Source organism: Mercenaria mercenaria, chromosome 7 (assembly GCF_021730395.1).
Source record: "Mercenaria mercenaria strain notata chromosome 7, MADL_Memer_1, whole genome shotgun sequence".
NCBI lineage: Eukaryota > Metazoa > Mollusca > Bivalvia > Venerida > Veneridae > Mercenaria > Mercenaria mercenaria.
In genome coordinates, this window is record NC_069367.1 from 13,301,739 (window position 1) to 13,364,669 (window position 62,931).

The following is a 62,931-nucleotide window of genomic DNA, read 5'->3' on the forward strand; positions in this document are numbered from 1 at the left end:
GCCAGAATCGTGCTCTCTTGAATCTCTCTGTTAACATATGTTGACCACCCCAGAAACGTGTCAAGATCGCATTTTATTTTGCGGTTCAAGAAGTATATACAACGATTAGCTTTCCGAGAAAATGATTCCAGGCCTTAAAATTTAACATGACACTCATTTCTGCGCTTGTAATTTGAATTAAAACCACGAGATATTTCCATTTTGCATTTTGCAGTTCGAATTTTAAAGAAGTTAATATTCTATAGGGTGTCTTTTTGGCGATGCTAGGAAAAGTTTATGAACTGAGTATACTGACCTCAGATCACAAATAAGGTCACTAGGTAAGGTTAGCTTAGTTTACACAGAAAAGAAAAGTATGAACAGAAACGTTGTGAGAAATATATTTCTTCACTGAGACATATCTGCAGAAACACGGCCATCAAGATTTTTTAATAACAATTTACCCCGATACGCTGGAAACCGTATACAGTGGAACCTGTCTAATCCGAACATGCTCGGACCCAAAAAAAGTTCGGATTAGAGGGGCTTTCGGATTAGAAAGGTTTATATTTTAGAACGTAAAATAGGCTATTTGTTATACATGATGTATAGATTCATCGTTTTGTGAAAAGACAAATAAAAATAGTCAAATCGTAAGCATTATGTAGACAACTTTAGTGTTATGTAAATTTCTTGTTAATTTAACCTGACAATATCACTTGTAAACAATTTTTTTCACCACTCCTACATTTCTAGAAGGTAGCTATTAGAAGAATATTTTTACTTGTCTGGTTATTGTAATTGTCCGATTTCCGAGCTACGACCCAGGTCAACCAATTCTAAACACTTTTCTAATGGTTGGTCTACGATCTACGACCCAGGTCAACCAATTTTGAACGGATTTCTAATGGTTTATCTACGATCTACGACCCAGATCAACCAATTCTAAACACTTTTCTAATGGTTGAACTACGAGCTACGACCCAGGTCAACCAATCTTGAACACTTTTCTAATGGTTGATCTACGAGCTACGACCTAGGTCGACCAGTTCTGAACTCATTTCTAATGGTTGATCAACGATCTACGTCCCAGTTCAACCAATTCTAAACACTTTTCTAATGGTTGATCTACGATCTACGACCCAGGCCGACCAATTCTAAACACTTTTCTAATGGTTGATCTACGCGCTACGACCTAGGTCGACCAATTCTAAATACTTTTCTAATGGTTGATCTACGATCTACGACCCAGGTCAACCAATTCTGAACGCATTTCTTATAGTTGATCTACGATCTACGACCAGTCAACCAATTCTGAACTCATTTTTAATGGTTGATCTACGAGCTACGACCCAGGTCAACCAATTCTAAACACTTTTCTAATGGTTGACCTACGAGCTACGACTCAGGTCAACCAATTTTGAACGGATTTCTAATGGTTGATCTACGATCTACGACCCAGGTCAACCAATTCTGAACGCATTTCTGATGGTTTTGATCTTCGAGCTACGACCCAAGTCAACCAATTCTGAACTCATTTTTAATGGTTGATCTACGAGCTACGACCCAGGTCAACCAATTCTAAACACTTTTCTAATGGTTGATCTTTGAGCTACGACCCAGGTCAACCAATTCTAAACACTTTTCTAATGGTTGATCTACGATCTACGACCCAGGTCAGCCAATTCTTAAAACACTTTTCTAATGGTTGATCTACGAGCTACGACCCAGGTCGACCAATTCTGAACAGTTTTCTAATGGTTGATCTACGATCTCCGATCCAATTCGACCAATTCTGAACTCATTTTTAATGGTTGATCTACGATCTACGACCCAAGTCAACCAATTCTAAACACTTTTCTAATGGTTGATCTACGAGCTACGACCCAGGTCAACCAATTCTGAACTCATTTCTAATGGTTGATCTACGATCTACGACCCAGGTCGACCAATTCTAAACACTTTTCTAATGGTTGATCTACGATCTACGACCCAGGTCGACCAATTCTGAACTCATTTCTAATGGTTGATCTACGATCTACGACCCAGGTCAACCAATTCTAAACACTTTTCTAATGGTTGATCTACGAGCTACGACCCAGGTCGACCAATTCTAAACACTTTTCTAATGGTTGATCTATGTGCTACAACCCAGGTCGACCAATTCTGAACTCATTTTTAATGGTTGATCTACGATCTACGACCCAGGTCGACCAATGGTTGATCTACGAGCTAAGACCAAGGTCGACCAATTCTTAACACTTTTCTAATGGTTGATCTACGTGCTACGACCCAGGTCGACCAATTCTGAACTCATTCCTGGTGGTTGATCTTCGATCTACGACCCAGGTCAACCAATTCTAAACATTTTGTTATGGTTGATATACGAGCTACGACCCAGGTCGACCAATTCTAAACACTTTTCTAATGGTGATCTACGAGCTACGACCCAGGCCAACCAACTCTAAACACTTTTCTAATGGTTGATCTACGATCTACGACCCAGGTCGACCAATTCTGAACTCATTTCTAATGGTTGATCTACGATCTACGACCCAGGTCGACCAATTCTAAATACTTTTCTAATGGTTGATCTACGAGCTACGACCCAGGCCAACCAACTCTAAACAGTTTTCTAATGGTTGATCTACGATCTACGACCCAGGTCGACCAATTCTGAACTCATTTCTAATGGTTGATCTACGATCTACGACCCAGGTCGACCAATTCTAAACACTTTTCTAATGGTTGATCTACGAGCTACGACCCAGGTCAACCAATTCTAAACACTTTTCTAATGGTTGATCTACGAGCTGCGACTCAGGTCAGTTAATTCTGAACTCATTTCCGATGGTTGAGCTACGATCTACGACCCAGGGCAACCAATTCTTTTTTTTTTTTTTTTTTTTTTTTTGAACCACTTTTAAGGCCCGTTTATTTCGTAAGTACATCAATACATCAATACATCATATACAGATATTTATACAATATTATGATTTTGAATGCACTATATAGCTAGAAAAAAGGGAAACAAACAAGAAGAGTATGAACAGGAATAATGTAAAGAAAAAAAAATAGTAACGGCCTTGGTAGTAAACATCGTTTGTACATATTACATATTCAACATTGGTATGAAATTTCTCCAATCATTGTTGAAAATGTCAAGAGAAGAGTTTTGAAAAGCTCTATACTTTTCGATTTTTAATCTGTTAGACAGTTTTTGTTTAAAGATAGATATGTTTGGTATTGTTTTCTTCGTTTTACAATTATATATGTAATATTTGGAAAACATGAGAATGAATAATGTTATTTTATTTCTTGAATGAAAAAAGGATATAAATTTATCTTGAGTAACATCTATACCAACTTCAATAAGCCATTGAAACAATTCGTTCCAAAAAATTTGTGTTTTTTGGCAACTCCAAAATAGATGTTCTTGACTCTCTATTTCCATATTACAAAAGTCACAAAGACTGGACTCATTTAACCTGCAGTTAAAAAGAAACTTATTTGTTGCAATATTTCTGTGCAAAAAGTTGTAATGAAAATTTTGTAGAATGTTATCTTGACAGATAACAAACGCATTCTTATATATTTCGTGCCAGTTAAAGGATCTGTTTGGGAAGTAATTCTCCCATTTTAATTGGGACTTTGGTTTTACATTTTGAATCATTAGCCTTTTTTGTTTCTGTATTTGTGTTAATTTTTTGTTTAAAATGTATGACTCTGTTTTTTCTAGAATTTCATACGTATTTGTTTTGTCAGATATTATAGGGGGTATAATGTTTTTTAACTTTCGTTTCCATTCTTTTGGAATTGATGAAATAAGTATGTGATAGTTTAAGAACTCATTATTAGGAATATTGTATTCTATTTGTAACTGATTGAAAGTTTTGAAATTATTTGTGTCTGCATCATAAACATCTTTAATACGGTTTATGTTTTTAATTTTCCATAGCGGGAACAAAAGTAGAGAGTCATTATTCTTCACATATGAATTTTGCCAAACGATTTGTTCTAATATGTTTTGAGGATTTTCAATAAAATTTATTTTACTCCATGCAACTAATATATCATTTATGAATTTGTTTTTTAACTTTAGTTTTAATATGTCTTTTGTATTTATATTGCATTTAAATAAAGATATTCCTCATAAGTGTTGCATGTGTTTCTTTATTACTTCTTTCCACAGTCCATTATTTGAGTCGCTTATTATTCTTTTAATCCAGCTTGATTTTAAGGAGTTTAAAAATATTGGTATGTCGATCATATTCAGGCCCCCATTTTCAAATTCTTGTATTATTATGTCCCTTTTAACTTTATCCCTTTTTGAGTTCCATATGAATTCATAACAACTTTGAGTAATTCGTTTTATAATTTCATCCGAAGGATTAGGTAGAACAGAAAACAAATAAGTTAACTTTGGAAGAATTAGTGATTTCAATACTGAAATATTACCTATAGTTGTAAGGTGTCTAGCTTTCCATCTATTAATGTCCGATTGAAATTGTGATAATCTATTATCATAATTTAGTCTAAGTATTTCATCAGTACTTGAATGAAAAGTTACACCTAGGGTTTTTACACTTTCTGAAGTCCATGTAATGTTTTCATATTTTTTTCTACAGTATACTAGGTCATGTTGATTTCGGAGCGAGCCTATCCTAAGAACTGTACATTTATTATAGTTTAGTTTAAGGCCTGAGATAAACGAAAATTGTTCAAAGATGTTTATCGTTTCTTTAAAACTGTTTTCAGAACTGTCTAAAAGCAGAGTGGCATCGTCTGCAAACATGCTGTTTTTAACTTCTATATCAAATATCTTGAATCCTTTAATATTCTTATTTTCTCTAATGGCTAAAGAGAGTAGTTCAATAGCTAAAATAAATATGTAAGGGGACAAAGGACAGCCTTGTCTCACTCCTCGTTTAATATTAAAGGAATCAGACAAGAAACCGTTATATAGTATACAACTTGTCGGGTTTTTATAAAGTACATTTACCCAAGTTTTCAAATTTGGACCAAAATTAAAAAGATCCAGTGTTTTAGCAATAAATGCGTGATTTAGGCTATCAAAAGCTTTTTCAAAGTCAGCAAAAAATAAAATGCCCGGTTTATCATTTTTTTCTGCATTCTCTATTACGTCATATATCAGTCTTATGTTTTCACCGATGTATCTTCCTTTGATAAAACCCGTTTGACTGTTATCAATTAAATTATTTAACACTAATTTTATTCTGTTAGCAATTACTTTAGTTAATATTTTGTAATCAACATTTAACAAACTTATAGGTCTCCAGTTTGACAACAGAGATAAATCTTTATTTGGTTTTGGAATTAATGTTATCAAACTTTGTGCTTGCAATTGGCTTAAATAGTTATTTTGGAAAGAGTAGTTGAAAGAATTAATGACATCATTTTTATTTCGTTCCAAAATATTTTGTAAAACTCAACATTTATACCATCTGATCCTGGGCTTTTCCCATTTTTCATGTCTTTAATTGCCTCTGCGCATTCTTTTTCTGTAATTATTCCTTCGCAAATTGTTTGTTCAACTTGGCTCAACTTTGGTATTTTTGTTTCGTCATAAAAATTATATTCCGAATTACTTTGTTTTTCTTTTCATAGAGATTTTCATAGTATTTCTTTGTTCCAATAAAATTTTGTTTTGGTTTGATGTAACCGAGCCATTTACATTTAAGTTCTTTATCAGTTTGCTCTCAGCATTTCTTTTCTCTAATTGTTTTAGTAATTTGATATTCCTTTCACCATTTTCTACTTTACTACTTTTAGTTCTCATTATTATACCGTTTATATTTTCATCGAAATATCGATCTAATTCTGTTTTTTTCATATTTAGATTTCTTGTAAGATTTTCGTCAAAATTGTTTGCTAACTTAATTTCAATTTCTTCAATATCCCTTTCAAGTTTGTTAATTTGTTCTTTTTCACTTTTCTTTTTATGTCTTGCGAATTTAATTGTTTCATTACGAATAGTGCTTTTAATAACTTCCCATCGAATTTGAGGATTTGTGTCTAGATTTAATAAACGTATTTCAGTTATAGTTTTTGTGATCTTTTTCTTATAGTCTGTATCCAAAAGTAAACTATTATTCATTTTAAAAACACCTGGCCCTCTCTCTACTGGATCGAAATTGAAAGTAATGTATGCAATCGAGTGATCAGATTTAAAACTTGACCTTATACCCGATTTTTTAACGAGATTCATCAAATCATTTGAAACAAGAAAATAATCTAACCTACACGCTATATTTGAACGTACTTTCGAACGCCAAGTAAATCTTTTTGTTTCAGGGTTCTGGATCCTGAATGTATCTGAGAAATGATATGTTTCAGTTATATCTTTTATCTTTTTACGACATTTCAAATGTGTTTGTGTGTTCCCACCTTGTTTGTCATTCAAGGACCGGCCACGAGGACCGGTAGGGCAACCAATTCTGAACGCATTTCTAATGATGCTTTTTACGCGTTCATGTGAAGTTTTCTGCTAGGTCTTTTTACGGCATTCCCGTATGTTGTTGTTATGACGTAACGTCATTGTTTTATTACAAAAAGTAACCTCTTGAAGATAAGTACAACATTGAAAGCGCTTGCAGTGAAAAACTGAAAAAAAAACATACATGTAGAAAGAATCTGAGAAGTGTACTGCTGTTACTTTCTCGCGCTTTATACGAAGTAAGTATGAGGACGATAATTAATGTATCTATTGCAATTTATACGAATAGTCATGTTGCGCTTCCAGTCACGTTGTTGAAATGCGTTTATTTATGGAATTCCGTTAGGGCCATCGCCCTTGAATGTATTAATTTGAAACGCGATACTCGATCATAGTACGATGATGAAAACGCGAAATCACGAAACTATGATAACGAAAACTCGATAATATGATTGTACGATGATTATAATGCGATACATTATCGCGTTTTCACCATTGTATTGTCGTGTTTTCACCATCGCCCTATCGTATTATCGCGTTTTCGTTATCGTAGTATCGTGAATTCGCAATTTCATTATCGTAGTATCGCTTCATCATCATCGTGTTGTCGAATTATCACTATCGTACTGTCGCGTTATCACCATCGTACTGTCGCGATATCACCATCATTCTAGCATAAAACTGCTGTTATTGTCACATTTCGTGGGTGTTTTAACAGGAGAGAAAACGTGTGTTAACAGAGAGATTCTCGCGCTCACGTGCTGTTATAACATCTTTTTATATATGTGAGTTCCGTGGCAAAGCGTAAACGTCATTCGGCTCCAAAACGGATAATTCAAAATGAAATGACGTCAACGTAAAAACAGCTCAGACATTCCCGCGCATTTCATGGACATTTAATGACGTTGAGGTAGGATGTATTCATTTATTAGTATTTTTTCCGCGTTTTATGCTAGAATAGCGTTAGCGCATGTTCATTTCGTGTTATAACATCTGCAGAATCCCTCGGGATTCTACAGACGTTATAACACGAAAAAACATGCGTTATCTCTACATACTGTCGCGTTTTCACCATCATACTATCGCGTTATTATCATCGTTCTATCGCCTTCCAGTGCCCATGCGCATGCAAATGTTCTGGTTTCTATTTATTTTGATATTTAAGCACTGTTGAAACTCAGAATGGTTTCTGATGCCTGCTAATGGGTTGTGAAACGTTTTTCAGCTAAAACCAAATATGTACTTTGACAAAAATTCTGCAGGTCAATCGCTTTGAGTTTTCTTTATAGTGTAAGATTAATAACAACCAAAAAGAATATCATATTGTACCATGATTAGGGCGTTTTTTAGTCTGACGTGAATATTTTCACAAATACTTTCTACACTGAAAAGCAAATGCATGTCTTGTAAAGCTCAAGTTATCGGTATTGAATTCCGTAAGACGCATATCAGCACTGAAATCGGAGCATCGCAAGTATTCGAAAAATATTGTTTGCGTACTTTCATTTTAATGCATCAATAATAATACGTCTGGCAATTTTATGCAAAAATAGAATAAAAAGCACAGTTGTTTGCAACCAAATGTGACAGAGTTAACGACACTTTACTGAGAGATTTTATTCATGATTTTACAGGTATGAGAAATGCTTTAAAATTATATCTGCACAGCATTCTGAACCTGTTCAACATCCCACACGCTTTGTCTGGTTGAAAGCATTTTCTATGAATGTCTCTTAAATTTACGAAAACTGAAAAAGCATACAAAATGAATGGTTAATTATGTTTTGCTTTTGACTAACAAGTAGCTGAAGCTATAGGAGGGTCATTAATAAAAATCATGATTTCCACACAGGGGCACCCGCGTTCGAATCTACAAATCGCCCTATCGCTAGAGCAGCAGCTGTATTAAAAGCATAACTTCTAATCTTCTCATTTTAAGCATGCACATGCGCACCGGAAGGCGATGGTGCGACAATAATAACGCGACAGTACGATGGCGATAACCCGTCAGTGCGATGGTGATAACGCGATAATGCGATAAAGATATTGCGAAATCACGATGGTACGATAATGAAAACGCTATAATACGATAGTACGATGGGGAAAACGCGACAGTGTATCGCATTATCATCATCGTACTATCGTATTATCGCGTTTTCATTATCGTAGTATGGCGTTGTTATCATCGTCTTGTCGCGTTTTCGTTATCGTAGTTTCGTGATGTCGCGTTTTCTTCATCGTACTATCTAGTATCGCGTTTCAGTTCAACACATTCAAAGGCGATGGCCCTAATGGAATTCCGTATTTATCAAGATTACCAAGGTTCAGAATTCAGAATGTTTAAGCACTAGGCTTTAAAATTTTTATTCATTTATACCAATTTGAACATTAATACTGCATTAGATATCGGATATGTCGTTTCATTCGATGACAGGTTGAGCAACGCTGTGCGATAAACAGCCTTGCGGCTGGTCAAGATCTATATTTGCTTATATATCTCTGACGTGCCAATGACTTAAATAAGTGAACATAATAATGTATAGGTTGCTAGGCCGCTAGTCTGCTAGGCTGCTATCTTTACGCTGCTAGGCCGCTAGCTTGCCAGCTTCACGCTGCTAGGCCGCTGGGCTGCTAACTTATTTCCTGTAACCTCATTTCGTGGTGTAATGTTCTTATTTTGTAGCTACGACATTTATCTACACTGTAAAAAAATACCGTAAAATTTAATGGGTTTTACGGTTAAATAGTAACGGGTACAGACCGTAGTATATGATTACGGTATAAGACCGTTGGAACGGCGTGTATTCTGGGATAGCGCCATTATTGATTCGACTTTCAAACAGTTTGAAAAATGCACGTATGAATGGAAGAAACTATTTTAAGACACACATACTAGTGCATCTGTCTGGATTTTGACTGTCTAAAACAGTTCCGTTCAATGTTTACATCGAAAAATGCAGTATTTGTATGAGTAATGCAGATAAATGTGGACTCTGGTTCGTTCCAACTATATTCGTAACCATGTTGAAGGTCGGCTAGACGTGGCTACTGTGAAAGAAAACAAATGTAGTACTTGCTCATGAGGACATTTTTAATGTTGCAGAGTATGTGCGTTAATAAGCTGGAGGCAGCTTTGAAGAATTGTACTCTCAATAAACAAAAAAAAAAAAAAGCAGCAACAACAACAACAAACAGACAACAAAGTTTGTGAAGTTCAAAAGTATGTTCACATCAACTTTTAATGTAATGATAAATTAAAGCAATATTCAGTTTGACCGTCACAATATAAAAGAAACTGTCGGATTAGTTCGACTAATTTACACAAAGAGTAAATGTTGGGATTCATAGATTGGTTGTTAAGCCACCTGAAATTCTTCAAGTTGAAGTTCAACCATGACTGATCTTAAAAAGCATTGTTGTCAGTATCAGTACATATGCTCTAAGAGTAGAGGATATGAAAGGGGAATGATGGTGGTTCTGTCGATGAGGGCGTCGTTGCTTATAAATGTCTTCAGTATTGGAGATATCAGTATGTTATAAGTTGGTCAGACACAAGTGTAAATTTTAATATTGCATGTTGTGAAATTTGTCGCTGGACAGGTTAACAGATTTCAAGTATTTTTAAGTTGAAAAACCGCAGAAGTGTATAGAGATATGTTCATATCAGGTGATCTGACTCCATTGAAAATGAAGTTTCAATGAGCCCGCAATGTGTTACAAGGGGGTGCATATACAAAGGTGTATACCAGGGATGGTATCATTCAGTGCACATATAAAATGAAAAAGTTGTTGTCCTCTCTTTTGAGGATGTTAAATGTTGAAGTTTACTTGGAAGCTGTTGATTTGAGAAGACACCAACTTGTGACCAAGTGTGAGCTCACCAACATGGCCAAGAAAACATTTAATTTGTTCGAATCGTTGCAACACTTCTTTTCGTTTTGAAGTTGAAACTAGTTCTATTTATTCTGGTTGTGAAAAATGTGAGATTAATTTGCACAAATCTAGTCAAAGAAAGACTTATTTATTGGCTTAAGAACTCTTGTTATACTTATTCTATACAAACCATTTAAATCAATAGTATATTATATACATGTAGTTCCTTTGCAACATAAGGTCATTTTGGAGAAAAAAGTGATATTAATTTATGTAGAACTAGTCAAAGGAAGACTGATTGTATGAAGTACACTTATTATACTTATTCTCTTCAAAATATTCATAGTTTGTCTCTGTGCATTATTTTTTGATAACCCACAGAAGCTAGTAACATTTCACATGATCATGTATATTGGTCATTATCTGATGACAGACTTGTCTACTTTGTATTTGAAATTTCTTTTGTTAAAGGTATACAAGACCTGAATTGTTAAAACATTAAATTTAGCAAGTTTATGCATATTAACAGTACTATACATTAGGTTAGAATTAATACACACTGCAAACATGTATAGCTAAAGATAGTATAAATTTGTACTACCATTAAAATTTGAAGTATATGATTGTAGTTCTACATGTACATATACTATAAAATTAATAAATATATATTAGGTTAAGTTATATACTTGATTGTAATCTTCTACATCTGAGCTTAATATCTAAAGTGAAAGATAGCTATCTTTTTTAATGTCTGAAGCCCATTGTGGGGTAACCCCATTAAATATGATTGGATATTTTAATGTTTGTTGGAAAATGACAAAACTACATAATCTAGATTTTGCTAATTTTGTTAAAAGTTAGGATGACCTTGTTCCATTTCTACTTAACACATGTACAATTTACTACAAAGCTACATCGTTTAATCTGTATATAATTTAATAAGTTATTAGTAAGACATGATACAGGTGTAAATGTCAGGTTGAATTTTTAAGCTCTAACTCTATTTTCAAAGTTCATTTCATTTGGAACAACATGTAACAGGTTATCATCTAAAATTTATTCCCTTTTTTGAATTGTGTCACTAATACTTTTGAATGGAATACCTTCCTTTATTGAGTGTTGTAAAAGAAAAATACCTTTAGAAGCTTTCATTTGATATATGAAATTCTAACACGATCCGATTAATTTTCCTATTAAAAAAAAGGCTGAAAAAAGTGATTTATTAATTCATTATACAAAAAATTCACTGTTCTGATGTCACAATCATTACATCATGGCGTCAAATGGCATAGCGGTGCACAAGAAAAGAAACCATCTGAACTCCAAACAATGATTTATTCTACGCCAAATCACTAAATGAGATATATTTTTTCTTAATTATATATTTTTTTAAATTCTGTTTTCTAAATTAATGGCTTTAACAAAAGGTGTATAGATATAACTCACTAGAATTTTAATTACCGGTACTTTCAACCCGTATCATGCTGGACACAATTAATTCAGCGACCAGTGTTGATCATGACCAGCCTGCACATGTGTGCAGTCTGATCATGATATACAGTGTTTGTAATCAGTCTGTTAATGGTAGTGTCCAGATTGAAAGATAGACAAGTTCATTATGGAAATTTAGCAGGGTAAGGTTTAAAAGAGTTTAGAAAAATAATATACATGTATGGTTAACAGTTTTATTGCTTGAGCATATCAAATTGCGTAGAAAAGTCTGAAAAACAGGCAAGATTTAATGATGTAAGAATCATATTTGTATGTCAAGTCTTTTATTATAATTTCTTGTTAAATTTATATTCTTTTGTGAAGAACTTGCTATGCTTGCCTCACTACATGTACCATAAATACGGTATGAACAGTCAGGGTTGTAACTGCTTCAAGTTGTAATATGGCAGTTCATAACCCATTTGAGTTATTGCTTAATATACTTTCATAATTTGTTTTAGTTATCATAAAATATTACAAAGCCCTCCTGTGTTTAGCTAATTCCTCATTTTGAATGAGACTAATGCAATTATTTCCTGAATCCTTGAATTTTTAACTTTCCAGCCATGCAGTAAATTTTTTTTACACAAGAATGATAAAGGTTTATAAAAGTTTTAAAGCTATAAAACTCTTAACATCCCTTTTATGCTTATCAAGTCATGATCAGACTAAAAGAGAATTTGATTAACCACAGTTTGCTACTAATTTTACTTTAAAGGTCACTTTGTGAATACAGCAAGAAGACTTTTTGAATAACTTACCTGAGTTAACCATATATTTATATGACTAATACAGGTTATAAAAGGCTTGAAAAGTAACTGAAATACTGTAGGTTACAAAACTTAAAACAGTTACACCCCTGACTGATGAATACTTGTTAAAACACATGATATTTCAATTGTATGTTTAATAGAGAAATTATAAGAAAGAGTTGTAAATTTACATGTACATTGTACTTTGTTACTGACCTGAAACATTGAGTGTGGAGAATTTTAACATTATTGATCAGTTTCAGTTGAAATTTTACACACCAAATTGTATAATCTGTTATGAGCCTAAAGTGTAATTATAGGTACATAGATTTGTATCAAGAAATCTGCAAGAGTTCTGCAGCGGAAATATTGCACGACTTTAGGAGCGCCATATTATCCTGTGAAAAGGGGCCTCCGTGGCCGAGTGGTTAAGGTCACTGACTTCAAATCACTTGCCCCTCAACGATGTGGGTTCGAGCCTCACTCGGGACGTTGGATTCTTCATGTGAGGAAGCCATCCAGCTGGCTTACGGAAGGTCGGTGGTTTTACCCAGGTGCCCGCTCGTGATAAAATAATGCACAGAGGGGCACCTGGGGTCTTCCTCCACCATTAAAAGCTGGAAAGTCGCCATATGACCTATCATGTGTCGGTGCGACGTTAAATCGAACAAAACAAAATATCCTGTGAAAAAATGGGGGCAGGTTTCTTGATGTAAATCTAATAATCTTTTTATTACATCCATGTCTACACTTAAATAACTGCATAAATGAGTCGTATTTGTTATTAAGCCTGAGTGAGATTGAAAATTATTCTGGCAACAGAACTGTTTAAATGCGACGGCATGCACGAAATTTACATCACAAGTTACGTCAGATATCCAATATAAAATTTGAGCGTCAATATGGAAAAAAAAACATTGATGTTTCAGGTTCCAGTGATAATAGTTTTTAGCTCGACTATTCAAAGAATAAGTAGAGCTATCCTACTCACCACGGTGTCTGCGTCAGCGTCACACCTTGGTTAAGTTTTTCGTATCAGTCCACATTTTGACAAAGTCTTTTGAGATAAAGCTTTGAAACTTTCAGCACTTGTTAGTCACCACCATGTCCAGTTATAGGCAAGAGCACATAACTTCATCAAGAATTTTGGCTGAATTATGGCCCCTTTTGCCTTAGAAATCATGGTTAAATTTTCATACCAGTTCATATTTTGACAAAGTCTTTTGAGATAAAGCTTTGAAACTATCAACACTTGTTTACTATCACCATGTCCAGTTATAGGCAAGAGTACATAACTCCATCAAGGATTTTGGCTGAATTATGGCCCCTTTTGACTTAGAAATCTTGGCTAAGTATTTCGTACCAGTCCACATTTTGTCAAGTCTTTTAAAATAATGCGTTGAAACTTTCAACACTTGTTTACCATCACCATGTCCAGTAAAAGGCCAGGAGTACATAACTCCATCAAGGATTTTTCCTGAATATGGCCCCTTTTGACTTAGAAATCTTGGTTATGTTTTTCGTACCAGTTTATATTTTGTGTTAAGTGTTTTACATATGGCTTTGAAACTTTTATCACTTGTTCAGTATAATAGTCTCTATCTGTAGGCAAGAATACATAACTCTGTCATCTACTTTGGTTAAATTATGGCCATTTCTGCACTTTTAAATTGGTTCAGTTTTTCATACACATTGCCATTTAGTGCAAGACTTATCAAAATCCACAAATACAGGAACATTGTTTGTTTATTAATCCTCCGCTGTGGCGGAGGGATTATAGGAATGGTCTGCGTCCGTCCTTCCATCTGTCTTTCCGTCCTTCCGTCTGTAACAAAATCGTGTCCGGTCCATATCTCCAAAACCCCTTGAAGGATTTTCATGAAACTTGGGTCAAATGATCACCTCATCAAGACGATGTGCAGAACCCATGAGTCAGCCTTGTCGGTTAAAGGTCAAGGTCACAACTCAAGGTCAAAGATTTGAGCCTGCCATTTTGTGTCCGCTCTATATCTCCTAAACCCCATGAAGGAATTTTATAAAACTTGGGTCAAATGATCACCTCATCAAGACGATGTGCAGAACCCATGAGTCAGCCATGCTGGCTCAAGGTCAAGGTCTTCCATTTGGTGTCCACTCTGTATCTCCTTAACCCCTTGAAGGATTTTCATCAAACTTGGGTCAAATGATCACCTCATCAAGAACTCATGAGTCAGCCATGTCAACTCAAGGTCAAGGTCACAGCTGAAGGTCAAAGGTTTCAGCTCTGTATCTCCTAAACCCCTTGAAGGATTTTCATGAAACTTTGGTCAAATGATCACCTCATCAAGACGTTTGTGCAGAATTCATGAGTCAGCCATGTCAGTTCAAGGTCACGGTCACAGCTAAAATCAAAGGTTTACCCTTAAACTATCCATAGCAGTGGCGGGGGATTTAGCTGTCGTTCAGACTGCCTTGTTCTATTTGTTTTCTTTTGTCTGAAAATTCTTGGTAATATTTTGACCTCTCTTTCAATCATTTCTTTGAATAATGGAGCGCGCTGTCATACGACAGCTCTTGTTTTATATAATTATGTAGTTTAAAAGCAAACTTTTTAACTTCTAGTGTAAATTACTAAATAGAAAAAATGAAATAAAAAACTTTTGTATATAAGTCTATGCGTTCCCTGTTATTGGTTCTAAATATCAGTCGATTTGTTGTAATACTTGCATCAGGGGATGGCGGTGGACATTTCGTGTTCTACTATGAGTCATGATGAGTTTGTTGAAATATTGTTCAGAATTTGAAATTTCATGTTCAGACTTTGAGTTCAAATGCTGGAATTACTGTTACAGTGTTTAATGCCCCCGAAGGTGGGCATATTAAAATCGCACTGTCCGTCCATGCGTGCGCCTGGTAAATTCTTGTCCGGACTGTAACTCTTCCATCCATAAAGGGATTTCGAAATAACTTGGCATAAATGTTCACCATAATGAGACGAAGTGTCGTGCGCAAAACCCAGACCCCTAGCTCCAAGATCAAGGTCACACTTAGAGGTCAAATGTTAAGGCCAAACTTAAAATATTCTTTGTTTCCCCATCTCGACCCAAGCAGGTGAAGTATGGGTAGGTAGGTAGGTAAAATATTTTTTTTTTGAAATTTGTAGGAATAACTGCAAGGAGAATACCAACACTCTAAAATTTAAATAGGTACCAAGTTTACATGTATTCAATCTGAATGCCTTTCTGCAAAATGACCAAGTGATTCTTGTGAAGCACATACTATATTTTTCTTTCACTCCTTGCCTGTTAACAATAAGGTATTTGGTTGCAATGTTTCTTCATTGTCAGTAGTAAAGGGTTCACTATTTTCGGTGGTGGACAGTTTTACGCTAAACTGGCTATTATCAATTGCTGCATTTACTGTGGTTTCAATTTCTCTATCACCAACAGCTTCGTCAACAATGTCACACATTGTCAACTTCGTCGACAACTTGCAAATTTTCTTGTTAACCAGCGAACGATTTGTGTTTCCATTTTTTATAGTTACAGAGATGCAAACTGAATGCTCCGCCATTTTCTAATTTGTCATCTCCAAGCGTCTTTTTACCACCGACTGTTCTAATACTTACTTGCGCCAATGCGATACAGATCAAAAGACCGGTTTCGTACTCAAACTAATTCGAAATATGCATTTTTTGTCCCAGGTTTTTTCGTACCAATTAAAAAAAAAATTCTTTTCGGTTTTGGCGATAAAATTTTTCGGGTCGCGCCGATTTTTTCGAGTCGGTCGTGGATGGGGAAACAAACAATATTTTATTTTAGGCCTAACATGGTCTGTTTCATGTCTGGTCCATAACTCTGCCATCCATGAAGAGATTTTGAAAGAACTTGGCATAAATGTTTACCATAATGAGACGACATGTCATGCGCAAGACCAAGACCCCTAGCTTCAAGGTCAAGGTCACACTTACAAGTCAAAGGTTAACAGGGTATGTTTCGTGTCCGGTCCATAACTCTGCCATTTATTAAGGAATTTTGAAGTTACTTGGCATAAATGTTCACCATACTGAGACAACATGTCGTGAGCAAGACACAGACCCCTACCTCCAAGGTCAAGGTCACACTTAGAGGTTATAGGTTAACATGATCTGTTTCTTGTTCGGTCCATAACTCTGCCATTGATGTAGGGATTTTGAAATTACTTGGCATAAATGTTCCCTATAGAGATGAGGTGCCATGTGCAAGACGCAGACCCCTAGCTCCAAGGTCAAGGTTACACTTGGAAGTCAAAGGTGTTTCTTGTCTGGTCCATAACTCTGCCATTTATCAAGGGATTTGAAAATAATCTGACACAAATGTAAACCATATTGAGAAGATGTGTCACATTTTTGACCGAGGTCTCTTAGGTCAAGGTCACAAAATGATATGTGATTTTTTTGTGAATACAACTGTGGCATTGTTGGGCCTACTTTGGGAGCATTTGTCACCAATAGTGACAGCTCTAGTTAAGACTGACATTGTTTCTGGACAGAACTTTAATATTTTGCCATATGATTTAGGTATCATATTCTTGTGACCAAAATTTGGTATGTTTCTTAAGATGTATGTATCTAATTAAGTATATGTTGAAGTAAATATTTTTTTTATTATTCTAACTAAATAAAACATCAAATTTTATGTTCCAACATAGCAGTATACATGTATGTTCTTTTTCTTTGATTATTGTATTTGTTATTATGTCATATGCTCTAAATGAGCAGTGGCTTTGAAATAAAAATCTTGAAGTCTTAAAAAAATCTTGAAATTGATTATTTTATTATGTCTAAGTAATATGTTCATTAAACTCTTTGTCCGCCAACAATTTTTCACTGACTTCAGCATGTTTTGTCTAGTTAGCTTGACTATTCAAAGTATAGAGAGCTATCCTACTCGACCCGGCGTTGGCATTCTTTTGCATCCGCACTTTGGTTAAAGTTTTGATGCACTTTTACTTTATCTCTGTAATTACTTGATGGATTTGTTTCAAACTTAAAATAGTTATTCCTCATCATTCCCCTTTTTAAATAGAATTTCAGGTTAAGTTTTGATGCACTTTTATTCTATCTCATTTATTACTAAATGGATTTGATTTAAACTTAAAATAGTTGTTCTACCTTATCACCCACATCATAAAACACAAGGTCCATTACTCTGATATCAATGTTTCATGAATTGTGCCCTATTTTACTTAGAATTTCAGGATAGAGTTTTCATACACTTTCACTCATATCTCAGTAAATAGATTTGATTAAAACTGTAAATAGTTATTCAGCATCACTCACGGCATTTACAAAAGTGACATAACTCTTGCACAAATAGTTTGTGAATTATCCCCCTTTTTACTTAGAATTTCAGGTTATAGTTTTGAAGCACTTTCACTCTGTCTCAGTTATTACCTAATGGATTTGATTCAGACTTGAAATATTTATTCCACCTTATCATCTACAAAGTCCATAACTCTGGTACCAATATTTCATGAATATTGTCCCCTTTTAGTTAGACATTTAGGTTAATTTTGATGCATTTTCACTATATCTCAATTACTGCGGGAACCGTTATTTTACATTTTTACGGGCAAAGTCCCGGCAGCTGGTTTCCAGGACAGGACCGTATCCTTACGGGGAGACTGTAACTTTTGGGTACCGTAGTAACTACTACAGTATTGCCCGTTATTTATGATTTATGATTTTTACGGGCAAAGTCCCGGCAGCTGGTTTCCAGGACAAGACCGTATATTTACGGGGAGACTGTAACTTTTGGGTACCGTAGTAACTACAGTATTGCCCGTTATTAATACTGTTACAGTCAACCTGTACAGTTACGGAACTGTCCTGGAAACCAGCTGCCGGGACTTTTCCCGTAATATTTTACGGTATTTTTTTACAGTGTACATTATATTGTAATTATAATATGTCTGCAGCACTGGACTTAAAAGATATAAAACCCGACCAAAATTTTATTTTTTCTCGTGATTTGTGTATGTATTGATCAGGTAAAAGTCACTTCATTGAGGGTCAAAATTTATTCATCACTCATTTGTTTTAAAGGCTATGCCTAGCACTTACTAATAATAATTTATTATTACACCAACTTTTATTTTTCAAAGGTTTTTAAAGATACACACCCCAACAACCATAAACACCCTAGAATATTAGTTTAGGGTAAGATGTTTTATTTTTGGAGGGAGTTCCGTCGATGAAATAGATTAAACTCGATTTCCTGAAAAAATAAAATAAAAAACAAATAATAAAAAAACTGAAACAAAAAATACCTTTTCTAGAATATTCACCAAGGTACACTTTGCTACACAAAGTATTTTTGTCTCCGTTTTTCTTTCTCTAAATCCCGGGCACCTACCTTTACCTTATATGGATATGTTGGTAGATATCTAAGCTTTACATTTAAGCTACTTACAAGTCCATATAATGCCAACAGAACTCAGGACAGGTATCAGAAAATGACAAAATTTGTTATATGCGGTAGGTTGCTGGCAAATACTAAGCTGGTCCGACTGAGGGAGCCGTGAGAATTGCTCCAATGGTGTCGTTGGACTCAGTGAAGATATTCCTTGCCTTGACTGCTCATAAAAGTTAAATTTTTGGTAATATTACCGGACTTAAACTTGTGACCTTGACCCCTGGCCGACCGGATTTGAACCAGACTTGGTCTGTTTTCTTTGGGTACTGGCTTGTCCTTTGCATTAAGGTATCATTTATTTATGAAAATCGGACATCAGGTTATGAAGATATGACTCCTCTGACAAGGCCAACCTCTATATTTAATATATGAAGAAATACGCATAGTTTCACGAAAAATGGTACAGTTTGAGACTGTCCCACGACGAAACCGTAGTTTGTAAAAATATTCAAATTACATGTATGTTTAAATAATATTTACATTTTATTTATAGAAGTTATTTCATAAAAATATCTTTTGTTTGGACATTCTAGAATTAATTGAAGTTATTGAAAAACACGGATTTTTCCGTACGGAAATACAGCTTATATCCTAAATTACGTACAGACGGACGAACAGATATTTTCTTTTTTAACACAGCCTCCGTGGCCGAGTGGTTAAGGTCGCTGACTTCCAATCACTTGCCCCTCATCGATGTGGGTCCGAGCCTCACTCGGGGCGTTGAATTCTTCATGTAAGGAAGCCATCCAGCTGGCTTACGGAAGGTCGGTGGTTCTACCCAGGTGCCCGCTCGTGATGAAATAATACACGGAGGGGCACCTGGGGTCTTCCTCCACAATTAAAGCTGGAAAGTCGCCATATGACCTATCATGTGTCGGTTCTACGTTAAATCCAACAACTTTCAAATAGTGTCATTTTCTACAAAAAGTTTTAGTTGCAGTTATTTACGTAAAATAAATATTTCATAAGCATTTTTCCTTATTTTACGGCTAATATTTTAAGCAAAAAATGCAAAGTTTATTTTTCCGACGGCGCGTAGAAAATTGTTTTCATACTCGTTTTTTGACAATATTTCGTCGGCATTCAATGGAACACTAACCGGATTCCGTAGTTTCTCTTTGTCAACGGTGTAGCAAAAAAAATCACCAACAGTGCTATAGTAAGAAATTATCCCTATCACCGGGCGACAATGCGAGGTTTTACTTTACAAATTCTCGCAACTATGTATATTGGATTTCAATTTCACGATGCGAGGTTTAAAAAAAGACAAGCGACAATTAAGACGATAATTGTCGCGCTCTTAACCTCGCGAGGACTGTTAAATCTCGTATGTAAGTATGTTTCCGGACAAGGCGACAACGCGATAATTATCGCGTTGTCGCGTGTTGGCGAGGCGACAATTTAAGTGGCACGAACAGGATTCCGTAGATTTCTGTAAATATTCCAGATTCTCAATGAGCCACAATCAAACTTTCTCTTCTGTTGCATTTCATGTTCTCCATTTCTTGATTTTTGTAGGTTTAATTTTAAAGTTTACTCAGTGAACTACTTCTAACTTCTTTAGACTCGGGTATATGAAGGTAATAATAGTCTAGTATGTATATTATATTCTTACAGATTTTAAAGGTGTATAGATATTCTTGAAAATGTTTAAAAGTGAATCGTGGTTGAAAACGTTTATATATTATATCCTTGAAGACTTTTATCATGGTTAAGAACGTATTTTATGTCCTTGGGGATTTTAAAAGTGTCGAGTTGAGATAGTTATGCTTAAGAAACATAATTTATTATCATTTACTAGAAGAGTTTCACCTTACTGTTATTTTTAAGGTAGCAGTTTTAATTTTAAGGTAGTAATTTTAAGGAAGTAATGTTAAGGTAGCAATTCTAATAAGACACAAACTAAAATAATGGAACCTTTGTATTTTAGTTTTTTTTTTCTTATTGGGATGTATTTTTGATTTTAGTTTCAATATGGCGGGACAACTGCAGTCGAAATTTCTATATTGTTTAGTTTCTCTGCGTTTACTAGGTGCAAGAAAATGAAATATCTTTTTAATAATTTCAGCTGCTCTCAATAAAGATAATAGCCTTTAATGTTCTATTATAAAGTTATCTTAAGTTGCTCTTTGTAAAGGAATTGTAAAATGTTTGAAAATTCTATCTGATTATATTATCTAGTTACACTTTGTATAGGACGTGTAAGAAAATGTAACATTCATCTAATGATTTCGGTTCCTCTGAATACAGACAAATGCCTTTCTAAAAGATACAGGATCTAAATCTATTTAATACATCCTTTTTAAGTGTATTAAGGAGAGAAGTTTTCTGGAAGTAAAGCATAATTCCTTTTTAAAATACCCAAATACACAAACATTCGCTCTTTTCAAAGTGCTTGGTACTTTACCACTTTGTAGGGATATATTAGAAAGCTCCCAGGGAGGTACAGACAGTCTACAAGAAGTTGTTTCAGATGTGTTTGAGGAAGCGGCAAAAATTTTCTGGAAAAATGAACACTTCTTAAGAAAGGGACACGCGCGTTTCCGGCGCACCCACTTTTTTTCATTCAAAGCTAACATTTCCATGTTCAAACCTTGGGCCAACCAAATTGATTTGTCGTTCGCGGAACAACCGCATAAATGATTTCATTCCCGAAAAAAGAAAAAAATTTCCACCCCCGCACAAAACAAAAAAAACCCAAAAAAAAATTTTTTTTTTGATCCCGGGGGTCCGAAGATAACGGAAAAAACAGGTTTAAATCGCTTTTTTTACTGCGTCAAAGTGAATTGAGGGAATCATGCGTTCGTAATACATTTTGCCGATAAACCCAAACCAAAAGAAGAATTAGAGTCTTTTCATCATTTTTTTTAAAACGGGAGTGTCTGGCTAATCCCCAAAAACTTGGCCTTCGATGTCCCGGGTAGGGAGAATACACTTTTCACGTTTGTTCAATACGAATAATAAAAGAACAGACCGACTTGTAAAGTGCACGGGATAAATTAAAAATTTTTGGGGATTAAACTAGAAATATTTTTCAAATAAAGTTTTCAAACTATTTGTTACATTTTGTTTAGTTCAATTTTTAGATCAGAGCCAAAGCAAAGTGCTTTCTTTAAAAAAAAAAGTTTGTTCACAATCCGCGATCCATCACTTTAAAAAATTTAATTGTCTGGGGCCCAAATCATTTGTTTTGAACAAAACTTTTTTTATACGGCATCAAAAAATTCGTCAAAATACAAAATTTTAAATTTAAAAAAATTTTATTTTTTCAAAAGTACGTAAAAAAAAAAATTTCCCCCGTATTGTCCCCCCAATTTTCCCTTTTTGTATTTTAATTGGCTTTAAAATTGATGAAAAGAAAGAAACTGAAAAAAAAACCTTCCCAACTCAAAATTTCTTGGTCAACAAACCAACAATAACACTTTTTAAGATTTGGGCCATTTGGGGACATTTTTTGTCCGTCTGTTACCTTTTTTTGACTAAAAATAACCTCTAACACAAAAACAAAACTATCCAAACTGTTAAAAAATTATTCCAATGGATTCGAGCATTTTTAAGATTTGTGTGCCCAACCCCCGTTTGGTCTCATTGGTCAAGTGTTTTTATAACTTTCCCCTCACCCACCGTTTGGAGATTCACTAGGGCACAAAAGTTGAAAATTTTCGAAGCCACAACTTTTTTTTCAGAAATATTATTCCCACTTGGGTGCCCCGTTTTGTCTTAAATATTCCTCACCACCTCACCCGATAAAGGGGCACCCCCCTTCAGATTAAAGTAGAACAATGAATCAAAATAAAATAAACACTCACCCTTAGAATTTATAAATCAAAAAAAAAAAAAAAACCTGATTCAGTGAGCTTGGCAAAAAATTATTTGCAAAACCAATTCAGTAGCTTTTAAAACATAAAAAAAGCTATCTACGGGTTTTAGCACACTGAAAAATTTTTTGAATTTCGTGTTATTCTTAAAAAAATTTTAACTTTATTTAACAAACGGGTTTTCTCCTTTTTAAGGGTCAAAGCGGAAAAAAAAAACCCCGCTCGCTCCATGGAAATCACCCGCCCTAAAAAATCAAAATTGAAAAAAAAAAAAATTCCTTCCCGCTCCTTTTTTTTTTTTTTTTTTTTTTTATTGAAAATTTTCCCGAAGAACTATTAATCAATTTGGTTTGGGGCCTTATTTGACTGGAAAAAATTTGTCTGCGAAATTCAGCTTTCAAACATCGTTGAAACCACTTGATCTGATAAACCTATGGCCAGTGTGATAGTCATAAAGCATAAAATTTTTAATTTAAATTTGTTAATTTTAAAACTACTTCATCAAAATACAAGTGACATTAAACTTCGGGTACTCCTGTACTTACAAGGTTTTAAACTGTTTTATAATCTGTCCCCGTAATGCGATCGGTTTTTGTACTTTAAAATGTATGTAAAACGATCTCTTCAATAAAACATAAACTTCTACTCTATTCAAATTCTTCAAAATGATTAATTCTATATAAAACCCCTTTGGGGGTTTGGCGTGCTAAAGTGTGCGCGTGGCCTTAACTGTTAAGGTAGTAAGACGTTTTATTCCTGGATTACCAATCTACATAATTTCTATCGGGCCCTGGATATTTCCTGTTCATGATTAAATGCTGGCTTCTTTTTTTCAAAAAATTTTAAATCAATTTTTTTTCTAGTGGTAATTTCAAAATACCAAAATTTAACTTTTCTAAATAAAAAATGTGTAAGCGAATCACGGAAATGCGATTTTTTTTAAAACTAAATTTTTAAAACATTTGAATTTCAATCCAGGCCTAAAAACAACTTGTTAGTAAAAAAGACCTTTTTTGAACCAAAACAGCCAAAACCTAAAGGCCTTTTCACGGCTTTTTATTTAAACTTTGTAAAAAACGATGTGCGAACAACCGAAAAAAACCTTCATTGGCTTTAATCATACTCTGAAAAAATTTTAAAGGGGGGAATAGATTCAACAGAAAAAAAAATAAGATCACCAGCGCTATAATTCTTTTTTAAAACAAAGGTGATACTGCAACGAACCCGGCATTCTTTAAAATACAAATCGCAAAAAGCTTTAAAACCCTTACCCTGCTGGCACTATTGATTCTGCCTTTGCACCATGCAGATCAGATCAGCCTCACACCCCGGCACCCTGCATGGCTGCATTTTTGGGCCATAAAATCCTGTACTTTTGGTAAGCACCCCCTTTTAACAGTTATGGACGCCCCAAATTTGAAAATGGACAAGTTCATTATATAAAATTTGCAGGGTAAGTTTTTAAGGGTAATGGCCCCCCGTAATGACAATCGGAAATGGGGAAACTTAGTTTTGTTCTTCCCTGAAATTTTATATGAAAAGCGAAAGGAAAACAAATATTACTTTTGGCCCTTTCAGTTGGATTCCTCTGACTTTTTCGTTATAACCATTATCCAAGATGTTGCTTTTGGTCAAAAAAATAGTGTGTTTGCGTAATCTCCTTATGGGATTTGGGCACCTCGGCCATAAAGAATAAAATTTTTTCACAACAACCGGGGGATGCCGAAAATTATCGAATCACGGATCAAACGGAAAATGCCGATTATAATTATGGGTCCACTACCTTAAACAGACATTTGCTTAATCATAAATTAGACCCTATGCTTAACATTGCTTTCATTCATAAGGAGAATAGAACAAACAAAACAAACAAGTTTTTTAAAAATTAAATCAGAATCCCTCTACATTAAAACTTTGTAAAAAAAATAAGGGTCACAGGATAAACTTAAAATAATTTTTTTAAATTAAAAAATGAAAAAAGCAAATGTAAAAAATCATTAAAATTTTTTTTGTAATCGCATGCAATTTAGATATAATTATAATTCAGTCCTACTTTCTATGTGTTACAAGATATTTACATATTCTACAAGAAACGTTTTCACGATTTTAAATCTTTCAGACATATAAGTGAAAAAAAAAACGTACACATATTTAAACACTTATATGATTTCCCCTACTCGCCATTAATATGGTTATTTTCTTTTGTCGTTTGACGTAAAAATGAAAATCAACTGTTTGCCCCTTCATAGTGCTTAATCAAATTAAAAAGGTTTGGTAGATAATTTTTAAACTACACTAATACTTTAAAGGGAAAAAACCGTACCACCTGCATACAACAATGCCAATTGTTATATAACATTTTAAAACCATATAGAACGTTCAGATCGATAGGTTTATGCAATCCATAAAAACAACCTTAAACCAAAGCGCAAAACAATTACTTTTCTGTTCTGCCTTGTCCTTTAAATTTTGACATATTTCATTCCATTGATTTGACATATATTTACCAGCCTAGTATAAATAAGGAAATAACAGAAAAAACATGTTTTCTATGTAATGTCATTGATTGTATAGAAAACGGATGGAATTATTTTTGATCATATTGAAAAAAAAGCTCGCCCGGGATATTTATGATACAAGCTTATCGTTTTAATAAAGGGAAGCAGTTTTATTAACCACCTTCCGATTGACAAGTGACTTTTGTGGTGGGCGGCGTCCTCCACAATTTCTTGGAACCGATAGAGACCCCCAAATTTCAATTGATTTTAATTATTCTCTTCCTTTCGAAAACTGGCCAATCCCTCATGGTTCCCCCGATTAGGGTCCTTAAAGGGCCAAAAAATTTTCTATTTTGGCTTGGTGAACACGATAGAACCACAGTTTTGCAAACGATTTTAACAAACTTGCACATAACCCCTTAAAGGCATAATATCTCGATTCCTTTAGAAAACTGACCAGATCCCTTTTAGGGGGTCTAGCGTTAGGGGCCCCTTAAAAATGCCAAAATTTGCTATTTTGTCAATTGCAGCCAATAGAGACCATTTTTTGGGTTTTTTGAACAAACTTTAAGATATCTTTTAAAAAACAGATCTGAGTTCCCTCAAAATCGCAATCCAATCATAGGTTTTCCCGGAGTTTTGCCCCTAAATTGACCCCTGAAAGACCCAAATTTGTTAATTTTTTTCCTTTTGACATTTTACTCTGATTTTAACCACACTTACACACAACTTAATCACAATAAGATCTCGGTCCTTTCGAACACCGGCTAATTCCACATGAGACTAAGTTACTGTCCCCCCAAAAAGGGAAAAAATTTTTTTTTTTTGGCACTTTCACCATAAAGGTTTTAGTTTTTTCTTTTTATTTGTACAAACTTCACAAATTTTTTATCTGATGATATCTAGGCCAAGTTTGAAACTGGTCATTGGGGTCAAAAACTAGGAACCAGTCAATAAAAGGAAAAAACTTGTTGACACCCTAGAGGCCACATTTATAATCCTTCTTTGTGAAAATTTTGGGCAGAATGATTTGAAATTTCTAGGGCCAAGTTCAAAACTGGGTCCAAAAAAAACAAAAAATAGTCACCGGTAAATTAAAGGGAAAAAATTGTTAACATCTGAGGCCACTTTTTTTGAACCTACTTTATGAAACTTGATCAAAAAGTTTTCTTGATATTCTTAGGCCAAGTTCGAAACTTTTTTTATAGGGGGGCAAAAAAGGGCACCCGCCAAATCAAAGGGAAAGCTTTTTTCACTCAAGGCCAAATTTTTTTGACCCTATTTCATAAAGTTTGGCAGAAGTTTTTTGATGATTCCAAAGGCCAAGTTTTTAAAAGTTGGGGATATAGGGGCCATGACCCTCACGTTTTTTACATACATTTGTAGATTATACTATATATATGTACGTGTTTAGTGACATTTTCTTAATTTGGGCATTTTGTAAATGTAGCTGTTTAAGTCATTTAATAAGATTACTGATTATCCATGTTTTTTAGTTTCCCCGACGTAGTGACAAGGTAGCTTTTGGATCGCCCTTCCCGTCGTCCGTCCGCCGTTCCCCTCGTCCGTCCCCAATTTCTGTAAAACGATAGAGACACATTTCCCAACGATTTTAATCAAACTTGCACACAGCTTTTTATTGGCATAATACCGGTTCCTTCGAAAACTGGCCAATCCCATCAGGTTCCCGAGTTATGGCCCCTTTTTGGCCAAAATTTGCTATTTTGGCTTGGAACACATATAGACAACATTTTTTCTATCGATTTTAATCAAACTTGCACACAACTTTACTGGGGAAAACTTTACATGCATGTGAGGGTAGACAAGTGTAGTACGTAAATCTTGAACAATACATTGTATGTAAAGTACAATGGAATGTAAAAAAACTGGGATTTAACCCCACACCGCGCCCGAAAGGTTTTTAAATTTTAAATCGGAAAATTGTTACGCACCTTCGTGTTTAAAAGTACTAAAGCATTTCCCATTTCACAAGACGCTTCTTTTGGGGAATTTTTTAATTTCAAATATCTTCAATCAAACCATTTCATTTACAGTATGAGGTTGATGTCGTTTCTATTATTTGAACGGGGTAATATACAGGGGCCCTTTTTTTTCCTACTTTTTTCACAAATTCAATTTCACTGCAATTATGCCCAAATACCGATAATGAGATCCAAACAACTAAAAAGGGTAAAACTTACTTTGCGGTTTTTACACGCTTCATAATTTTTAAAAACATTTTTTCCCCATTTTGTATATATTGTTTCATTTAGCGGTTTAATTACGAGCAAATGTCTTAATGAGTAACTTTTTTTTACTGCAAAACTTGATTTAGTAAAAGGCTATTTTTTGTAAATCGTTTTTTAAGATGATAAAATTTTTTTTCTTTTTCCTTGCGTGTCGAATCATGAAATGATTCTTAAAAGTCAGCCCGACATGCCCATCATACTTAGTTTTAATTTTTTGTCCCCCCCACCAATGAACTCAGATAAAAATTTTACCTTTCACTCACCATCATCTGTTGTCAAGTTTTTGAAAAAAGGAAATTTAAAGTATGTAAAATTTTTTATGGGAAATATTGAATAGTTTTTCCTTATTTTTATAATATATATGAAAACAGGGCTTGGGGCAAAAAATTGTATCTTGTTTTTTATTTATTTCACTTACATAGTTTTGCACCAAGCCCTCGAAGGTTCGAAAAAACAAAATTAAAATCGATAAAATAGTCATCTAAAATTTATTTTATTTGTTCAACATTTTTTTATGTCATACAATAGCATGTATTACAAATTTCCGTCATTGAAATTTTTATTCCCGCAAAATTACAATACTTGATAGGGAGAAATTTTCTGCAGGACGGCTAAAATAAAAAAAAAAAAACATTAAAAAAAAACATGCCAAAATGATCAATTTTAAATTTTTTTGGTTTTCATATTTTATATAAGCAACAACCATGGTTTTCCATTGCTTTTCATAATTTAAAAAATTTTGGACTACTATAAAATAACCCTTGCATTAAATTCTGAAAAACGCGCACCAACTGAAGTAGATACGAAAAATTTTCACAAAACCACAGAATTTAAAAGCGAACGTGTTTTTTTCCTGTTGCAATAACATAACTATTCGAAAAGAAAATTTGAAACATTTTGTCACACCCCATTAGCTCCCTTTGGATATACTTCCCGGGGGGCTTATTTGGCACAGTTTTTGAAATAGCCTTGGGGCAGAAAGCTGTATACGACAAACCCAATATGACTCCTTAACATGGGAAAAATTTAAAAAACTATAACAGTACTGTTCGATAAAAAAACATGAATAATTGCAGAGTGCATTTTGATAACGATTTTTTTCCCCACCAATGGGAGACAGGTGGGGAATTATAAAATTTTATTTCCGGGGTCATACGTAGGCTAGGACGAGAGGCGTAGGTACACAGCCCCAAAAACGGATAAGTTTTTAAACCCAAAAATCCCAACCTTTTTCAAAAAAAAATAACGGGGAATTTTGTTAGACACATTTTAAAATTTTTATCTGGTCTAGCAAATATGACCTCGAGTCCAAATACATACTTGATCAATCAGCAATTGTTGATTGGTAAGGCTGTAAAAGCTTTAAATGTACTTATATATAACTTAAAGGATTTTGATTTTACACCCAAGGTACAATGTCAACTATTTGATTCTTTTGTATGCTCAATTTTAGGATACGCAGCGGAAAAATGGGGCTTTTTCTAAATCAAAAGATATTGAGAGAGTGCAGTTAATGTATTGTAAAAGACTCCTAAATGTTAAAATTTCAACAAGTAATGTTTGTGTATATATGGAGAACTCGGGCGTTATCCGCTGTATGTGAACCGTTTTGTGAAAATTATCAAGCAATGGATAAAAGTTTTGACTACAGAAAATTGTATTGTTAAGTTTGTGTACTTGCAAAGCTTAAAAGATGCTGCCTTGGGTAAAAAGAACTGGGCTTATAAGGTAAAAAGTTTACTTGAGAAATATGGTTTTGGATACATGTGGGAAGTGCAAGACAGTATCATAGACGGTAGAATATTTATACAGTACTTTAAACAGAGTTATTGACTGTTTTATACAAGAATGGAGAAGTGATATAGATAGTAACGATAAACCGACACTGTATAAACACGTGAAAGAAAATCTTGCATATGAAAACTATTTAAATATTCTGAATCGGTCACAAAGATTATATGTAACACGTATGCGGGTATCTTCTCATTGCCTTCGCATAGAGACTGCACGTTATGGTAACAATAGACTAGAAAGATTTGAACGGTTATGCCAGATTTGTGGAAATGGTGAAGTTGAAGACGAATACCACTTCATGTTAATATGTAACAAATATAAGGCTGTACGCAAACGTTACATTCCTGAGTTTTATATACGTCGTTCGAACATGTTTAAACTGGTGACTTTGTTTAAACTTAGCGACCAGGTTATGGTTTCAAAAATGATGTTGTTTATAAGTTGTGCATTGAAAATACGAGAAAATATTTTACGACAATCTGGATGAAGTTGTATTTATTCTGCATCTAATATTTGTCATTTGTATTATTGTAGTTGTACATCTACCCTCATTAAATATTGATTGTTTTTTCCTTTTAATATTCAAATTATATTGATGTCAGTATTTGATAAGATAAAATGTTTGACATGATATATACTAGTATGTATATATGTACTCTTTGTATGGATGATAAACTATGTTAAAATCCAAAATGATAATAAACTTTCTGTTCTGTTCTGTTCTGTTCTGATGATTGCCAAAAGAGAAAATGATCAGTTTGGCCAAGGGTGAATTCTTTTGCAAACATACCGAAAACCTTATGATATTTCAAAGTTCCTATATAATTACTAGTAGTTTGTTAAAAATAAATTCTTCTTAAATAAGAAATACGTAGACTTTTTGGTATGCAATTTTGACTATAAAAAGTATATTTTATTATTACAATTTACAAGTTTATTAGGCAATCGGCATTGTAACATTACAAAGTAACATGTTTATAATACTATGATCCAGGTAATTAAATTTTAAATGTTGATTTGGTAAAAAATAATTTGGAAAAATTTCTAATAAAAAGCCCCCTTTTTTTAAATTAAGTTTTTTGGTGAAAAACAGGGTCGTCATTTCGGGCTTGTTTGTTTTTTTTTAGGGAAAATACCCATCTTTTATTTTCCTTCTCTGTTCAAAAAGGTCACATTTTGCCTGAGTTACTGATCCGAAGTTTTGGTCATTACAGCGGGCCAGAAAAAATGGGTTTGACCATAGAAAAAACCTCTGAGGGTTAAACTATTCTTTCCTAATTGGGGCAACTCTCTGACTGAGCGCTTTCCCGTGGATTACGTTTACAAAACCCCGGGATGTTTTTTCCTCCATTTTTTAAAGGGAACATAGCATAAAAAAATGGGGGTCATCGGTCAAATAAAAAAAAAGGAAAAAAAATTTTTTGGGTTAAAAAAAAACCTAGAGGCCCCTTTTTAGGGAATCTATCTTCATGAAACTTGGTTAGAATTTTAAATTTTGAGTTTTTCTAGGCCAAGTTCAAAAACTGGATCATATGGGGGTTTAAAAACTAGGTCCCCAAGGTAAAACCCAAAGAATAAGCTTGTTTACCCCCTGGGGGGCACATTTTTTTTTTCTTTTTTTTCTTTAAAATTTGGGTCAAAATGTTTATTATTTTAAATTTCTTAGATGATTTCAAATCTGGGTTACGTGAGTTAAAAAAACTAGGCACTAGGTCAAATCAAAAAAAAAAGCTTTTATACCACTTAAAAGGCCTTTTTTTTTGCTCCATTCTTCCAAAAACTTTGTTGCCCAAATGTTTTTTTTTCAAAAAAATTTTTGGATAAGTTAAAAATCTGGGTCATGGGGGATAAAAAAAAAAGGCCTCTAGGTCAAATAAAAGAAAATGCTGTTTACACAAAAAGGTCCCCCTTTTTTTTTTTGGCCCAACCCCAAATGAAAATTGGTCAGAATTTTTTGTCTCCATGAAATCCCTTTAAAACCTTTTTTACATGTTATGGTGTTTTTACTCGGGTTTGAGCGCCCTTGGGCCTTTCTTGGCCCTTTTTCTTTTACTTATCTGCTTTTCAAAATTGTACGCGTATGTGTAGCATGTTTCCAAACCTGGGGCATGTTCTTACTAAGTTTAAATAAAAGGTTTTTTCCCGAAAAAAGTTTTAAAAGAAGGGGAGTTTTAAATTCAGAGGGTTGTTTTTAAAGGGGGTTTGGGCTTTCTTTTTTTTTTCCCTATAAAACAAATATTTTTTAAAGTTCTTTCGGGGGAAATGTAAGTCACGGGAAAAATTTTGATAAGCGGGGAAAATTTTGAAAAAAACGTTAAATTTAAAAAGAAAGTGGATTTTAAATGAAAAAAGGGAAATTTACCCGGGAATTTTAAATTTTTTTGTTAAACCCTTTACGCGCATGACGGGGGGGGGCACATGAGGGTTTATACAGGGGTTTTGGTTTGCCTTATTTTTTGAAAAAAATGGGATTATACTTGGTGTAAAAAAATTATAACCATTTATTCAAGTTTTCGTTTGTTTTTAAAGCAAGGTTGATTTAAATTATATGTTTTTTTTTCTTGAATTTCCCGCTATTTATTGTTTTCCAAAAGGAGGTGTAAAAAAATTTTCTACGAAATGTTAAAAAGAAAGTTTGGAGGTGTTTTTTGAAAGGGGGTATGGGCAAATTTGTTTCCCATCTTTGCCTGGAAAGTTAAAATTTCCCAGGGTATAGTCAATGGAGCCCCTTTGGTATTGGGTGAAAAGTTTTCAGCCGACTTTGAAGCGGAAAATTTCTATCTTCCGCAAGGTGGGGTCAAAATATTAATATTAGTTTAAAAATAAATTGGTTCAGTGATAATTGCCAAACAAAGATTTAAAAGGGTTAGAAAAAAAAAATGAATAATGATAAGGGAATTAAAGTGTTGTTTTTTTTAAATTTTGTTAAAAAAAGGGGCTGGTTACTTAAAAAAAAGAAACAAGGGATTTTGGGCCCGGCCTCGCTTTGGGCTTTTTAATTCCCTTATGTGAGGAAGCCATGCCCTGGCTTAGGGAATGTGGGTGGTTTTTTAACCCTTTGTGCCCCCCCGTGATAAAAAAAATTTCCCGGATGGGGCCCCTTGTCTCCCTCCACCCGAAAAACGGGAAAAATTTTCCCAATATGACCTAATAGAATTAAGGCCTGCCTAGCATGGGGTTTTTATCTTTTATATATTACTTACGAAGAAATTTTCAACACTAAAAAGGAAAGCAAAAAAGTTCGCTCTAAAACATTTTTACAGTTAGTGTCATCATATTTTTTCGTGAATATCATACTTCGCAAAAATTCGGGAACCCGCGAGGGTTGCGTCATTCGCCGCGTTCTCGTACTGGCTTTAGGTTTTTTTTGTTTGTTTCCCTCTCCACGCAAAAAATTTGGGGAGGCCCCTTTCCCACTTCCTTACTTTTTAAAAAGTTTTTTTTCATTTTGGCAGTACAGTTTTCTTTTCCAAAATTTGCATTTAAAAAAAATTATGTTGGCGCGGTTTACAAATTTTCGGTGCTGATTCGGAAGTTTGGTGTTTTGAAGAAAACCCAGTCTGCGTTTTTGTTACAAAAACCGGGAAAACCGGGGAAAACATCGAAAAATTGCCTCAGTATATCAGACATCAAAGACAAATAAATATATACGGACGTTCCCGCCCGGGATTTTCTCCCCTTTAATTGTGTCGGTGTGATATAAAACCCCCTAAAAAAATAAAATACCCCAAAGCTCCCCGTGAGGTTAGGGCGAAATTTTCCATCAGCAAAAAAACTCCCCGGGTTTGCGTTTGCGTCCCCTTCTTCCCTTTATAAAGCCCCCGGGTTTAGGGGGTTATTGGAAAAACATGAAATTTCCCAGTTTTTGAGCTAGGTGACAAATGTCACTCAAAAAGGGTTTCCTTAAATTTCAAATCATGATAACATCTTTTTTAAAAAATTTCTTTTTAAAAGTATAATTGTTGTAACCCTCTTCATTTTCATCACCCCCGGGGGGAAAATTTCGTCTTATCTGATTTTTTAAAATTTTTCATAAAGTTATCACTTCGTCTAGCCCTGACCTTATAGAAATTGCCCGAAATCCCAAGAATCTATTTGAACACTTGGGGGTTTTTTTTCATGGGTTAAAAATGTAAATTTTTCAGCAGTTTTGGGTTTCCCGGGTCGGGTAAAAGAATAAAATGATTACAGAATTTTTAAAACCCCGGGAAAGATTAGAACTTGATTGAAAAACCCCTAGGGAAAAGACTTTAAACCCGAAATTTGGGATGTGTGGCCCATAAAAGATGAAAAAGTAGATGGGGGAAAAAAATGATAATAATAATGAAAAAATTAATAATTTTAAATAAAATAAAAATTTTAAATAATAAAATAATGAGGGTAAATGATAAAAAATAAAATAATTCAGGAACGGGTGGCACGGGAGGACAGAGTCGGTAGAAAAATTTTTTCCCGGCCTAACGGCTTTTAATTTCAACCCCCTACATGTGACAAGGGGCCCAAAGGGGTTCTGGGCCGCGGGTCATTTTTTTAAACCCAAAAATGGCCCCCCCTTCCTTGATAGACCCGTTTCTTGGGAAAATTAAGACTATGTCAGACATGATACAAAGCATCACCGCCACGGCTGGGGGATGGTTCCAAAAATAAATGTAATGCGGTTAAAATTCTCGATTCCCAAAATAAATTTTAGGACCATTTGGGGAAACTTAAAGGTAAGAAATAGCGGGAATTTTTAAGGACTTAAAAATGGGACTTCAGGGCCCCCCTTTTTTTTTGCATAAAAAACATGTATATAAAAAATGTATTAAGGGACTACATTACAGAAGGTGTGTCTATTCAGTTTTTTGAAAAATTATCCCGCTTTAAATAGAAGACAAAACCATTTTTTGGTATGAAGCTTGAGACTGTATCTTAAGAAAGTAATTTTCTTTTTTGGGAAAGGCTGGATTTTTTTGGGTAGTGCTATAGAATTGTAGGAAAATGAGGCTGACAAATTATGTAAGATTTTCCTCCTATAGTTTTCAGATGTTTGCGCCATCAGTAATTCAATTGGCAGTTGACGGAGATTTTTTTGGGACGGGGTTTTTTTGACGGGGGGTTTGGGACAACAACGCCCGTTCCCTTCCCCAAAAAATTATTTTTAAACGAAAGGCACACAGAATTAGGTCGTGGGTTGGAGGTAAAATCATTTTCTAGTAAACTAAAATTTGGGTAATTCAATTTAAAAAATTGAAAAAAAGGGTTTAAACTTCGGTATTATTTAAATTAATTTAAACTTACTTTTAAACTTGAAGTACGGATTTTCTTTATTTGAAAGATTTTATCAAGCCAAAATCCCGATCCCTCGGGAAAAAATTGTAGTGGGGGGTGGGATAAAAATATTGTTATAAAGTCATTTGGGGTTAAAAGGTAAAAAGTCGCGGGCCTTGTTGCGTCACGAAACGGGCCCAAATTCTTTTGGGCATACATTTTTTTATAAAACCCCTTTGGGGGTTATTTTAATTTTTATTTTGAAATAAAAAATTTTTTGGGACGAAGATGATTTATGAAAATTTTAACGAGAAAAAAAAGCGCGATTCCCAAATGAACAATTTACATTTTTCCCTAGCTTAAAATTTTAAATCAACAAATTAAATTTTCACCCTAGAGATTGATCTTGACACTTTCCCAAATAAAAATAGCTTTTGCCCCCCCTGAAATCTATTTCTGCCGTATTTCTTTTTAATGTTAAAACCCCTCGATTTTCATTCATTTGAAAGTCCTTTTTCCCTTGGCTAAAAAATTTTGAATTTGACCACCAAAAAGGTTTAAAATCATAAAACTATGAGCCTTTCCATGGGGGAAAACCCCAAAATTTAGGGGGTTTTTGGACCAGGGGGAAATCCAGCCCAAAGCCTGCGCATACGCGCAGTTGGTCAGGACCCATGCTGTTCCTTTCAGACCCTTTATAGCTTTTTAAAACCCTTTTGGAATTGGAAAAAAAAAATGTTTAGCGAACAACATGGATCCGGGCCAGATTGCGGGGGAAAAATGCCCCCAGGCTGGTCTGGATCCATGCGGGTTTGCAACCCATTTTTTGGGTTTTTCCCATGGAAAGGCTCTTTATAATGTGTAAAACAGACATAAACATAGTCAAAAATATTGTTTGTTTATGCACTGAAAACTTGAACAGTTGTTTCTTTATTCAAGTAAATGTCGTTGACAGATCTTTCACGTTTCATACTGTTTTTTCTACAAACACACCAAAATAACAATTCTTTTTTTTTTTTTTTTTTTGGAAACTTTAAACTTTTGACGGTACGGGTTCAGTTCTTACTGGGCTGGTGTATCTGAGATTAGAGTACAACATACGTACAGATGGTGACCAATATGAAACCATGGGCGATAAATGGGTATAAGTCAGTGTTTTTAAATTTCTTTTGTTACATTCTTGGCTTAGCCCCAGTTTTAAAACTGTCCCCTTTTTTTTCTTTCAAATTTTTCTGACTCAAATACCGATTTTAAACGTACATTTATGTTAGTAGGATTAAATATTTAAAGGGGTTTCATTTATACTTCCCCTTTTAATGAGCTGCTTTTAAAAGCGAGTTTGGGAGATGTCCGCCTTAGGGGGTGAGGGTCCCCGGGGTTTGATTCTGGTCCCGGCCCTTTAAGTATTTTCAGGGCCCGTTAATTTAAAAAAAAATAATAATTTCGAAATTTGTTTTTTTGTAATCAATATTAAACCCTTTTTTTGGGGTTTTTTACAAAAATTTTTTAACTGTTAAAATTTAGTGAAAAACCAAAAAATATCCGAGGGTTAAGTCCCCCGTCGAAAAAACTTGCCCCCCATCGCGGCGGGGAAAACCCACCCCCTTTGGGGAAAAAAGTTTTTTTTTTCTTTTGAGGAAAAAAATGAGGGCTACTAAAAAATCCCGGTTTTTATTTCCCCGGTTTCCATCAGAAGCAGCACCCGGGGGGCTTCCCAATCATCCAAAAAAAATGTTGCGGAAAGTCGCCCTAAGACCTAAATTTTGTACGGGGTGGCGTAATAAACAACCCAAAAATGTGAAAAAAAAAAAGCCCATTTTTTAACCCTTTTTTTAGATTGGAATGCGGGTTTTTAGTTTAATTTTAAAATTTTTTTATGGTTTGGGGGTACTGGGGTTTTGGGGTGTTTCAAGTGAACCCCTCGCCCAGAAAAATTGTTCCATTTGACCCTTTGTTATGATTGTAAAAAAGCCATGAAGGGTTTTTTTATGTTAGATTCCCCAAAAATGATCGGGGAAAAGTTTTTTAAAACAAAAACTACCACCCAAATTGGTTGATTTAGGGTTTTTTTTTAGGGCTTGTTCCCCTGTTTTTATCAGTAAATTTCAGGCTTACCCGTACCTAGATGACTTGTTTTTTTTTAACTGCAGGTGACGGCATTCAAGACAAGGCTAGATTCCTTCAGCAGCAGTAACTTTGAGATAGTATACGGTCACTTTAACTCCCTTGATGAGGAAATTGACAAAAAAATTTTCCCGGTTTACAAACGTTTTTTTCGGCCATATAATTTATTAAAGACCCCTTATGCTTGTATCGCAACTTTATAAACAAGGGGAATTTCAGTACTGTCCCCTTTAAAGGTTTTTCGCAAAATTTACATCAAAAGGGAATTTTACGTATTGTAAAAAAAGAAATCGCCAAATTTATCGTCAAGGTAATATACGTATTGTTTAAGGTTTTTCGCAAACTTTATCGTCAAGGTTAAATTTTAGTTTTGGGCCCTTTAAAGGTTTTTCGCAGCTTTATTTATCAGTTTATTTGTTTTGTTTTGGGTTTTACGCCTTTTTTTAACAGTATTTTTAAATTATTTTAAACGGGGGCGTTAAACCCAACCAGTTTTCCCTGGATTCTTTTCCCAAAACCCACCTGTCTCCGTAAGTAATGCCAATTCCCCACATGATTTAGGGTGGAGGCGAAGGGTTTTTAGGGGCACCTGCCCTTTTTCAAGTGTCACAGGAACCCTACCTTGCCAGAGGATCGAACTCACGACCCCCAGGGTCGTTTTGCGCTCTAAATATTGACTAAACGGGCGGGTCGTCAATAGGGGTGGCATGCCCTTTTACAATGTAAATTTTAATTTATTTTTTAAAAGGGGGATTGTATTGTTTTAAAGGGGGTTGCAACTTACCAGCAAGGGGGAATTTAAAATATTGTTTTTCTTTGGTATACAACTTTAAACATCAAAAAAAATTTGCCCAAACCCAATAAAAGTTTTGAGACGTTTATATTCAAAATCACCATCTTTAATAACCGGGTATCACACTGGTTATTCGGGTACCTACTCGTGTGATTTATATAATGTAGGTTGTTAGGGTTTTAAAAAAACCCCCCCCAAAAGTATGAACATATTTAAACCCTGTTGAAATTTTAAAGACAGAATCGTCGAGGAAATTTATTGATTCGCACTGGTGAAAAGATCCGTCACAAAATATTGATAAATTTCCCACAAAAATTTTAAGAAAGTAAAAGAAATTCATGTAAATTTTTACGTTTTGGAAGTTTTTTTTTCCCTTTTTTCGAAAATTGAGATAAAATGAATTTAGAAAATCTTTTTTGGTAAAAAATATGCATACTCAACTTTAAAAAGAATGGGGTTTGTGCACCTGTAGTTATTTTTGGGGGTAAAATTTTTAAATTTTATGTATCCTGTCGCTGTTTTTGGGTGGTTTCCCCGGGCGATGGATGAAAATTTAAAAACCCATACCTACCCGTTTGCCCTGGGTACCCGTCCCCGTTATGTCAATTTAACATTTATAAAAACCCCCGCAGGCCCAAATTTTTCCAAAACGGTACACTTTTAAAAGAAAGCAATTTAAAAGGTTTTCGTATGGGTTTGGAAATTTAAAAACTGGAAAAGGAAAAACCCGGCCCTTTTTTATATCTATTTGATTTGAATGTTATCTTTAAAAAATGTAAAGAAGGGAGTTAGCAGTATTTTCCCCCCATCCCAAAATTTTTTTCACCCCCCACCCTTTTTTAAAATTCTATATTTGCCTACTTTTGGGGTTTTTTTTTTTTCTCCTTTAGTTCTTAAAGGAAAACGGGCCCAAATTTTCGTCGACCGTGCAAAAATGCTTCTGTTTAAAATGACCCTTTTTTTTTTTGGGGAAGGGGGAAAACGGGGCCCTCTCTCTGGGGATGTATTGTATAGGGAAAAGGGGTGCGGCTTCTTTAAAACTGGGGCCCTTTTATCGTATGTTGTAATTATAGGGTATTCCCCCATTAAGTTGTGCTAAATTTTGCGATTTTTAAAAAGCATAAAATATACACTTTTGTTAAGTTCTTAAGGGCCCAATGAAAAAAGAAGAAGAAGAAAAAGATATGGAAGTCTGGTTTTCAGATCCCTTTTTTAAAGTTTGTTCACACACCTCCCACGCGGTTGTTAAAGTTAAATTACGCATGGGAGGAAATCTGTGAGATTCAAGATTTCAAGATTTTATTTGTAAATGGAAACCCAAGGGCATCGTATTATAATAACCAAAAACATTTAACAAAAAAAACACTTCAAGGACCCACCTGAAAAATTAAAAAAAGTAGTTTTTCGGTTATAAAAGACTGATTCAAAAATTTTGTAAGCTAAAATGCATGAATATCCCACCATTTTTGATTTCTTTCCCGTTTTTTTCCCGGGGTTTTTGTATGAATATAGCCCCCGTCTATTCCCCCTGGAAACCCTGACACTCGTGCAAAACATGGTTTCAAATTCATTTTCCCGGGGAAAACCCTGGTTGTAAATTTTCTAAATACATGAACACCCGTGACTAGCGTACAAATTAAACCAACTATCAATCAAAATCGGGGTCTTTCAATATTTATATTTGTTTTGTCCTCGTTGCTTCGGAGGAAATTTTATTTTTTAGATTTTGTTGGGCCTAATTTTATTATGCTGTTAAATTTGTGATTAAAAAATTTTATCCCAAATTATTTTAAAAAAAAAAAAAAAAAAAAAAAAAAAAAAAAAACAACATTGGTAATTTTTTGTTACAGTATGTTTTTGATTTTAATGCCCGGAAATTTGTAAATCTTGTCCGTGCTGTAATTTGTCATCCTTTAGGATTGTTTGGCAAAATATTTTAACCTTAATGGGGACGGGCGTTTCATGTGTAAACTCAGACCCCCTTTTTAAAAAGGTTTAAGGTCAAACTTAGAAGGGCCCAAAAAGTTCTTTTTTGTCCCGGTTTTGTAAAATTTGCCATTTATCAAGAGGTTTTAAAAGTTTCTTGATAAATTTTTTATCAAAATTTAGAACCCTAGCTCCAAGGTCCAAAAGTGTTTAAAAGGGTTATTTTTTTTGTCCCTCCCTTTTTTCTGCTATCCCTGGAGGGATTTTGAAATTTCTTGGTTAAATGGGGAAAAATATAATCAGACAATGTGTCAGATCCTTTCTCCCAAAATTAGGGTTTAATTTAGAAATCTATTATAATGATTTTACGTGTCCGATATATAAATCTGTTATCTTGAGGGGGTTTTGAAACAACTTGGATAAATTTTTTTACCTTTGGAGGCAATTTTTGTTTCGCGCAAAAACCCCGAACCCCCATCTCCCAAAATCAAGTTTACACTTAGAAATCAAAATGAAAGGTTTTAAAAGGGGGGGGGTTTCATATCCGGGTTTTGTAAAATCTTTCATTTTTCATGTTACCAAACTAAATTTTTTAAGGTTTTTTTACCAATTGCAAATTTTGTCAGTGGTTTAAAAAAATTTCAGTCCCTGTTAACAAAATTTTTTTTACCCTGTGGGGTTTGAAAACTCACCATCGACATTTTTTTTTTTCTTGTAAACATTTTTAAATTCCCTTTATGAACTATGTGACAACATTTCCCAAACCAAAAGGGGAAAAGTTTTCCCCCATAAACAAAAATGATATTGCTTTTAAAAGCATGCATTTTAAACCATGCAAATAAAAAAAATACTTTTGTTTTATTTAAAAGGGTTTCATACAAAACAAAAACCCTCAAAAAATGAAACAAAAAAATGGAATGAAAATGAAAACGGAAAAAAAAAACACACACCACCCCAAAAACAACACCACAAAGAAAAAAAATGAAACAAATCACGTGGGTTGACCCCAAAAGATTACGCGCAAGACCCCAGGGCCCCCAGTTCCCCAAAACCAAGTTTTTAAATTAGAAGTCAAGTGAAAGGTTTTAAAAAAGGGGGCTGTTTCATTTCGGTTTGTTAAAACCCGTATTAAAACAAGAAATTTTGAAATTAAATTGAGAAATATTTTCCCCGATAACGGAAAAAGTCTCGTTTCATAACAAAACCCGCCCCTAGCTCCCCCATCGATGTCACATTTGAGGTTAACGGTTTCATGGTGTGGGTTTTTTGTCAGTTCCATTTCCCATTCCGTCGTTTAAGAATTTTAAAAAATTTCCCGGCTTAAACGTTTTAGTGTCAGAGCAAGTTCAAAATCTCTAGGTTTTTAAAATCAAAAATCAAACTTAGATTTAAAAAACTAATTTATGTTTTTTTTTCCAGTCAATAACTCTGCCATCATCAAACAATTTTTTGGGCACAATTTTTTCCCATGATGAGTTAGTGTGTATGTTCAAAACCCCGGCCCCCCAGCTTTTAAGGTCAAATTTTCCTTCGGGGGAAATTTTTTTCCCTTTTCGAAAAAATTTGTAAAACCTTAACTTTTTGGGTATTTGCGCATTTAAAACTGTTTGGGGTTCTTGGAAAACCTCGGGGGCGTTTTTTTCAAAAATAGTGCCTTCTTGTTTGAGATTCCTTTAACTTTGAGAGTTATTTATTTTTTTTTCTTATCCCTTTAAAAATGTCAAAGGGCAGTTTGTGGCTATTGTCAAAATTACCTTTAAAAATCACCCCTAACTAAAATGTAAAAAAACCTTTTTTATTTCCATTTAAGGGGGTCTGGGCTAAAGTACATCTCATTACGATATACTTAGGATTGAAAAAAGTGTATAGCCTCGTTTGACGACCATTTTCCTTTTGCCGGACCCGAAGGTTTTCTTACAAACCCCTTTTTTTTAAGAATAAAAAATCTTATTTTGGGTGGGTTTTTGGGCAGTTACATTTTTTTATGCCCTAAAGTGTCGCCCCGGGTTTGCTCTGTCGGGGAAAGCGTTTTGCTCTGTCGGTTTGAGCACTTGCTTGTAAGGATGGGTTTGGGGTTCGGGGTCCTGACAGCCTAAAATTTTTCTTTTAAACTTTGAATTGAACAAATCGGGTTTATTGGTTAAAATAAACAAAAAAAGAATTTGGGGTAAAATAAAAATAAACCATTCTGGAAATCAAAAAGTACAGAAGCGATTAAGGGAAAGGGTATTCTCGGATCTTTGTTTAGAAGACAATACTTCCCGTCAGTTTTTTCCTAATTTTAAAATTTTTCATTTTTGTTGGAGAAATGAGAAATTCCCAAGGGGCCTTTTAAATTCAGTTTGCGTAAGATATAAGGCTAAGAAAATGTATTACTAAATATATTATTCAAATTAAAAGAATTGTATGCGCGGGGACTTCATGTATTAAGGGTGAGTTTAGTTACACCCTTTGGGTTTTTATATACAGGTGTAAGATATTATTTTTTCTATTTTTTTTAAAACTATACTGAGAAAAGAAAAAACTGATAAGTTAGATGAAGGGATGAAAACCAAAAATGGATTGCCATCTGTCATCTTGTGGGAAAATATTTGTATGATACCAGTATTACCAGAATTATTTGCACAAAGTTCATGTGGGAGGAAAAGGTAGACCACTAGGTATTGGTGGGTCTTTAACTCTTCTAACTTGTTAAATACCAATGGATAAAAATAAATGCTATAGCCTATAATTAACGGTCAATGCGAATACGTTAATGTTACACACCGATAGCCACACGAAAACTACATGCAGATATAGACTTGCCACAGGTCTCTACTGCGAAAATCTAAAGTGGTAATTTTGACCGGGAATTCACGGCATGAGATAAAAGACGGTGTACATTTAGAATTAACCAGGTTTGAAAACAGTGTTTTAACTGGCCAGCAAATAACTGCCAGTGACAAAAACCTATTCCTCCCAAAAAATTTGAAGTATTTTCTGTACAAACAATGCTAACTTAAAAAGAAGAGTACTATCATTACTATGAAATAAACGTTGAAATGACATTACATTTGACTGTTGAAAGTCATTTGGTATGTATTTTACTCTGTCTAAATTTAAGTACGGAATTCTATAATGTAATGAAATTCATCTCCTAAAGATGTATTATCACACAGACAACAAGTACTGTTATTGAGCTCAATATTCAAAAATATCCCTCTTTCAACTTGTAACAAATTGTTCCTTCATCGGAAATGACACATGGATATTGCGAGATTTGTTGGTAAAACTTTAAAATAATTTTCAAACTCAAAGGTTTTTATAAATATTCTGTAACACAAATATTTTCTGGAAATTGCAAAGTTTTTTTCATTCCAAGATTGAATAAACTGGCCTTCAACCTGTGTTGTACAATATTGCGGAAATACACTGGTGAAAATACTGATTGATTCAACCAGTATTCAGCAAATCCAAGTTGCTCTAAAAGTTCTTTTACATATGAAATCCAAGAACAATAATTTACATTTTCTGATGGAGTCTCTACATGAACCTGTAAAGTATACAGTTTATCTTCTTTTTTTTTGTTTACAATTAATAATTGTACACCAGTAGTTCAATATTCTATTTCTAATTATAACATCTATTGGTAATACACCAAGCTCGCCAAAAAACATGACATTAGGTGTTGACTTTTTTAACCTTCAGTACCATTTTTAAAAAAAATTAAGCTGAAAACTTTTAACAATGCTAACATCACCACAACCCCATACCTCTGATCCATATTGGTTGAACCACAGACTCAAATAAACGTTATTGTAAATCAATACTAAGCTGCAACTTCCTACATTTTTTTTCAACAGAGCATACATATTTTTTCTAGCTTGGTCAACCAAATACATTTTAGTTTTATTGAAGTAACCATTGTTGTTAAATTAAATTCCTAGATAACTGAAGTCATCTACTACTTCAAGTGCCGCATTATTATAATAAAAAGTAGACTTATTTCGCATTTTTACACGTAAAAAATAACAACCTTAGTTTTATTGGAATAAACTGTAAGTTTCCAAATATAACAATATTCTGACATAACATTTAATGCAGTTTATAAATCATTTTCAGATTCTGCAAATAACACTGTATCGTCTGCATAAAGTAACAAACATAACTTGAAAACATTTCTGAAATATCATCATTTAGCAGTTCCTTTACATTGTTTGATAATTCCACTAGTCCTGAAAAGAAATTAGGCATACGTGAGACTAAATCATTCAAGAAAACAGAAAATAAGATTGGTGATAAATTTTCACCTTGTCGTTCACCAGTTGAGCTATAATGAAGAAATTTGATAGACCTTGGCTACTCTTTACACAAGACTTGGCTTTATCATATATTGCATATTTAGCCTCAAAGACTTTGTCATCAATGTTATGCTGCAGCAGTTCATTCCATAAACACATACGATCGACAGAATCAAACGCTTTCTTGTAATCTACAAAGGCACAATACAAAGGCACAATATAAGAGCAGATTGGTTTGTTTATACTTTAACTTACTCCCCTTAGATTCATAATCACCATTTGCAATACAGAATTAGCAACAGTCGATAAGACAGGTAAGATGATATTTTGTTAAAGTTTAAGTATCAGACGAGCTGTAATAACTTTGAAATGATGTACAAAAAGTTACCCAGAGCAAGCATAGGGTGGACCCAGTTCACCAAAATTTCTCGTCGTTTTCGTTTTCTTTTTTTATCATTTCCCATCCTTTTAGCTCTGATCTTCAACATTTTGATGATAAGCAAATTTCTCGATGCTTGAATTGTTCGATAAACCTGCAAACCTACTAAACTTCATGTCCTCTTTAAATGTCTTAATCAAGCGCGTAGCTACCTTTACGCAAATACGCAGCTGCGTAGTGAAAATCTGGCAACCATACACAATTAATTGGCTAGCTTTAGATACTTCGGCGCTCTCGGTTTATATACTGGATTTGGACAGGAGCGCTGAAGTGTACTCCGTAGGGAAATCATACCAATAATCGTGCCAGAAATCTGACACGTTTGTACATTTTAAAAGAAATCGGCAGCAGCACTTTCTAATCAGTTAATATATAGTAAAATTACCATTGTGCCATATATTACGCTTTAAAACCCACAACTGAAGGCAGAACTATCTGACAATTTCGAACTGGTTTGAAACGCTCTACGCCGCCATCTTGCTCCTTTGAAATACGAGACTGACCTTTCACCCGCGCGAACCCTTAAGAGAGCACTTACATGTGCCGCTTCGCGTTTGAAGTTGCATCAGCATCCCGGTGGCAAAAAAAACTTGGGAAAATGGTTATTTTTTATTGAAATTGATTTGAATTATTACTTTCATAGATAAATCCGAAGAAAACTTGTATGTATAAATTATTTCTTTTGTTTACAAGGTGCTCTACATGTATATTTTTAGCGGTTCGCGCGGTTACGTCATGCGAGAATCTCTTTGTAGCTATTCAACAATAGCCGCCGAAATTATGCTGATCTAACAGTGACTTGTAGAAATCAGCGATTTTATTGTAAGATTTGCTTGCAGAATTTGATAAATGGTGTTAACTGATGTAGAAGTGATTACTTTATCAAGATACCCATAGTATATTACGTCTTCGTTAAGAATTTCAGTTGACTATACGTTTTCGATGAAAAGTTGGACAACTTTTTATTTTGGTATGGTTTCATAGTAGGCCTGGTCCAAAACTCTAAAGCCGCAACTATGAAAAAAAATATATAAAAAAGCGGCATTTAATGTTTTGGAAGCCAGGACTATTAATTGGCTAGTGTCATATGCAACGGAGATGGCTTCATACACGATAATTGCTTAGGGGAGACCGGGGATAGTTGTTACATGGGGTAGGTTGTTACATTGCAAATATTCAAGTGATGACGCATCATATAAAGTCACAGATTGTGCGTGTTTGTTAGTTTTAAAAGTCGCCATCTTTTACGGATGCATTATTTAACTTGGTGACAGTTATTTGAAAAATAGAACAAAAAGCTAGATTTTGGGCCACGTAAGTAAATTTTCGAGTTTTTCATACATTTTTGGTTCATGTGCACACTTGAAATATATATAAAACTTTAAAAATGTTGTTGGACTAAGCAAGTAATTGTGCTAAATATCGTAAAATCTCAAGAGGATACATGCTTTCTTTGAGTTGTCTACCTTAGATATTGTCACGTGTTGTGGGGTCGGGGCATGTTGTTACAATGAGTGCGGGGCACGTTGGTACATACTACCAGCTGACCACAAAGAGAAGATTCACAATAGAATCTTTATTTGAGACTGGAACATCCGTATTAGACCTTCCTGTTTGAGACAAGGTACTTTTGTTATAGTAAATACCCGACTGAACCAGGAAGCTGCATATGGGGATGGACATTGTTGGTTCTATGCTGTAGTTACATTGGATAGCAGAGATGACAACTACCCCATGCGCATACTACTGAAAATGAAGTAAAATGACCATGCCAGTTACTATATAGATTTTTCAAATGGCCAAAATGTAACTGACGATATTAAGCGCTGTATACCTTATATTGTCGACTTTGTGTAGCTGCCTTAAATTGGCACCTCTGCCATCTTAAACCATAAGAGCTCCTCTGGCGATACAAACATTATTGCAATTTGTCAATGAAGATGTCGTATTCAGTGGAGATATATATATCTTGTCCTGATTGGTGTGAATAGAAATGAACATTACAGCGGCGTCAATAAAATCTAATAGTGCTCTAAGAGCAGCGAACAACTACAACAGGCCTGCGTTTTCTCCAGATAAGAAATGCCAATTTAGAATGACTGCTGGATGGCGAAAAAATGTAAAAGAGCTCTTCTGACATGTCCGAAAAGAGTACTAACATAGAAAAATCAGAATTCACCATGAAACTGTGGAAAATTTGCTAAAAATTAGCAAAACAAGCGCTCAAAACTAAAGAACAGAAAGCAACAAAACAAAAGAAAAGGGTAAACAGATGTAAACGTCCTATTTGTCATCATTGTGGATACGATGGAGAAATGGAAGAGATGTTTTGATTTAACCATATTGTATTGCCTATATACATGCAAATAGATAAACAAAAAACACACACAAGAAGCAGTTTCAGTAAATATTAGGGGCCTATAGCATTATTCAGGCTTGCATTAATGCTGAAAAAAAAAGAGTATGGACCTGTACGGTTTGAAATTCGCAAGGTTTTGTTTAACTTCCAAGGCTCTATGAAATGATTCATTTGTGAAATGAAAATGCTGTGTTATACATGTTATAAACAGATTGGAAAGCATTGTATGTTTACTGTTGTGTTGTACAAATGTAAATTCTTTGTAAAATTGTACAATTGCTTATTGTAACAATTTGCCCCAGACGCTGTAACAATTTACCCCAACGGTGGGGTAAGTTGTTACATTTCACCAACATGATACACCTATCTTTATCGGATAGAGTTATTCTTCGTTTTAGAATTAATAGTACAAATTTGAAAATTGCAAGAATGAGCTTTACAAAGATAATAAGCTGGACAAAATCGGTTAAATAATTCATCCGATACAATATAAAATATGAAAAATGTAACAACTATCCCCGGTCTCCCCTACTTCGTATTATGTTTGAAGTACAATAAACTCCGGTTTTAGCGAACTTGTCCCGATAAAATAAAGCGAACCTGTTTCTTATAGACATTATTTGTATAGCAAACTGATTTATATAATTAGTTGATTTAACGTGCATTGAAATTTACCAATTGTCTTCGTAGTTTTATAACAATTTAGGTACAGTTTTGCAATTTATCTCATAATCCTACTAATTGATTGCTTATTTTGTAATAATCCTGACCATGTGAAATATTACAATCACACGCTGTCTAGGAGGAAATTTCTATAACAAAATTATAATACAGTGTTAACAATTAATAAAATGTTGGTTGAGAAATCGGAAAAAAAATTACATTTTTAAGGCTAAAAGCTTTTGAATATGACTTTTTGTATAACACTGCAGACGTAATTTGTCTCGCATAATATTTACTTTATCTTGAGCTGAGCGCGAAACTATTGTAACGGTATATAAATAAAGAATAAGATATTATAGCTTCACGCTCAGCCTTCGATATCATAGATATATGTTATAATTGTACTTAAGTGTATGAAATTATCAACTATTATTCCATAGAAAATAAAATTCAATAGAAATCCATTCATTACACCTAGTTAAATCTTAAGCTATTGACACCGGTACAAGTCATACGATATTACAGTATTTGACAACCAATTCACAGTGAGATAAATATGCTCTTTCTATATAATTGGTGATTTAATATTTTCAATGCGTATTACGTAACAAAACTATATGTATAATATTTCGAAAGACCTTAAACAACATTTTTAAAAAACATCAAAACAAGATTTCAGTGTAATACTTGGTTTTAGATGTCGTTTAGATAATATTATATCAACAATCCCGCTACGTTTAAATACTTGTTTTATGATTCAATGTTGTTGGTACGAAATCTGCCCAATGCTAATGTTAAAGCCTGTAATTTTCATAGTTTCGCACTTCGCCGTTGTGATCTCGCGTTTCGTCTTTCACGTTTCTCTGTCATGGGAAGGCGATACCCGAAACGCGAGATCAAAATGACAAAGCACGAAATGGAGTTTTCTTTTTTTTTGTTTTTTTTTCCTCGAAAATTTTCGCTTCACCACCGTGATGTTTAGCTTCACCATCGTGATTTCGCACTTCACGCTTCACAATACGCAACGTGTTCACAGCGCGAAATCACGATGGCTTCACCATCGCTATCTCGCTCCTTACAGCTCGCCAGAGAAAGAGATGCATGAAGCGCTAAGCGCAAGATCACGATGGCAAACTGCAAAATAATTTAAAAGGAGTAAGAAACATTTTGCAGAATACTGTTTTAGTTGAAGGAAAGATAATAATACATTTTAACGAAGTTGACATAATGCAGACGTCGATGTTATTCGCCGAAATATTTTCCCTATGCGAGGCATCAGTTTCTTATTTGGTACATTTGTAACAATATCGTGAAACTTAGCATGTCTTTGTTGACTAGTATTTAGTTTGGAGTTATGGCAAAATCCCTTTTAACAACATATACTTATATTGTCCGTAAGTATTGACCTGGCACTCATGAATATTCCGCATATCTCCGTAAATTAATTTTCGGTGTCCGAACATAAAATAGCTATATAACCGAATATTACATATATAATTCTTAATTGATATACTACCACATGTGCAGGTAGCAGTGATGACAAAGCGTTTACCTGTCAATATCAGGATTGTGGGTTCGAGTCCTACGTCTGACCATATCCTTTTTTACCCAAATTTTATATGCAGACTTACTACGCATTTGATCAAACGTTTCGTGATATTTATGGTTCATTTATTAACTTCAAATTAAGAGTGATAATATTTTCCCGTTGTACAAAAGTGGAATAGAATTGTTTTAATTAAAGTATCTTAGATAAAAAGACAAATTACCTGTTACCAGCGTTCCAGAATAAAAAGATACTACAAGAGAAAACAATTAAAATTCATGAAATAATTTAAACGATAACATTACAAAAGATCTACATTAAATTGAAAAAAAAAGAAGATTTATTCAGTAAGTGATTTCGAACCCGTGTTAACGTGCGTGGTAGTCAGGCACCATACCTCTACGCCATCGTGACATTGATTAACTTTACACGTTATAATAGTCGCAACTTGACCGCGATGGTTGACCTTAGGCTGATTATTCATATCGATTATTTCATTATAGAAATCAAGGGTGCTTAGGGTAGCCGTGTATTTTTATATGAAATTAGTTTGTATACATTGCAGTATCAAAGTATACATATACTTACATTTGATCAGTTAAAACCTTCGATACACTAATTTATATTTACATGAATTTATATTTCCTCTTTCTCGTGCAGCTCGTGTTCTTCGTACACTCCTTTTCAACAATAGGTTGTGCCTCATTATGTATTATAATGCAAAGGTCAACCATCGGGGTCAAGTTGCGTCCACTATACTTTAGTAATGTAGTTACTTTCAGGATACTAATATTGCGTAAATTAACGAAAACGCCCGAAAATATTGGCGAAGATTAATGAGTGCCAGGTCAATACTTACGGACAATACAAACATCTCTTGTTATCCAATCATAATGATGTTTTGAAAGTGTGTTACCACCAACCATCTGTTTTGAATACTGCACACATATAACATGGATCAATGAATCACAAATTGCACGTGCAATATTGCACGCATACCTAGTAAAATGATACATTTTATATAAAAGATTAAGAACGAATAAGGTTTCCGTGCAATGTTTAGCTTCAAATACACGCCAAAATGCACCATTTGCGGTTCTCAGATGAAAACAAAATCATGGGGAGGATACCAAGATCCCTACGCATTACCTCTGCGTACTATGAAGAATGCCCTAGCTACGCGCCTGTTAAAAGAACATCACTTTTTCCAACACCTATTTTTCACGAAAGTTCTATCATAACTTAAAGTAACGATAGAAATAAAGAGGGAGTGTAATAGTTCCTAGTAAAATGCCAGTCAGTTGTGGTCTGCTACCCTAAAATATGCTCATGTCCGCACAATAAACCCCTACTTTCGGTTTCGATCCGTAAAACTTGCAGTGTGGAGTGTAGGCCTATAAACATAAACCATCTCATTTCATGCATCAGGCCCGGATCCAGGGCCCGACTGAGGGGGCCCTGCCTCCCCAGTTGGCCGAGAAGTGACATACTCATCAAAGATGCACCCTACTATTTTGGCAAAGGAATAATTATTTCTCAAAATTTAGACCCAGAAATATACCAGAGGCCACCATTTCATACCTGTATTTCAAAATTTTCCCCCCACCCCTATCAAGAGGGAAGTATCGTACCCCTCCAATACTTTAGAATTTAGACCTAAAATAGACCAGAGGACTCCATTTTCTGCCTGTATTTCAAAAATTTCCAGGAGTCCCCCTGACCCGCCCCCCTGACCCCGGAACCCCTGCCTAACGTCTAACATGGGCAAAGGCACCCCCTCCAATACCTTGCAGTGTTGCACCTCGGCAGTGATGTCTTCGTTCGAGACTGGTGCCCCCCCCCCCCCCCCCACCATCCCCACGCCCCCAGTCAAATATTTCTGGATCCGGCCCTGTGCATGATGTATTCTTGCAACAAAATGTGTGATTAAAGCACTTGTTCCATACGAATTGTCGAAAAACAAAACATGGAGAAATAAGGATCTGTTTACTACTGGCTTCTTTCGGCTACTCTTGACGAAGCACATTTTCGACCGAATTACTGGCTTTATTCCTCAAAACGAAGCTTAGAAACATGGGTCGATCGCAATAAAATATTTGACAAAAATCATAGAATTTCTGAACAAATTTAATTTTGTTTTTTGCTATGAACATTTTATACCCCGTAACAACTTAAATAACAAGACCAAATGTACGGAAGCAATATTCAATTGAAAATACACATAAGAATGTGTCTATGTAGATGGATCTTGATACTAAGTTGATAGCGACTTTGAAGCGATGTGAGAAGTTTTTCTCCGGATAGGCTGCTTCCAGTAGCTGGAGGGCATAAAAGACCAAAGTTTTATCTTTATCTTGGCTGGTCATTGCATGTTATCGCTAAATTAGAAAATGAGTCTGCCTCAATGTAATGCTCATTTCAATAACGAGGACGGTATCCGCTCGATTGACAGAAACAACGAGGATGGTACCATGGTACATCGTCAGAGGTATCTTTTTTTCTACACACTGTCTTCGAAAAAATCGATCTAATTTTACTGTGATTCCAGTTTTTGTGAAATGAAAGTAACGGCTAACACATAGAATGACTGCTTTTCATTTTCCTAACAAAAATTTCCTCATATAATCCGAAATAATCCCATCAATCGTGAAAATATATACCATCGCTTTAAAATATCTTCATTTTCGCAGCAAAAAACGTATTTTTTCACAGTTATTCAGATTATATTAGATAGGTATTTGACATGGATATAGTTAAGGTATGATCTTACACATTCAATACTAAAACTTTTCAAATCTTCAGTTAAATACGGTATAATAACCTGTTAAAGGTGTGAATTTCCTGTTCACCAACATGTACATAAATCACACGAGGGCGGTATCGCTCACACGAGTAGGTACCCGAATAACCAGTGTGGAGTATCTCCGCATCGAAAAAAACGCCTTGAAGCAAAACGTTATTTTAACACTAAATGTTACAAATCGAGTTCTAAAAACTGTTGATGAATCAAAATTATCTTATCTGGATATCTTTAATGTTTTCAATTAAAAATTTCAATAACATATCTCTGTTGAAAATCATTTGCATCATTATAATTCATATGACTATAATTACTTCATACTTCATAACTATCTTTTCATCAGGTTGGTTATTGATTCTGTTCATATTTGAGGTGATCATGAAAATATTTTATCCAATAAATTTCTTGCATTAATTATACGGACTCACATTTCGTCCTTCTTTTTTATAGATGATAATGACAACACTGTTTATTGCTGTATAGGTGATAAGATGCGTTATGTTACCTATCGGGTAGATAAGGGGAGAAACTCGCATATCTAACTTGTCTTATCAACGGTAAGTAAAGGGTACTGTCCCTTGATGAAAGAAGACTTTAGTTTGACATGAGACGTTTAAATCATCTTTAACTGTATTCTTTCCATTAAGCTGCAAAACGATTTATTGAAACATCTCACGCAGAAATTTTACGAAAGACATTTATGGACAGATCCCTTATATTTTTGTCATATTTGCCTGTTATGTTGTGCTGGAGCAAGTTACAGTTAACCTTGACATAAGATTATTTTCATTTGCTGTATTAGATGTCTTCCATTTCAGATTTACCGATCAGGTGGGGCAGAGGATGTGGCTTGGGTTTGCTGGCATATTGGCTGCTGGCTTAGCAATTGTCGCAAGCTTTGGGTTTTGTGCTGCGATCGGTGTCGATTTCGTTAGCATTGTCGGCGTTGTGCCATTTCTTATCATTGGTTTGTATTTTTGTACACTTTAATAATTAAACTCAATATTTAAGGTCACTTTCGTATAATTATCAACTTAAAATTCACGATTCTAAATTTTTCCCCTCGCCACTAGACACAACTATCATTTCAGTAAACGTTTCGAAGGACCATCGGTAAGAATTGATGTGTATTCAGTTTAAGTGACTTGCTCGGGAATCAGACAAGGAGAGGCTGTTTTAAGCCTCGACCTATATCTCGAGCTTCTACCTCTGTATACTACGAGTTTCTTTCAACATTGCATTGTCAAGATAGATCTTCAATGCACTTTGATATTTCCTTTTTAGTTCACCTAGTAGTGACAGATTCAGCTTTTGTGATCACCCTTCGTCCGTCCGTCCGTGTGGTTAAACTGTGTATACGGGCCATTTTAGTAGCCTAGAGGTGAAAATGGGGCTTTTTTAACTGGAGTGGGGGGGGGGGGAGCATGGCCCTTTGGTTTTATTGCTGTAAATGACTCACAGGGCCTCAGGGCAGGTAAAATGTGTTTTCAAGAATTGGCCCATTACACTATGTGTCCGAAACTTATTTTAATTAAACTTGCATACAACTTGTATGGGCATAATATCTCGATTCCTTTCGAAAACTGGCCATATCCCATCATGAGTTCCAGAGTTATGGCCCTTTAAACGGCCAAAATTTGCCATATTTGGCTTGTGAACATGATAGAGACTCAAGATGCCACGTTTTTTGGTCCAATCTTACTGAAAATTGGTCAGAATATTCGTTTCCATGTAATTACTAGGTAAAACATCTTTACACTGTTATGGTGTGTTACAAAGGTGAGCGACCTAGGGCCATATTGACCCTCTTGTTTATTTCAGTCTCAAAATGATTTGAGCCATAATTGCAAATGCCCTCCCATACGAAGAACTTATTTTACAGTAGTGTTTTAAATTCTTTTATCTATTTAGGTATCGGTATTGACGACATGTTTATCCTGCTGTCCGGTTTATCAGAAGCGCAAAAACAAGCTACTGCCGAGGATAAAATGGCGGAAACCTTACGTATTTCCGGTGTAGGAATCACAATTACCTCCCTTACGGACTTGATCGCTTTTATGGCTGGAGCTGGTTCCAGTTTTATTGCTGTTAGGAACTTCTGTATTTATACTGGTAAGTGCATTTTTATTATTATTATTATTATTATTATTATTATTATAAATATTATTATTATCATTATTATTATTATCATTATTATTATTATTATACCAGATTTATATAGCGCCCTTTTCATGATAAACACGTTCAAAGGCGCATTACATATAGCAAACGCAGCCACACAGGGCGCGAAATTCATCCTCTACTAGTACAGACACAGATCGATCTGACAGGAGGTGAGACAAAGCCCCTAGAACAGATAGAAAGAACTTTTAAGATATAGACTTGTACGGCTAACTTAGCCTAGCTCTTTGCGAATAGACAGTCTGGTTCTTTAACGTGCCCGGTGTATAGCACCGATACACACGAAGCCGTCTTTCCTGGGAAGAACCAGTACAGGCCCTAAGTTAGGTGGGAGACACTCAATAGCATCTCAGAAATTTCCAGTACCTGGACCGAGATTCGAACCCCGGACATCTGGATTGACAGTCAAGCGTGTTACCACTATACCACCGGCCCACAAATATACAAAAAGAAAAGCGTTTATTTTCGCATGAACAACATTGGTGCAATAATACCAAGGGTAGCATATTCCACGAGATTGCACGCACAATCTGACTTCATTCTCAAAAAAAAAGGGGAAAAATGAACAAAAACAAAAAAATGGCCTCATTCGACAGTAAATAAACTAAAATTAAAACTAGTTGGGTTTTTTTCTGGCAGTAAAGGTCGAAACTGGATCGATACGACCACATGATTTTTCCTGGTTAAATAATAATTTAAACTGTATTTTGAACTATTTTCATCGGAAGGTAAAAAATGATAAATGTTCGAAATATTCGGACATAATATTACAATTTGCTGATACATTTTCTGATTTTCTGATACTCATTGAAAGTAAACCATTTTATTTGTGCAGCAAGCTACTGTATAAAAGTCATTTTTAAAATTAAAAGTCATTTTTGTGCGTTTAGATGGACAAACACTATTTCGGGACTTCTTCCAAATCATTCAAGAATCGCTACTGCAATTCAGTGGATTTGCAAGATGTCCCAATATTGCTTATACCAATATAAGCGCACAAAATATTATTTAATCCTTAAATAAAACTGAATTAATCACGCTGAGTTAAATGGACAAGTCAGAAAAATATATTGGTTTTTTTTTTTTTTTTTTTTTTTTTAAATGTAATTAATAATTGTCATAAACATACTGGTCATAGCTTTATCTTGGTTGTTCGAAAGTTGTTTTAGCGGAGAATTTTGCACATGATAAGTGGATAATATGAACGAAATGACACATTTCTGTCCTGACTAATGATTGGAAGCAACTTTGACCCTTAACATACCGAATAAAATGAAAACAATGGATCTTGGGTGCAAAGGCAGGGGCCTCCGTGGCCGAGTGAATAAGGTCGCTGACTTCAAATCACTTGCCCTTCATCGATGTGGGTTCGAGCCTCACCCGGGGTGTTGAATTCTTCATGTGAGGAAGCCATCCAGCTGGCTTACGGAAGGTCGGTGGTTCTACCCGAGTGCCCGCTCGTGATGAAATAATGCACTGAGGGGCACCTGGGGTCTTCCTCCACCATCAAAGCTGGAAAGTCTTCATATGACATGAATTGTATCGGTGCGACGTTAAACCCAATAAATAAATAAGCTATGGCGGTTGTGATACAAGGAACGTCAAATTAACATTAATCGTTGGCAAGGTAAAACTTATTCTGTAAGAGTACTACTAGTATTAAACCACTGGTTTTACAAAAATTTACTTTTATAATTTTTCGTATTCTGACTTTGCAGGTGTGGCGGTCTTGTTTTGTTACATCAACAACGTTACATTTTTTGCTGCCTGCCTGGCTATCAACGAACAGCGAGTTGAAGAAAACCGTCACTTCATGACTTGCAGACGAATAAAATCAAAAGAAGAACTGCGACAGGAGGGAAAATCAAAACAATATGTCGTCTGCTGTGGTGGGCATGCTCCTAAGAGTAGACACGAAGCAGAGAGCTTGGTTGACAGATTACCACGATGGCTGATTCCAAAAATAGTCTTGAAGCTGCCACTGAAAATTCTTATTATATTTCTTTTCATGGGATATTTGGCAGCAGCCATATATGGATGTGTTAATCTTAAACAGGGTTTATTATTTACACAATTGGTATCTGATGACTCCTACTTTTGGAAATATTCAGATTGGTCTGAAAAGTATTTCAAACGGCAGACCGCAGTGTCGTTTGTTATTCCAAGTACTTACGATTATTCAAGCACATCAACACAAACAGTGGTGCAGAATTTAATTTCCAGTGCGCAGTCAGATACATACTTTGACAGTAGTTGGGAGGTAAGCTGGTTAAAGACATATAGTGCATCTAGTTACTATGACGACTCAACAGAGTCTGCTTTTGTTACTGGTCTCTCTACTTTTGTGGCTGATCAACAGTACGCCATGTTCGAAAATGACGTCATCATTGATTCTACCAATCAAAAGATAACAGCATCACGTGTCTACGTTCTTTCCGCCGATCTTGCTGACAGCCAGGAAGAGGGCAAAATGATGTTAAAGTCACGCGATATTGCTAGTGCTGCTGCCATTGACTGTTTTGCCTTTTCATCAGCGTTTGTAGCTTTTGAACAGTTCGTGCTTATATTAGGACAGACGCTTCAGTCAGTTGGCATCGCCTTGGCCGCCGTGTTTGTGGTCACGTGCATATTCATGCCGCACCCAATACTTATACTATTTGTTACCATCGCTGTAACAATGATTATGATTGGTGTGTTTGGCTATATTCTATATATAGACGTTGCTCTCAGTGCCATAACGATGATTCATCTAATTATGAGTATAGGCTTTTCCGTTGATTTCACTGCCCATATATGTCACGGATATATGATTTCGGAGGGGGAAACTAGGGCTGTTAGGGTAAAACAAGCTATAGAAAAGACCGGGGCTCCAATTTTTCACGGTGCAGTGTCATCCCTTCTCGGCGTATTAATACTTTTCGGAGCTAAGTCTTATATTTTCAGAACTTTTGCATCAGTTATGTCTTTTGTTTTATTATTTGGTATTGCGCATGCGCTACTTTTACTTCCGGTTATTTTGTCATGGATTGGGCCAAGCAGGGTGATTGCAGTTGGCGAAGAGTTGAGTAAAGACAAAACTGAAAACGTTGCAGATAACAAAATGGAAGAAAAACAAAAACAAGATTTACATTCAAATGGTATCGAAAATCTGCTGTTGATGACGATTCTAAGAAATCCTAAATCATTTTTTTTTTCATATATTGAAACTGAACCATTTTTATGTGCGTTAATCTTTGTATATGGGTGTCAGATGGAGGATGCATGTTCCAGCCGGTTACTGACACGATTTTATACGCAAGGGTTTTTAATTGTGTGTTACTTATTGTGATGTTTCTTTTAACGAAGCCAAGAGTTTTACTTGCATTTATGAATATTTTATATCCTAATGATGTGATTGTTCCAGTTTAGACATTTTGTTATGTTAATGCCAAGACGTTTTACACTGGTTACTGATTCTATGGGTTAGCAATGGAGCAGATATTGCTTTTAATAAGATTATTACTTTTTGAGATTACCTGTTCAGAATACACGTCACAGTTAAGAGATTTAACTTGATGTGCCATTTATTTTCCCACATTCCTAATTTGCTGAGATAATTTTAGAGCATTTTAGAGGGGATTGTGGTTTTCTGAAGTGCTACTTAGTGAGATAGACTACAGTTTCATCGGCAAATAGCCGGAAGCGTGACTTGATAGAGGATGTGGAAGGTTGTTTATACAAATAAGAAATTACATAGGTGAAAGGGCAGAGCCTTGTAGAAATCCAGATGTTATAGGTACCCCATTGGAACGACACCCTCCAAGACTGCAGATTGACTTCTGTTGAAGTCCTCAGACCATTTAAAGACTTTTTGGCAATTTGTCAACCAAGCAGAAGTAAATCATTTTCTTTGTGCTTGGAAAATGTTTGGATATTTCATTTGTTAACTCTATCAGTTGAGTCTAAAAAGAGTTTTTGCCATGAAAGCCTTGTTGAAGGTCATGAAGAATGTACCATTCAGTAAGCTGAAAAAAATACTGGACGCTTAGCATGCATACCAGTGTTTTGCATAATATGTAGGTTAAAGAATAGGTCTTTAATTCACTAGGTTACTGTTGTTTCTTTTTTGAACAATGCTGGTCTTGGTCCAGTCTCCTGGACTGGTACCCGATGAGGTAGATGTTTGAAGTTTTATCAAAAGGTCGACACTTTAATCTATGAGCTCCTTTGGAACAGCCTGGTTCTGTTTCTTTGTCAGGCTAAAGTTTAGCTAATATTTTAAGAAACTGATATTTCGGGCATTTCGAGTTACTGGTACTCTAAAGAAGGATATAGACTAGGTTTTTGAGACAGCGTTATCTGAGAGGTAGTAGTGAATGTTTGATGAAGACCGATTGAAACTGATTAATAAGTTTTCTTTATCCATATTATATGTTTTCAAAGTTCCTGATATTGGATTTTTGAGAGAGAGCACTGCCTGAGAGTCTTGTTTTGAGTTTTCGAATGGTAAATACAACTTTTTTGGAGCACATCTGTTTGGAGCACTTTGATCAAAACCTTTATTGCTGGCAAATTCAAGCATTTTTTCTAAGTAATGAATGTATGTTTTTTTAATGTTGTTCTGATATGTGCTTTTCGTGTTTTAAATTCACATTTGATAGCAGAGTTTGATTGTTTTCCTTTTAGTTTTTGGTATACTTATCACTTTTATGAATATGTGCCATAATTTATATAACCCAGGTAAAAACCAGACGTACATATTGACAAAATTACTAGAAAGCAAAACATGTTTTATCATCTAGTTTAATACCACAGTCACACATACGGCGCGGATAGCTACGTTTAGCTACGGTTAGAAACGTAGCAATCCGTATCGATCCGTACCTAAGCCGTAGCTTAAAGTAGTAACCCGTATCAATCCGTATCAAACCGTACCAACCCGTACGGCTCAGGTACGGATCGATACGGACTACTACGTTTCTATCCGTGGCTAGACGTAGCTATCCGCACCGTATGTGTGACTGGGGTATTAACAAGTATCGTTATTGTCCCCCGCCTTTTTTCGAAGAAAAACAGGGGAGCATAGGCTGCGTCCTTCCGTCCTTCTGTCCTTCCTTGTATGACATTGACATATAACGGAGTGGTGGCTTTGTGGCTGGCAGCAACAAGAGGAAAGAAGCATTTTTCTTTTGTTTATGTTTTCCTTATCTGCTTTTCATAATTTATCTTACTTCTAACATCTGCTTTTTTTTAAAAAATAAAGAAATATGCGAATTTCATACTTGTTTAATTACTGAAAAGCTTTAGCAATCAAAATTTACTGTGTTTATGTATGTATATATGTATAAGTGTGATATAAAAATACATTACTTTTATTTATAGCGTGACCACCCTGGGAAGGGCCCTCGATAATGTTGTAATAACTTTTGGCCCAACCCATTTGTATATATGACATTTTTGATGTATGTGATTGTTGCTTGTGTTTCTGTATATATGTACAATAAAATATGATTAAACTAAACTTCTGTCCTTCCGTTCGTCACACTTCGTGCCCCGTCCATAACTCTGCCATCCATGAAGGGATTTTGAAATATCAAGACTTCAAGAAATTACACAAAGATATTTGATGTCCTTTGAACGATGCAAGCCGTACTTTGTGAGAGCTATCAAATCTAGTGACAGGCAAACGTGCTGCTGTAGATATCACATTGAGATAAACATTGTTTTTAAGAACTGTATGAAATACAGAAAAGACATTTTTCAGCGCCGAGAGGAAGATACTGAAGTGTTTGATCGTCCATGCGATATGTACCGTGAAAGTTTATGTCCAGCTGAATTTTATTACAACCTGAACTGTTTAAAGCGACAGTGTTCTTTGTGTTCATAGGGTTGTCTAGGAATACGGAACTTCCGTAATCCTAGAATCGGAGCCACTGCCTTTTTAAAACCTATTGCACCCACAAGTACCCTGCGGCTGGACATACAGCCGTCGTGATTACTACCTGTCGTGATTTGACCGTTATTTCTCATGTTTGAAATAATTTACATTTGACAGCGATAACGCTTGCATACGCCGGGAATCTGTCCTTGCGGATTTTAGTTGTTGTCATAGCTAAGCCTGGCTCAGTCCACTTCCGTTGGGTTAAAAATGGCGCGAGTTCTACCTCGTCTTTGTTATAATATTATCGCTAAATTCAGAATATTTTAAAAAAAACATTTAAATCGAAAGCTGTGTGTTATTTGGTAAGTTTAAATGTACGAGAAATAACGGTCAAATCACGGCGGGTAGTAAAAACGACGGCTGTATGTCCAGCCGCAGGGTAATTTGCGATGATATATCGGTTTCAGTGGGTTGAAATTCTAGAAAGTTTAGTCTTGTGCGGACACATCGTCTCATGATGGTGAACATTTGTGCCAAGTTATTTCAGAATCCCTTAATGCATAAAGAAGCTATGGCACGGACACGAAAAGTAGACGGGCATTAACTACATATTGCCGATGTTTGTGTGTAAAGTTTGAGAGAGGTAGGTGTAATAGTATTCAAGTAATTGCACGACCAAATTTATGAGGACACAGACTGAACAGACAGACCGCATGGTGACTCCTATATACCACCGTCCTTCAAACTTCGTTTGCGGGTTATAATTATGAAGAAATACCAAAGAAGCATAGAAAAAGCCGATATTTTATAAATAAGTCAGTTGCAAACAGGCATACAGTCTTACGAAAATCGCAATCATTTGTACAGTACTCAAGCAAACATGCATACAGTCAGGAAATCACACCGAATCTTCTTTCATTGACGGTTATAAACAAATTTGAGATTTTAGTAATGGTTTTATTTTATTTTACCAAACTAGTATTATTTCTTTATCCATGAAACAGTGGGATTTACATGTAGATCATTCTTCAAGCAAGAAAATATGTACTTTTGACGCCGACAATGCACAGTTTCTGGACAAAATCGGTGATCAATCGATTTTTTTGCTATGATATTACCTTTAATCAAACTGAAACATTATATACAGAAACAAATCATGTTCAGCTTCCAATAAAATCTAAATATACATACCATCAAAGCATATCAGTTACTTTAAAATGGTGTTTTTTAACTTTTATCTGTCAGTTTATTGTTTTGATCGGTGGCAACAGGAAGAGGGGGAATACAGTCGTTACAGTGCTTTCTGTGAGTTTTTTGGACTTTATAGAATGGACATTTTTCGAGTTCGGCGATCTATCCAGAAATACGCCATTTCTGTGCGAAAATTCTTCCAAAATGATCTTAGATATCAAAGAGAACGCAGCGGTGAAAACTAGTTGGTCGTTTATCAAGGAACAGTCGCTTGGGTTTGGTTTTCAAGCCATTTGAAAATACGCTTGCTGTGGAAGCATTGCGGTTTATCCAGGTTAATAGCAAAACTAAAGCAGACACGGACATATGTTATACCACCGGAGGTACGCATTGATATAAAGGCTTGCACCAGCTGGGTGTCATTTCACAGAAATATATCTTTAAAAACTTTACCTTCAAAACACCGTTTTGTTTACAAATTCTGCTTGGCGTGATACCCCAGTTGAAACGTCACAAGTCACGTGATTGTGCACTGTGGACTAACATTATCGATTTGTTTTTCGCCATTGATGACGTCACAGCTTTTTTACGTCACTATTTTCGTTCATAGTCAGGTGCCTGTACAGGATGAGCACAGCGTCTTGCGCTAATTCTAAATGTATTAGCGCAATATTATTTGTACATTAATTTTACTACGATCTCAAGTTAAATTACAAAATTTGAAAACAAAACAGATATTGGGAGAGACCTATTCATATATATTCTCATGTGCTTGTTCCTTCACGAACATCCGGAATAAACTTTGGTGAAATAATCGAGTACAGTACGACTTCACACTGTGCTAAATGCTGTACGTTTATGCATATATTTGGTAGCTGTTTTTCTATAGTATTTTATGCAGAACATGTCAAATAACGTTTCTGTTCACGAGATAAATGTATTACCTACAGCAAATTAAAATATTTCTTTCATTATTCATACTGTGAAGCTTATAATTTATGTTCATATTTTAATCACTAATGATTACGCCTGTGTTCGGACGTGCCTGAGTTGGATTTAATATCAGACTGAAATGAAACGAAAGTGATAATTACAACACGAGTTGGACTACTAAATACGGTGCCCAAGTTGTGGATTGTTTAATCAATATATTTTACACACGCTAACAGAATATTAGCGTACGATGTGTACACAGACACTTGGGGTTCGGACCTCCACACGCCCCATTCTCCTACGCCCCTGGTTAAGTTTAGCCAATATATTTTAGCATTTTACCATGTATTGAGCATAGGTGACGATCATAAAAAGCATTTTGTAACATTTCAGCGTGTTTTTAAAAAATGCATTTTTACCATCAATGCTCTCAATACTAGAAGATATGCAACTTCTCACGAACACTAGAGAAACAATAGCCAGTTAAACGTTTAAATGAACCCCTACCAATGAATCACTGGTATTAATCGTCAGATCTGTTACCATTCTGTTAAATGACACCGGTCCCGACAACTGTCGTTTGTATTCCGACGAGAAATCAATAAATAATATAAATCAATCTATCTAAATTCTATGGAACACTTCCTTGCGAATAGATCCCTGCTTTGAAGTGCGCATATCATTGCCGGGTACCAAAATCACACCCTGGTACCGGCACTCCCAAGTACAGGTGGCACTCACACATACAGCGCTCGATAAGCGATTTTAGAGGAGCGGTGGTGTAAGTATTTCTTATTGTATCTCCGGTAATTCAAAACTTTTCTTAAAATGAAAGATATCTGCGCCCTGATGAATAATTGGTGACTATGTTCTGTGAGTGTCACAACATTTCATCTTGAAATAAACAAAATACGGCGAGTTAAACGTGAACGTTTGACTCAAAAATGTCAAATGTCAAAACAGCACGTAAAATACTCGGTAAATACTCCAAATGTATTCATTTTTGATACAGTATCGTATAGCCATGTCTTCCTACAATACCCAGTTCAAATTCCAAGACTTAATTTGTTATATTTAAAGAATGACTCGTGTTTAAAGATGGTATGGGGTTTCAAAACGGCACTCACATCGCACAGGTGTTAATTTTTTTGGCGCTCAACAAGTACAGCTGGAGAAAAGTCTTCAGAAACGTAGACCTTGTTGTTGTTTACTCTCAGTGTGGTGCCTGTATGATCATAAAT

General features: G+C 35.0%; 1 protein-coding gene across 1 annotated transcript; it reads left to right on the forward strand.

The window, feature by feature from the left end:
• The first annotated feature begins 51,865 nt into the window (after positions 1 to 51,865).
• Positions 51,866 to 57,034, forward strand: LOC123554888 (patched domain-containing protein 3-like). The gene is made up of 3 exons (XM_045345301.2): positions 51,866 to 52,492; positions 53,437 to 53,637; positions 55,425 to 57,034. Exons 1-3 carry the CDS (start codon positions 52,369 to 52,371, stop codon positions 57,032 to 57,034), a joined length of 1,935 nt encoding a protein of 644 aa, XP_045201236.2. The 5' UTR covers positions 51,866 to 52,368.
• Positions 57,035 to 62,931: the final 5,897 nt, after the last annotated feature.

Bases quoted from the DNA above. Each gene is read 5' to 3' on its own strand.
- LOC123554888 (XM_045345301.2), top strand. From the start codon at position 52,369: ATGTGGCTTGGGTTTGCTGGCATATTGGCTGCTGGCTTAGCAATTGTC. The intron at 52,493-53,436 runs GTTTGTATTTTT...TTATCTATTTAG, and splicing joins TGTGCCATTTCTTATCATTG to GTATCGGTATTGACGACATG. The intron at 53,638-55,424 runs GTAAGTGCATTT...CTGACTTTGCAG, and splicing joins GAACTTCTGTATTTATACTG to GTGTGGCGGTCTTGTTTTGT.